Consider the following 71,361-nt stretch of genomic DNA (forward strand, 5'->3'; position numbering starts at 1 on the left):
TAGCTATCTAATTTACATTTGGTAGCGTGTATATGTCCCTGCCACTCTCTCACTTCATCACAGCCCACCCTTCCCCCTCCCCATATCCTCAAGTCCATGCTCTAGTAAGTCTGTGTATAAACTTATTTTTGAAAGAAGGAAGAATATCATTGTTTCATATTTTTGCAAATCTCTTTAACTCTTGACTTATTAGGAGACATGTCATGTAACCTCTCAAAAATTCATGAGGGAATGAGAGTGAAAAAGGAAAATAATAATTTACTGTTTTTATGAAAATAGTTTCAATCTCGTGGATGCCCAGAAAGTGTCTTGGGGGACCCCCGGGGATCACAGGACCATACTTTAAGAGCCACTGGCTTAAATAATTTGCCTGCGGGTGCATAGCTAGTGTGAAGTGGCAGAGCTTGGATTTCACACCGGGCTTGTCTGATCTCACAGTACATCCTCTGGCCACTCTTTCACACTCACTGCCTCCCTCATTTACCTCTGGGCATCAGGGGCCTCCTCTGTAAAAGAGAGTGGGATTCTGGATGCCCTAAGGCCCTTCTGGGGCTGACACTTCATGATTCTGTCTGGACCATGGCAGCTCTGCGCAGCTCTGATTCCCAGGCTGCTGCCAGCTTAGGGAATCCACAGTGTTTGAGATTCAGTGGACTAGAACAGTTAGAGCATCTAAAGGAACAGAGAAAGACCAGTGGGAGTCTCCTCACATCCTCTTGAGAAGACAGCTCTGTGAGTCTAAACTTTTCCGAGGATACAGATGTCTCACCCCACCCTCAGCTTGTGGCATCATCCGTTTCAGCCCCTGACACAGTCACTCAGCCCTCAGGGCCAGGAGAATGGGAATGGGCAGAGGTCCCCATCCCTTTGGCCTGCTTTTAGACTAAAGTTTTGAGGATGCACTCCTCTGATCTCCACTCACCCTCCTTCTTCATACCCCGCCTTAAAAAACGATTGAGCAGAGAAAGGTTTACGAATGGACATTCCAAGCGGAAGGAATAGAATGGGCAAAGTCACAGAAACAGTAAAGTACCAGGAACTTTGTTATTCAACTGACATTTATTTAATTTTATTTATTTATTTATTTTTTTGCGGTACGCAGGCCTCTCACTGTTGTGGCCTCTCCCGTTGCGGAGCACAGGCTCCGGACTCGCAGGCTCAGCGGCCATGGCTCACGGGCCCAGCCGCTCCGCGGCACGTGGGATCTTCCCGGCCCGGGGCACGCACCCGTGTCCCCTGCATCGGCAGATGGACTCTCAACCACTGTGCCACCAGGGAAACCCCGGGGAAGCCCATCCACTGGCATTTTAACTGGTCTCCTTATTCAGTCTCTCCCTTCTCCCATTTGTCTTACACATTGACTACACCCAATTAATCTTGTTTAATGTTTATTTCACTTGTCACTCCCCTCGTCAAAAAACCTTCCCTGGGTCCCTCTTAGTTGAAATCCAGCACCCTCATCTGGCATTCAAGGCCCTTTCCCATTGGCTAGTACTCTTTTCTTGACCTGATTTCCCATTGTTTCCCTACATGCATCGTGTGGCTGACTCACTGTCCCTTATGTCTGTCACGAGCTCCCTCACACTCCTAAATCCAAGTCATACATTTTCCTAATATTTCCCCTGTTTCAGGAAGCACCCCCCCCCCGCATAGAGCTAGCACACAGGGGCTCCCCAGGTGTCAGAATGCTTAGAGCATTCCATTAGTACCCACCCTTGGCCTTTCTCAGAAACCACCTGGCACTGAGATTGGGGAAGCCCTCAGCCACATCTGACCCAGAAGCTCCCTGAAAAAGGGAGCAGCATCTTATCCTTTTCCACTGCCTTTTCCCTTTGGTCCCCATTACCCACTGGATGTGTTATGGTGGTTGGTACTTGTTGGTTTCATCCCTCCAAGTGCAGGACATGGAGCTGTAGACGGACCTCTCTGAAGGTTCTGGGGAGAAAGCAGAGGAGGAGGCAACACAGGAGAATGCAGGGTACAATAAATACTAACTCGGGCTAATGGCATTTTAGAGCAAGGAGACTTCTGATAGGGAAAGAAGAGCTGCCTCAAAGCAGGAGATGTCTTACTCCTCCGTGAACACAGGAGGCAGCAAGGGAGAGGAAAAATAAGCTGGCTTTTCTGTGAGACTTTAACAGAGTCAGCCGCTCTGAGTCCCTGAGCCTCACTCAACTTCCCACCTCCGTGCATAATGTCCTTTTCATAGGGTAGTTAAGCAGAACAGAGATAATGTTAAGATCCAGCGTATGACTGATGATCAAAAATGATGAAATTTGCAGCTCAGGAGATCTTCTGGATAAGAGCTTCCCATTATCGTGGATAACCTGATTATCGTCTGTTGGGGACAAACTCCCCAACTCTCAGAGTGTGAAGGAGAGAGGATCCCGCCGTCTAGTGGTTGCCGCAGGGACCAGGTTTGCTGACCCTCTGCTGCCATCAGGTGGCCATAGCTTACAATGCAGTCTGGCTGATTTGTTAGTTCCCAATAAGGATAAAACTGAGGAGATGTGGGTGCGCGAGGAGCTGGAGGAGCAAGGAGATCCTGGAGGACAGAAGAAAATGGGAGGAGGGTAACTTAGAGTCCCTGGGTAGCATGGAGTGACCGGCCCAGGAATCTGGTAATCATGCACAAGGCTGTTAAATTAAGGAACCGTAGAGGACTGCCCCCTCTCTACGACCCCCACCCACTCCACAGTCATCCCAATTAGTATTGCCCACTGGGGTGTTGTGAGATCCAGTTCCACAGACGTCTCCAGCTCTGCATGGTTCCATTCTCACACTCCAGAACCACCATCTTTCTAGCCCATTTAGACAACAGACTCTTCCCCTTACAGGGCTTTGCACATGCTGCTCTCTAGAACAGGGGTCCCCAACCCCTGGGCCATGGACCGGCACCAGTCTGTGGCCTGTTAGGAACCAGGCTGCACAGCAGGAGGTGAGTGGCGGGTGAGCGAGTGAAGCTTCATCTGTATTTACAGCCACTCCCCATGGCTCGCATTACCGCCTGAGCTCCGCCTCCTGTCAGATCAGCGGTGGCATTAGATTCTCATAGGAGCGCGAGCCCTACTGTGAACTGTGCATGCGATGGATCTAGGGATCTAGGTTGTGCGCTCCTTATGAGAATCTAATGCCTGATGATCTGAGGTGGAGCTGAGGCAGTGTTGCTAGCAATGGGGAATGGCTGCAAATACAGATTATCATTAGCAGAGAGGTTTGACTGCACAGAGACCATAATGAATCAATTACTTGCAGACGCATATCAAAACCCTATCAGTGAGTGACAAGTGAAAACAAGCTCAGGGCTCCCACTGATTCTGCATTATGGTGAGTTGTATAATTACTTCATTATATATTACAATGTATAATAATAGAAATAAAGTGCACAATAAATGTAATGTGCGTGAATCATCCCCAAACCATCCCTCCCCTGCCACCCCCGCCCCTGGTCCGTGGAAAAATTGTCTTCTGCAAAACCAGTCCCTGGTGCCAAAAATGTTGGGGACCACTAGTCTAGAAGACCACACCCCTCCACCCCCACCATCCCCATGTCTAACTTCCACTTGCTTCTCAGCTCTCAGCCCAGCCACCCCCACCATCCCCATGTCTAACTTCCACTTGCTTCTCAGCTCTCAGCCCAGGTGTGACTTCCTCAGGTAAGCCTTCCCCAGTCAGCTTCCTTTGGTACAAGCTCTCATGAAGCCAAATTCTTTTCAGAGCTCTGTTCTCAGTTGATAATGAAGCATTCATCCATGTGATTAGCTCGTTAGCATTCCATCTCTCACTGTGCTGTGTGGGCTGTAGGAGACGCGGCCCCTTTCTGTCGTATCACCCGGGACAGCCTGATACAAAGAAAAGCCTCAATAACCAACCACCTGATGGATGAACAGAGGCATTTGCAGGATAGGAAAGAAAGATCTGGAGAGTGTCAGGAGTGGTAAGGATCTTTCTGCCAACTCTGAGGCATGATAGATCTTTTCTGGGCCGCCCCCTCCTCAAAAGAAGATTCATGGGAACCCCGCACACTCATTTCCCACTCCACTCCTCTCCACCACACCCCACTCCTGCCTACTTCCCAAGCAGGCATGCTGGACTGAGAAAACGTGTGACAGTCAGCTTGAAGGGAAGGCTAGTGTCTCTGATAAAGGAGACCACTCTACCAGAGGGGAGAGGGATATGTCTTCCTTGGCCACGAGGCTTTGGGTCCTATTGCAGGTCACTTGTAATCAGTCTCTGCTAAAGCTGGTCAACCACCAAAACAAACACCACCACCACCAGGCACTGGAGGGGCAGGTGGGCTCCCCTTGGGTCTAGTAGTAATACTAACCTTTCCTCAGCACCAAGTGATGAAGCTCCTTAATTTCTATGGGTTAAAGTGGAAGGGAATGAATGACCCATGGCTTGAGATCCAGAGTACACAGCCCAGGAAGCAGTGGTGGTGGTGGGGACTTATCTTTAGAGAGGCATGGACAGACACAGTCCCATGATTCTAAGCAATGAGAAAAGCTTCTGAAGGAGGGAGTCTTGGCTCAAGACTCCAGAGTCAAATGCATGTGAGGGAAGAGACAAGGGGCCACCTGATAGGATGCTTCCAAGAGGAAGGGTTAACAGTAGGGTTGGACATAGAGGTTCTTCTCCTAGAAAAATACTAATTCCTTCTAGGCAAGTGTCAAATGTTCCATAGGGTAACCCAAGCCTAATTGGATAAGGGCATGGATTTTCAAAACACTGTGGCTTTAGTTTGGATTTCATTTGAAAAAGAAGTTAATGTGTTCCAAACTCAGAAAAGATTTTAAAAATCAAACAAAATTATGGTTTTAGAATACGCTATCTTTAAAATTTACCAACCCACAAAGTTGGAGGATGGGGAAGATGAGAGAAAAGTACTTGGTGCTTCAAATCGTTTTGTAAGAGGAAATACTCTTTGTTCCCAGAATTAGGTGAGAAAGAGGGAGAATTTTACTTAGAATTCAGAGTAGATGAGCTGTTTCCCTTTCAAAGATCTTCTGGAACTGAGCTTCCAGTATAGTTTTATTGTCGAGTTGGAGATGCTGTGAGCTCCCAATAATTTCAATATCCAGGAGTCAACACATACCTAATTTAAAAAGGAAAATTTGGGCTTGGTGATCAATTTTCAATTCTCCGTGAGTTTGGTCCTTTCCTCTGTTAATGCAGAAATCAAGAGCCATTTATAATTTCAGTCTGGAAGACTCCACAGAGGGACGACATTTAAACTCAGGAGGCTGGAGAAGCCAAAGAGTAGCAGGATGAGTGTGAATTATAATGGAGGTGGTGGTGGAGGAGGGAAATGAGGCCTGGGGGGAGCCTCTGGCATTGGGGGGTAGGGTGGCTAAAGCAACTCTTCCTTCCCAGGCTCTACCTCCTGCCTTTGGGACCTCCAGGTCTTCACCGCAATGGAGTCTCCACCAAGAACCGCAGACCTTCATGCCAGCGGTGCTGCCTCCTTTCTTTGGTCGGGTTCTCTGTTCTTGTTGCCCTTGTCTTAGGTTACTTTCCAGACCAGGATGAGTAGAGACATCAGGAGTGAAATGAAGGAGAGAACTTTTACTAGGTAAGCAGGATCAGATATGGCAGTGGTGAGTGTACCCTTGTCCCATGAGAAGGCTGGAAGCTGTGGGGAAGAAATAGATTTCTCAAAGAGAGGTGAGATATATGGTAGAAGCAGACTGCCCACACGACCAAGAAAACACCAAGAGAATTGGTCTTGTTCTTTGTTATAGCCTAAGAGTGAGTGTCACACTATTTTGGTTTTTTTTAAATTTTTTTTTGCGGTACGCGGGCCTCTCACTGTTGTGGCCTCTCCCGTTGCGGAGCACAGGCTCCGGACTCGCAGGCTCAGCGGCCATGGCTCACGGGCCCAGCCGCTCCGCGGCATGTGGGATCTTCCCGGACCGGGACACGAACCCGTGTCCCCTGCATCGGCAGGCAGACTCTCAACCACTGCGCCACCAGGGAAGCCCAGTGTCACGCTATTGATCCTCTTGCTCGCATGGGGTCATTTTCCTTCCGATGTAACTGAGCAGGCAGAGTAGTTTGCTCAGCAATGTTGAACAACTGCTTCCAATGCAAATACAGTCCTGAGATGATAGTTCAATTTGCAAAACCTTTGAGTGGTAGGCGGGGCTTCTGAGGCTTTGTGATGTCCCTTGCGGATAAGGCTAGGGTCTGACCTGAAGGTTCCTGTCCAGAAACTTCCATCTTCTGGGCACCACCTCCCTTCCTGTCTAGCCTCCAGATTGAAAAGAGTGTTCCCTAATTGCCTGAGAAGTTGTCCCTTCAATCCTCTTTTATTTATTTATTAAAAAAATTTTCATTTTGAAGTTATTTTACATATATAGGAAGTTACAAAGATAATACAGAGCAGTTCCATGTATCCTTCACCCAGTGTCCCCCAGTGGCTTATCTTGTGTAACTATAGTACAAAATCAAAACCAGTAGATGGACACTGAAATAAATGTGTGCATATAGTTATATGGCATTTTATCATACAAGTAAATTCTGGTAACCATGCTGAAATCAAGACATAGAATGATTCCATCATCATGAAGAACTATTGTTCACATTCTGTCAGTGGGATACACGTGTAGAAACTCATCTCCCTTTAAGTCCCTTTACCTCCTCCATTTATAATATAATTTTATTAAATATTCCTTCTACATACATTGAAATTACCATTTAGACAATATTATGCTTTTTTGCTTTAATTTTCAAACATGATTTAGAAAACAAGAGGAGAAGGAAAGTCTATTATATTTACCCAAATTACTCTTTTTCAACTTGGGTCATTTATATTGTTTGATCTTCAAGTTCATTGATTCTTTTCCTCTTTCCCTTCCATTCTGCTGTTGACCTTATCCATTGAGTTTTTAATTTTGGTAATTATATTTTTCAGTTCTAAAATTTCCATTTAGTTCTTCTTTATTTATATTTATTTCACTGAGATTTTCTATTTTTTAATTTGTTTCAAGTGTATTCATAATTGTTTGTTGAGGCATTTTTATGATTCTTCAAAATCCTTGTCAGGTAATTCCAATATCTGTATCATCTTAGTATGGGCATCTGCCAATTGTCTTTTTAAATTTGAGATGAGGTTTTCCTGGTTCTTGGTATGATTTACGATCTTGATTGCCTGCTGGACATTTTGGTTGTTATGAGACTCTGGATCTTATTTAAATCTTCTGTTTTAGCAGGATTCCTCTGACATCATGCCAGTTGTGGGTAAGGGGCATCACCTCACGAATGTCAGGCAGGCATGAAGTTTCAGATTCCCCACTCAGCCTCCTTTGTCCACCCAGAGTAGAGGGGAGAGGTAACTCCTCATTTCAGGGTGGATATAGGATTTCAGATTCCCTAGGTGGCCTCCTCTGACACTCTGGCAGGGAGGGGGAGGGGGAGGGGGTGTCATTACCTTGGAATAGGGAACTCACTACCTCTGGGCAGGAATGAAAGTCCGGCTCCCCACTCTATCTTCTCTGATACTATCCTGGGGAGGGGAATGGGGAATGGTACCTCATTATAGCTGGACAAAGGTGTAAGTCTAGGGTCTCCACCTCCCTGTAGGGTTGGAGGTAGGACCATGATTTTTTTCCATGGTGTTTGGCTGGAGTCAGGCAGTTATCATCCAAAGGTTCTCGGTCTTGCTGCCTTGCCTTTTTCCTAGTCCTTTGGCTAGAGAAAGCAAGCAGGCTTTTCTTGGGACTTCATTTTGTCTGTGCCCATTGGCATTTCTGGGTTGCTTCTCCAGCACCCAGTCCATGATATATATGAGGCAAAATGAAAACCCAGGGAACTCACTGTTATGTCAAGCTTTGGGTTCCAAGAACCCTAGTCAGTCTGCCTTTTTCTTCCCACCTTTCAGATCTTGTTATGTTGGTTTTATATAAACTGTCCAGGGTTTTCAGCTGTGCTTAGCAGGAGGAATAGGGAGAACTGAATTTACTCCAGGTGCCTCTACCCGACCCTGGTCTGGAAAGTCCTGATGCTATACCAAGATTCAGGCAGGTGATGGCAGAATGGGTACCAAAGGATTTGAAGGGCAAGGACTAAGACTAGAATCTAGCACTGGTACTTTCCAGCATGTGTGACCTTGGTTAGGTCACTTAATCTCTCTCAGCCTCCATTTTCTCATTAGAAATGAAATTATAATGATAATAACAAATTTACAGGTTTTTATGTGACTGCAATGAACTGATAAATGCATAACTTTTCAAACCATAAAATTCCATACAAATGGAAGTTATTTCAAATGTGAACTAGGATGGAAGTGAAGTGAAGAAGGGGGAGTGTCTAGAGACTATAAGGCAGTTCAAATTTTCTCAAGTTGGTTCTCTCAACTCTTCTATAAACTTGCAAAGATCTGTATATGAATTACTCCTCTCCCCCCAAGATATCTATGTCAATTCCCTGGAACATGTGGATGCTACCTTATATGGCAAAAGATGTGATTTAATTAAGGATCTTGAGAGGAGGGGTTTATCCTGGATTATCCAAGTGGAAAGACAGAGCAGAGAGAGACGAAGCCACAAGCCTAAGAACAAACCTGGAAAAGACAAGGAATGGATTCTCCCCTAGAGCCTCTGGAGGGAGTGTGGTATTGACAATACCTTGATTTCAGCCTTATGGCTTCCAGAACTGTGAGAGAATAACTTTCTGTTGTTTTACTTTTATTTATTTATTAAAATATATATATATATATATTTATTTATTTATTGGCTGCACTGAGTCTTCCTTGCTGCGGGTGGTCTTTCACTAGTTGCGGTGAGCTGGGGCTACTCTTCGTTGTGGTACACGGGCTTCTCATTGCATCAGCTTCTCTTGCTGTGGAGCACCAGCTCTAGGCACGTGGGCTTCAGTAGTTGTGGCATGTGGGCTCAGTAGTTGTGGCTCATGGGCTCTAGAGCACAGGCTCAGTAGTTGTGGCGCACAGGCTTAGTTGCTCCGCAGCATGTGCGATCTTCCTGGACCAGGGCTCGAACTCATGTCCCCTGCATTGGCAGGCAGATTCTTTTTTTGTGTGTGTGTGTGTGTTACGCGGGCCTCTCACTGTTGTGGTCTCTCCCATTGCGGAGCACAGGCTCTGGACGCGCAGGCTTAGCGGCCATGGCTCACGGGCCCAGCCGCTCTGCAGCATGTGGGATCTTCCCGGACCGGGGCACGAACCCATGTCCCCTGCATCAGCAGGTGGACTCTCAACCACTGCACCACCAGGGAAGCCCTGGCAGGCAGATTCTTAAGCACTGTGCCACCAAGGAAGTCCCCTTTCTGTTGTTTTCAGTTTGTGGTAATTTGATACAACAGCTCCAGGAAACTAATACAGGAACCTCACAGGTCATATAGTCCAGCTCCTTTATCTAACAGGTGAGGAAGCTGAAACTTGAAGAAGGAAAGTGACCAAGGTCACATAGTTATTGGCCAAATAAGTAAAGGACTGGGATTCTGGTTTCTCCTCTCCTAGTCCACTACACTGTGTCTTTTTTTAAAAAAAATTAAACATCTTTTATTGAGGTATAATTCACATGCTGTACAATTTACCCATTTAAAGTATATAGTTCAGGGGAGTTCCCTGGTGACCTAGTGGTTAGGATTCTGGACTTGCACTGCCATGGCCCGAGTTGAATCCCCGGTCAGGGAACAGAGATGTCACAAGTTGTGTGGCGTGGCCAAAAAAACTCAGAAAAACAAAAAAAACCTGTACAGTTCAGTGTTTTCTTTTTTATTTTGTAAATTCACAGCGTTCCTCAAACATCATCACAATATAATTTGAGAATATTTTCATCCCTCCCAAAAGAAATCCCATAACCATTAGCATTCTTTCCTGTGTCTTTTATAATTCCTGTTTCAGGCATATTGGTCTTATCTCCCAAATCAAACTGGACTTCTCAATCTCTTATCTTTTCTACTCTTTTTTCCTTCTCTAGTCTGATGCTTCACCTGGGGCTGTGGTTTGATTGGTAACACTAACTCACTTTATTGATGAAGCTCTGGACCTAGCGGTTGCCTTTATGTTCCCCAGTTATGTTGCTGACTTGCAGGAAATGGCCAAGCATCTCATTATTCTCTGAATCAACTGCCAAAGATATCAGATTGAATTGTCCTTCATTTGTTCCTTGAGAGGCAGGGCCCAGAAACAAGTCACAAAGGGCCAGGCAGTTTGAGTTCCCTCCAGTATCTCCAGGGGAAACTCTGCTGTGTCACCCACCACAGTGTTGAGGAAGAGTTTGCCACTGGCTGGGCCACCATCTGATGACCTGGATGGTGATATCTGGAAGCCTAAGGAAAAAAAACAAAGTACAACATGGTATTGGGACTTCCCTGGTGGTCCGGTGGCTAAGACTTTGCAGTCCCAATGCAGTGGGCCTGGGTTTCATTCCTGGTCAGGAAACTAGATCCCACATGCCACAACTAAAAATCCCACTCATGGCAACGAAGATCCTGCATGCCACAACTAAGACCTGATGCAACCAAATAAATAAATAAATATTAAAAAAAAAAGAACGTGGTATTGGGGGACCACTTTCTCCACATTCCTGATGTTTTCTTTCTTAGGACAGTAGCCCTATTACTAACACTCCTGGCCTCTCTCCACTCGGCTTTCATTCCCTCTCCCCCAGGTGCAGAGAGCACCCACTTGGATCTGCTCCTTTCTATATGTTTTACAGAGAGGTACACCTCCCACGAGTGAGAGGCCTATGGTTTGCCACTGATAATTATGATGGGGTAGTGAGTCAGTCTAATTCTGAAATTCCTGTTAGGAAAAAAAAAGGGGGGGGGGAGATCCCTGGTAGCCTAGTGGTTAGGACTCCACTCTTTCAGTGTCTTGGCCCAGGTTCAATCCCTGGTCAGGGAACTGAGATCCCACAAGCTGTGTGGCATGGCCAAAAATACCCCCCACCATCCTGTTAGGAAGCCCATGGTGGCTGCACACCTAAGCCATACCTTCCAGTATGGTCTTTATCAGTTGTAAAGGTGAGTGTTGCCGCCTGCCTCATTTATCTATCTCCACTGGTTCAGAACTTGGGTGGAGAAAAGAGACCTGTTATGTACACAGGTGGGGAAAAAGGAGGTGTGATGCATTGACCACTTAGATCCTAACACATGGGTCCTCCATGAACTCTGGAGGTCCTGAGTTGTGATGGTGAATTTTATACGTCAAGATGACGAGGCTAAGGGATACCCAGATATGGGTAAACAAATTTTCTGCATAAGTCTGTGAGGGCGTTTCCAGAAGAAATTAGCATTTGAATTGATAGACTAAATAAAGAAGATTGCTTTCACCAATTCAGGTCAGCTTATCCAATCCACTGAGGGTCTGAATAGAACAAAAACGTAGGTGAAGAGAGAATTTATTCTGTTTAAGTTGGGACATCAATCTTCTCCTGCTCCTAGATATTAGTGCTCCTTGTTCTCAGGCTTTTGGATTTGGACTGGATTAAACCACCAGCTTCCCTGGATCCTGGATCTCCAGCTTGCAGATGGCAAATCATGAGACTTCTGCGCCTCCGTCATCAAGTGAGCCATTTCCTATAATACACACACACACACACACACACACACACACACACACACACACACACGAGTCTTTTTTTTTTTTTTTTTTTTCGGTATGCGGGCCTCTCACTGTTGTGGCCTCTCCCGTTGCGGAGCACAGGCTCCGGACGCGCAGGCCTAGCGGCCACGGCTCACGGGCTTAGTTGCTCCGCGGCATGTGGGATCTTCCCGGACCAGGGCACGAACCCGTGTCTCCTGCATCGGCAGGCGGACTCTCAACCACTGCGCCACCAGGGAAGCCCCACATATGAGTCTTGTTGGTTCTATTTCTCTGGAGACCCCTGACTACCGTATGAGTCTTCTCATCTAGATGATAGTAACAGAATCTCAAGAGCTTCCCTGCTTCCAGAGTCTCTCATTCCCTGTTTACAGAGAGCATTTACTTTAAAATTTTTATGCAGAGCATTTAGTTTAAATTTCCAATATGGAAGAGAGGAAATTAAACTTCACTGAGCCTCTGTTAAGACACTATCCTTGGTGCTTTGACATGTTATTTTATTTAAAACAATAACTCTGAGAGACAGTAATAGCAATAATTTATTGTATTATTTCTTTCTTTACACCAGTTTCTGGGCTTTTTTACCTGCATCAGCTGGCTTAATCCTTTCAGGCAACTGAGCCTCAAAGAGATTGTGTAATTTGCCCAAGGTCATGCAGAAATTAGTTCTAGAACCAGGCATTTAACTTAAAAAAAAAAAAAAAGTCCAACCTAGTGCTTTTTTTATTCCAAGGCTCTTCCTATTGTAGTGCTGTTATTAAATCTCTCAGAATCCTAGAGCAATTCTTAGTTTATCTTGTATCGGTACAAACTCATTCTTGGGGCTTGTAATACCCTCTACTGACTACCTGCTCAATCAGCTCAGCCAGTGTTTAAACTCAAGGGGGGAAACTTGACCCCCACATACCATCTTGCACTCCTATCTTCCCCTTTTCCACCTCTGAAGAATCCTTTCCACCTGCAAAACCTCCCTTTCTGTTCTTTAAACTCACTCCTTTCAGGCCTTTGTGCAGAAGTCTTCACTGTTGGAAGCTGCTACTTTTTGATCACCCTAAATCAATACTCTCCCAGCCTTTTAAGTTTGTTCATTTGTTCTTTCATTAATTCATTTATTTGTTCATCCTCAAACATTTGAGCATCTATTTTGCAAAAGACACTAAGCTAGAATGTCTGGGAGAAACAATGATAAATCAGCGGTGAAATTTTGGGGAGCTTACATGATCGCATGTGGCGGGGTTGTCAGGCTGAAATAATGATAATACCATGGTCCTTCACCGGTGTAGGCACACTTGAAGGAATAAAGGAGGAAAACAAATATGTACTGAATGATATATTAAACATTTTGCCAGGTATGTATATATTATCTCACTTAATGTCTGGGACCCACAATGTTCCTCCCTCTAGCTGTGTTCTGGAGACATCCCTTTTGGCCTAAGCGTTCTTGCTTTCTCTCTCTCAAGGTCTCTCTCTCTCTCCTATGTTTGTAATGTCTTTCTGATGGCTCTTTCTCTTCAGCATATAAATTTAAGTATTATTATCAGTAATAATATTTTGAGCACTTACTATATGCCAGGCAGATACTACAAGTGATGGGCTGTGTAATATCTCCCCAGAGATATCCCACCCTAATCCTCAGTAATATATGGATATGTTATCATACATGGCAAAAGGGACTTTGAAGATATGATTAAGTTAAGGATTTTGAAATGGGGAAATTATCCTGGATTATCTGGGTGGGCCATATGTAGTCACAAGCATCCTTTTAGGAGTCAGAAAGCAATGTGACAACAGAAGCAGAAAGACAGATAGGGAGAGAGAGAGAGAGACAGAGATTGGAAGATGCTCTATTGCTGGCTTTGAATATGGAGGAAGGGGGCCACAAACCAAAGAATACAGGCAGCCTCTAGAAGCCAGAAAAGGCAAAGAAACAGATACTTTCCTAGATCCTTTAAAAGTAATGCAGCCTTGCCAACCCATTTTAAGACCTCTGATTTCCAGAACTTAAGATATTAAATTTATGTACTTTTAAGGCATGAAGTTTTTAGTAATTTGTTACAGCCACAATAGGAAACTAATACTCCAAGCTAAGTCTCTCTTATTTTTTTAAAAAATTTATTTATATATTCTTTTCTTTTTGGCTGCGTTGGGTCTTCATTGCTGCGCACAGGCTTTCTCTAGTTGCAGCGAGCGGGGGCTACTCTTCATTGCAGTGCGCAGACTTCTCATCGCGGTGGCTTCTCTTGTTGCAGAGCACGGGCATGTGGGCTTCAGTAGTTGTGGCTCGTGGGCTCTAGAGCGCAGGCTCAGTAGTTGTGGCGCAGGGGCTTAGTTGCTCTGCAGCATGTGGTATCTTCCCGGACAAGGGCTCGAATCTGTGTCCCCTGCATTGGCAGGTGGATTCTTAACCACTGTGCCATCAGGGAAGCCCTGTCTCTCTTATCTTTAAAAGGAAGGAAGGAAGGAAGGAAGGAGGGAAGGAAGAAGAAGGGAAGAAAGGAAGGAAGGACGGAAGGAAGGAAGAAAGAAAAGAAGAAAGAAAGAAGGAAAGAAAGAAAGGGAGACAGGAAAAATCCCTTCCTCAGTGTGTGTTCTCTCTCCTTTCCATCAAAGTCAAGTTTCTTGAGAAGGGCCCTTTCCACCTCCTTCCTCCCACACTTGCTTCTAACCCCATTTTGATCTGGTATTCATCTCTACCGATGGATCATTTTTCCCCAGAGCCAACAACAACCTCTTCATCCCAAATGTATGGGCACTTTTCAAATTCTGTCCTGACATTTCAGAATTGACCAATTCCTCTTTCTTGAAACCCTTTGCTCTCCTTAGTTTTGGTAGACACCTGCACAATTTCCCTCGTACCTCGGCTTCTCCTTAGTCCCCTTGCATCCTGTTGCCTTTTTATATGCTTGATGTTTCCCTAGAGCCCACCCTCAGTCTCTCAGTCTCTTTATCTTCTGAAATCCTCTCTCAGTGATCTCATCCATTCTCATGGTTTCAGTGACAACCTGTTGCCAATGGCTCTCCAATCTGTATCTTTGCCCAGATCTCATTTCTTAGCCCACACTCCTAAATGTAACCTCCCATTGTCTTGCCTAGTTGACTATTCAACGGTACTACAAGCATCTCAAACCCTCACATCCAAATTCTTTCTAATTATCTTTCCTTTCAAGCCTGCTTCTCCTCTATACTCAGATTCTGAAATAAGAAACCTGGAAATCATGAGAAAACACTCTTTCTTCCTGAGTCCCTGCACTTAGTTTCAATACTGTCAATCCCACTTCTGAATCACATCCCCTCCTCTTTATAATCACTGCTTCTACCTTAGTTCAAACTTTTATTTCCTGGTACTTATTCGTTTTTGCCTGGATCACTGCAATAGTTTAACAATTGGTCTTCTTACTTCTTCTTTTTTATTTTTTTAAATTGAAGTATAGTTGATTTACAATGTTCTTCTTACTTCTAGTAGTCCGATTCCCTTATAATCTATCCTATTTCATGTTAACAGAGTAATATATATAAATAAGTCAGACCATTTTACTCTTGAAAATCCATCATTTGGATCCCTGTTATCTTTAAGATAAAGTCCAAATGTCACCATGTGGTATATAAACTCTTCATTCACTTTGTCCTTCCATGCCTACTTGCCTAGTTTCTTTTCCTTTCATGCTTTCCCATGCATCTTATACTCCTTTATGAAAGACAACTTTCATCAAACCAAAGTAGCAGGTAGCAAAGTGGTGGAGGGCAGCGGTTCTGCACTCAAACTTCCTGGTTTGAGTCTTGGCTTCATCACTTATTAAGTAAACTGTGATTGGGACTTCCCTGGTGGTGCAGTGATTAAGACTCTGAGCTCCTAATAGAGGGGGCCCGGGTTTGAACCCTGGTCAGGGTACTGGATCCCACATGCATGCCACAACTAAGAGTTCGCATACCACAACTAAGGAGTCTGCGAGCTGCAACTAAGAAGCCCATGAACTGCAACTAAGACCCAGCTCAACCAAAAAAAAAAAAAAAAAAAAGGATAAAACAAAAAATAAATAAAAAATAAAAGTAATTGTTTAAAAGAAAAAGTAAACTGTGATCACCTCTCCCTGCCTTATCTATACCTTATACCTTAACCTCTTCATCTATCAAATTGGCGTACTATATATTTCAAACAGTTGTTTTGAGAATCAAATGAGGTAACACTTGTCAAACTCTTAGAGTGGCATCTGACAGTGCTCAGCAAGGGTTTACTTCTGTTATTTCCTGGCCTCTGTACTTGGTGTTTTTTCTGCCCACAATCCTGCATCTCTCCCCTCCCCCTTCCTGCTTGGGCAATTTCTACTTTAAGGCTAAGCCAGTGTTATTTCCCCTGGGAAGCTTTCCCTAACCTCCACCATCTCCAGGCCATAGATGCAAAGCTCTGTCATAGTTCCGGGTGCTGAAATTATTTTTTTCCCTCACTAGATTGTACCTTGAGAGCAGGAATTGTGTCTTTACTCTAGTGTCCCCAGCAACTAGCATATAAATGCTGCTCCACAAATATTTGTTGGATAAATGGGTAAGTGTGATATTCTGGATAAATTCATGTTTTAGTTAATCCAGGAATTTGGCTCTTCAGACAAAGTGCTGCCCCCATTTTAAAACAGAGAGTAGACAATTCAGGGCAGGGGTCATTAGGAGGATCTTTTGTCTGGAACTGCTTCCTAAGAACAATATCTTATTTCATGCCAGGGCTCTGAGAGCCAAGGGGCATTTTTCCACAGGCCTGTGGCACAGCGTTTCCTTTCTGCTCCATTGTGGGAGGAAGGAAAAGGGGAGAAGGAAGGGGTGGCTCCAGTTCCTGAGAACTCTACCTAGTGTCCGAGCATAGGAATATGCTTATTTTGGAAAGCTGTTCATCCTTCATCCTGTTGCCAGTAGCCTGAAGGGCCCTGGTCAAACATACATTAAAGCTTCCTGCGCTCTTCTAGGTCAGTTAAAAATATTCTGTTGAACAAATGAATGAAGGAATGTTGCAGCCAGAGGCTGCAGTGGAGTCATAGGAGAAGCCATCCTTTCCATTCCATCACAGAGAAATAGTGGGAAGGGAGCTCCTACTGGATGTAGTCAAACTTCTAAACAACTGGGAAAGGGATTCTGGGCTTGTGAGGAATGGAGCCAACGTTTAGGGTAATCCCCCATCCTTGGCTGTCTCACAATTTCCTCTCTTGCAAACTGCAAATGCTTACGGGGCAGGTTGATCGAATAAAACTAATTTATAAAAGTGCAGATTCTAATACAGCACTTCAGATGTTTCAGAGATGTTCTAACAATATAACCTGATATGTAAAGTAGGAGTAGAGCACAACAGTTCTCAGGGACATAGAGGTAGTAGGGACAATGGCATTTCAGCAGGACCCTAGGCTCTTTCAAATCACACAGACTCTTCCCCAAAGCCTAGGAATCCTTCATTCATGTATTTAGTGGTATCTGTGTGTGAGGCGTTATGAGACAAAGATGAGCAAAAATGACACTGTCCCAGCACTGGGGCTTGGTCTCATGGGGCAGATATCCTATCAAGAGTCATTTAGAACATAACATGCTTAGTGTCATGAGGGAGGCAAGGGGACCTTTGGAAGTGATAGATCAGTGTCCTGCCTAAGGCTTGGCAGTGTTAGGATTTCTTCCCGGCAGTGATGATATCTACGTTGTTACATAAAACATGAGAAGGAACTAGTCACAGACAAGGGGAAGAAAAGTGAAGGTGTTGAGGTGTTTGACAAGTGTTCTCGGCAAAGGAGATGGCGTTTTTGTTGCAGGATGTTAAGTAGGACTCATTCGGTACCCTGGAATTGTTAGTTATTCTGCCAAACCAAGAGGTACCATAAAGAGGTGGCAAGTCAGTTCTGCTATCCCAAACCATAGCCCAGTACCCCATCCTCTACCTCCCCAGGAAATAAATAGAAGATGGTGTGGAGGTGGAAAGGGAAAGGGATTGATGACATCATGTGTCTGTCACCAGCCAAGGGATCGAGTGCTGTGCATTTTGTCCTCACCTCCCCGGAGGGAGGGGTCTCCGAGAGAACCACTCATAGAAATTGATGGGTTGGCAAGGAGAGACTGCATCTCAGTCCGTGGTTGGATACCTGCTGATGAGCTCGCTGATCTGTTCTCTGTGATCATTGGAATAAGGAGTGAGGGTTGACAGGGAAAGGGTTGCACTCCTACAATGTGGTTTAGCAGGGACATGTGAGTTTCCTGTAAGTCAAAGGAACAGTGTGAAAATCAACACAGCTTGAGCCATCTTGCTGGTCCTCCTCCCAAGAAAACCAGTAGCCAGGGGAGCTTAGTTATACAGCCAAAGGCAGGACCTGAGGCCTTGTGGGAAGCAGTGAGGTTGGAGCAGATGTCCCATCAGGGGACTGTGTGATAGAAAGAGCTCCCAGGAAACGAATCCATGTGCCCATAACAGTTAACATTTGGGCACCTTCCAAATGGAAGGTATCCACAATCAGTCAGCTTTAGCCTGAGAGGCAAACAACCAACAGATGATTGCCATGACATACCCAGTTGGGTAAAAGGATGTTTTGCCCTTCGTCCCAGACCCTCCTCCAGGTCCCAACACAAGTAGCTTAAATTAGCAAAAAAGAGAGTTCTATTAAAGGACAGAATGCACCAGTTCCCCAAACTGAGTCCCACGCTGAAGACTGGCTGGTGCTGAGGGGAAGGAAGGAATGTAAACTTGATATGAGACTGTAGTTTTAAAGTGGACTAACTATACTAGGCTGGACTTCTAATAACTAAGCTAACAGAAAGCTACAGAATCTTTCAGAACCAAAAAGGGAGAACTGACAGAGTATGGTGGATGGCATTGCTTAAAAGCAAGCCAGGACTGTGTTCAGCAGAGTTCAGAATGCTTATTACATTGTTTCCACAGGCAAAAAGGCCTTGAGGTAAGAAGCAGCCTCTTGTGTTAAAGTACAACCTTGAGGATATTATGCTAACTGAAATAAGCCAGTCACGAATGGACAACTACTGTGTGATTCCACTTACACGAGGTATCTAGAGTAGTCAAGTTAATAGAGACAGAAAGTAGAATGGTGGTTGCCAGGGGCTGGAAGCAATGGAGGGGTGGGGAGTTATTGTTCAAAGAGTTCAGAGTTTCAGTTTGGAAAGATGAAAACGTTCTGGAGACAGACCGTGGTGACGGTTCCACAACAATGTGCATGTAATTAATGCCACTGAAGTGTACACTTAAAAATGTTTAAAATCGTAAATTTTATGTTATGTATATTTCATCACAATAAAAGGAAAACATTTTAAAGATTAAAAAAAAAAGAACGTAGTATTTGAAAGTGATTGGAACACTGAGTGAGAGAAGGCTGGAGGAGTAGGAAAAGGCCAGGCAATAAAACCCTTGTTAAGGTGTTGGTACTTTATTTTAGGGGCACAGGGAAGTCATGACACATTTTAATGATCACATTTGCACTTTAGAATAATTCAACAAGTGGTGGGGTGGAAACTGGAGATGGAGAAATCATTTAAGCAAGAGATGATCTTGATCTGTGAATGACAGTAGGGATGGAGAAAAGGGGTCAGATGGGATGATATTCAGGTAGAGCATTATCAGTAATTGCTGGTAGAGGGGAAAACCCAACAAAACTTCTTTCCCCACCTCTCCTTCCAGTTGACCCCCAAAATGCTGTCCCATTTCCAGTTCCTTTCTTTCACTTCATTCGACGATGCTGGACCAATGCTCAGCTCGATCACTTGGTTCTCTGGGGCACTGTGCTTAGGAGGCAGCTTGGCTGTCCTACGGGGACTTGGAGGGCCGTGGGCACCAATAGTTTGCAAACAGCCCTTCCAGCAGCTTGAAGAGACAGGCTGAGTCTCAAGTGTCATCCAGGTTTCACAGACCAGTAGGTCCTAAAAGAAGATTAAATGACTTGCCCAATACCCCACAGCTTATTTGTTACAAAGCGCAAATCTCAACTCCAGCCTTAGGGATTTTTTTTTTAAAGGGATCTTTTAATAACACTTCATTGCTGCTTCCCGATGTTAAACAAGAGAAAGAAAATGAAAAAAAGGACAGCATTACCCAAATACAGGCCCTGAGCACGGCAACGGAAACAACCAGATTGTCGGGTCTTCCTCTAAGTGTGCACGTGCTGCAAGTCCGAGGCCCGCCGCGGCGAAGGTAAAGAAGTGATTACGTGCTACCGGAACGAGGCCAGCCCCGAAACCGGTGGGACAGTGCGCATGTGCTGCAGGTCCTAGGCCAGCCCCGGAAGAGGTGGGGAAGGAACCTAGAAGGAGAGGGTTGGGCTTCCCTGGTGGCGCAGTGTTTGGGAGTCCGCCTGCCGATGCAGGAGACAGAGGTTCATGCCCTGGTCCGGGAAGATCCCACATGCCGCGGAGCGGCTGGGCCCCGTGAGCCATGGCCGCTGAGCCTGCGCGTCCGGAGCCTGTGCTCCGCAACGGGAGAGGCCACAACAGTGAGAGGCCCGCCTAGCACCAAAAAAAAAAAAAAAAGGAGAGGGTTGGCGCTATCCGTCAGCCTAAGCAGCCCACGTTCGGTTAGCAGAACCCATGCCATGGATGACCCCTTCCTTACACCTAGGACCGCTGCCTTACGGTCTGGTCGTAAGCACTGCACCTTTGGATTCCCCGAGGGCCAAAGAGAACACGGGACCGGAAGCGCCCTCTTTTCTCGCGGCTTTTCCAGGGGCAGAGGAAATTGGCGAAGCCCATTGGCTAGTGGGGATCAGAAGAGGGTGAGTCACTCGGCCTGCGCGTGGGGCACTATGGGTGTTGTAGTTCCGGGCACCAGGGAACAGTCTTCTAGAGAGAAATCTTGGAGTCCAGTGGGTGCAGGGAAGCTGCTTGCACAGGGGAATCGGGTGTGGAGTAGCTGCGTGAGTGTGGCTTTGTTCTGCTATTTCTTTTGGATGAGACCTGGGTCTTTCTGTCTGCCTTCAGGGGCCTTCAATTTGTTCCATATTTGAGGCTTCCCCCTTTATAAGGTCCCGTCACATGCAGATACCTTTTACAATTACAAGCTGGCTCCTACTGGTCTTAAGTTCATAGTCTCGTCTATCTTCCTCACAGCCAGGCCCTGGAATCCTGCTCCATCTTTCTTTCTCCTGTGAGTACCTTTTCTTGTCTCTGTCCTAGACAGAGCCCAGCTTAACACTGACCTTAGCCCATGAGGCATGCCAGCGGCCCCAAGAAAAGGCTGTCACAGCAAATGTTTGTAGGCACAAGAAGATCTGAGCTTTCCACTTCAGCAGGCTTGCAGCTCACTTCTTTTTTGTTTCTCTTCTGATATTGCAATTGCCTCTTTTCTGATTCCACCTCTGTCTAGTCTCTCTTCTTAAGTCTGTTGGGCAACATTTTTTTTTTTTTTTTTTGGTGCTAGGCGGGCCTCTCACTGTTGTGGCCTCTCCCGTTGCGGAGCACAGGCTCCGGACGCGCAGGCTCAGCGGCCATGGCTCACGGGGCCCAGCCGCTCCGCGGCATGTGGGATCTTCCCGGACCGGGGCACTAACACGTGTCCCCTGTATCGGCAGGCAGATTCTCAACCACTGCGCCACCAGGGAAGCCCTGTTGGGCAACCTTAGTCGTAGATGGTCCCTCTTTGGTCCTGTCGGTTTGTCTCTGGCCTTGCATTTTGGTTATAGAACAGAGGGTGCACACATGAGCTGACTTATAGGACAGAGAGGGGGAAATGAAATAAACTGGGTAGAAAACAAAGAATTTGCAGAACTAGGTTTTATAGAAGTCAGAAAAATATATGGTGAAAGTGGGGGAAGAGAGCAATCCTTTTCTTCTTGTACCTCCACAAACACTTTAGTGCTGGCTGTGAGCAGGGCTCTGGGGGCTCCGTGCTGGGTATGCACGCCGAAAACCACCTAGATACTGGGAGTCCAGTCCAGGAGGACACAGACATGCAGGTAAGCAACAGTGCAGGATGGCATCAGTCTCTGTCCTACCTTCCTGTGTGTTCCTCAGCTCATTCCAAAGTACTTTGCCTCTTCATACCTCCCTCTGTTCTATGTTATTCTTTCCACTCCCAGGCTCCCTCTCCCACCTTGTTCTGACCCAAGCCATTTCTTTTGTATATTGCTGTTTTGTCATTTTGACACCAGAAGGTGTTGCAGGGAAAGCCATGCTCATAGGGGATTTAGTAACACAGTCTGCTCCATGCTTGGCCTTCATCCTTGTGTGAGAAATGTCAATTAATCGTCGTCTCATTCCAGGGCAGTCTCTTAGCATTTATACACACTGCTTGGACTAGAATCACTTGCAGATCTTTTATACCGAATGCTCCAGAATTATGGAATGTTATGCAACCGAAATTGACTTAATTCTGCTGCCTATTGAGCGATGGGAGGAATCCGAGGTTTGAAAAGTTAATCTCATGGAGACAGTGGTCAGGAGGGACCCACTGATGTGTGATAAGAAGTAGAACCCTGCATGACTGGGGAAGAAAAGCCTTAGCATTTTTTTTTTTAAGCATGCCTTAATAGATTGACTTGGCTAGAACAGAAATATTACTTTTCAAAAGATATTTTTGAACCGTAAATTCAGAAATCACTTTTTATTCCCCTAGTCTATTCTAAATTGTCTTATTGGAGGCAATGCAATAGGGGGTGGTGATGGATAGATTTCCAAATAATAGATAATCTAATAACCAAGCTTATTTAAAGAATGCTCGCCACAACTACTGAAGCCTGTGCACCCTAGAGCCCGTGTGCCACAACTACTGAGCCCATGCGCCGCAACTACTGAAGCCTGTGTGCTCTAGGGCCCACGTGCTGCAACTACTGAAACCCGTGTGCTCTAGGGCCTGTGTGCCGCAACTACAGGGCTCTCATGCCGCAACTACTGAGCTTGTGTGCAGCAACTATGAGCCTGCACGCCTAGAACCCATGCTCTGCAACAGGAGAAGCCACAGCAGTGAGAAGCCTGTGCACTGCAAAGAAGAGTAGCCCCTGCTCATTGCAACTAAATAAAGCCCGCACACAGCAACTAAGACCCAATGCAGCCACAAAAAGAAAAAAAAGAAGAATGCTTTGCAATGCCTTTGGACAGTAGATTTACCTCTAGGATTGTTTATGACTAATACTACTTCATTTGCATTCCTTGAGAATGGGATGCACCATAAAGAAGTGAAATTTCATTTTCTATTATGCTTAAAATAATTCCCCTCCAAGTCCCTGCATGATCTGATCCCCAGTTACCTCTCTAATCTCACCTCCTACCCTCTTCCTTATGGTCGCTCTACTCTAGCTACCCTGGCTTTATTGCTGTTTCATAAACATGCCATGCACACTCCCTCTGCCTGTAATACTGTTTTTCAGGTAACTTGTTCAGGGCTTTACTCAAATATTCATTTCATCGAGGCCTTCTTTGATTACCTTATCTATAATAAAATCGAGGCTTTATTACTCTATCCCTGTGTTAAATAGTATCACTTCTTGAAAATATTATATATTTGTTTACTTGCTTATTGTCTGTTTCCCAAGCTAGAAAATAAGCTCCATGAGAGTATGATCCTAATCTGTTTCCTTAGTCTCTAGAACATGGTGTATAGAAAGCACTCAACTGTAGGATGAAAGGATTTTTAAAACAACATTTACAGAGCACTTATTATGTGTAAGCCACTGTGTGTATAGTGAATAGTGTGGGATCTACAGAGATGAATAAGATAATAGTCCTTAACTTTGAACAATCTGTAGTCTAGAAAAACTATAGAACAATCTTAGGATCTTTCCTTAAATTATAGCTAAGCCAAAGGTCATAAGTCTGAAGAGCCAAGGTCAACTGTGGTGTATTTGGGATGTAGTATCATTTGTCTCATTTGGCATACTTCTGAACTGGCCTCTGTGCTGCTCTGTTATCTCTGGGACCACTTCCCACCATGTCCTTGTGTAGAAGGATGAGCCCGCCTAGTCAAAGAGCACACAAAAGTTGTTATTGCTTTACTTCTTTTTTTTTTTAAACATCTTTATTGGGGTATAATTGCTTTACAATGGTGTATTAGTTTCTGCTTTACAACAAAGTGAATCAGTTATACAGATACATATGTTCCCATATCTCTTCCTTCTTGCGTCTCCCTCCCTCCCACCCTCCCTATCCCACCCCTCTAGGTGGTCACAAAGCACCTGAGCTGATCTCCCTGTGCTATGCAGCTGCTTCCCATTAGCTCTCCACCCTACGTTTGGTAGTGTATATATGTCCATGCCACTCTCTCACTTCGTCACAGCTTACCCTTCCCCCTCCCCATATCCTCAAGTCCATGCTCTAGTAGGTCTGTGTTTTATTCCCATCCTACCCCTAGTCTTTTCATGACATTTTTTTTCTTAGATTCCGTATATATGTGTTAGCATACGGTATTTGTTTTTCTGCTTCTGACTTACTTCACTCTGTATGACAGACTCCAGGTCCATCCATCTCATTACAAATAGCTCAGTTTCATTTCTTTTTATGGCTGAGTAATATTCCATTGTATATATGTGCCACATCTTTATCCATTCATCTGTTGATGGACACTTAGGTTGCTTCCATGTCCTGGCTATTGTAAATAGAGCTGCAATGGACATTTTGGTACATGACTCTTTTTGAATTACGGTTTTCTCAGGGTATATGCCCAGTAGTGGGATTGCGGGGTCGTATGGTAGTTCTATTTGTAGTTTTTTAAGGTACTTCTGTCTGGCCTCCTGGCTGCCAGTCTCACTCCCCTTCTAGGGCATCCAGTTCACCACGTCTCCAATTTTAAGCCCTTCAGTTGGCAACTCCTTACTTGGCATTCCAGGCACCCCCTTCTTCCCTCCCCTAATCTGACTCGTGTTTACCTCAACAGCTTTATCTTCCTCTGTGCTCTTCCTGACTTGATGATTCAGAAATATGAAATTTGCAGTTCCCTGACTATATTACTATTTTGTTTTTCTCTGTGTTGTTCTCTTTTCCTAGAATGCTATTTCCCTTAATCCTTGCCTTACTACAGTGGTCTTTCACAACTCAGCTAGAGGAACACATCTTCCAAGAAGCTTTAACAATTCTCCTTTCCTGCCCAGGATGGATGAGTTTCCTTTCCTATGTCCCTCTCCTTTTCTCAGAACAAAACACATGGCAGTACTCATTAATCTCTTTCTACCTACTAGATTGTAGGTCCTTTGAAGGTGGTCATGTGAAGGGCTGTCTGCATGGTATTTAAGAGTATAGGCCTTGGAGTCAGTCAGACCCAGCTTTGAATTCCAGCTGTGTTCCTTGTTGGCCGTATGTCTTTGGGCCAGTCACATGACTCTTTGAGCCTCTTTCCTCTTCAGTACAATGATGTAATTGTACTCACCTTTGTATCCCCAGCTTCTGGTACCATGTTCAATGAATTCAACTTGGTTGTCTCTTTGTAGAGTTCTTTTTTTTAAAAAAATTTATCTTTTATCCAATAGCTGTTTATTTATTTCAATTATTTATTTATTTATTTTATTTATTTTTGACTGTGTTGGGTCTTAGTTGCAGCACACAGGATCTTTCGTTGTGGCATGCAAGCTTCTTGCTAGTTGTGGCGGTCGGTTTTATTTCTCTAGTTATGGCGCGCAGGCTCCAGGGCACTGGGCTCTGTAGTTGTAGTGTGCAGGTTCCAGAGCACATGGGCTCTGTAGTTTGCAGCATGCAGGCTCCCTGGTTGAGGCGTGTGAGTTCAGTAGTTGTGGCACATGGGCTTAGTTACCCCGTGGCATGTGGGATCTTAGTTCCCTGACCAGGGATCGAACCCGTGTCCCCTGCATTGTAAGGCAGATTCTTTACCACTGGACCACCAGGGAAATCCCTGTAGATTTCTTTCTTTTTTTAAAATATAAATTTATTTATTTTATTTATTTTTATTTTTGGCTGTGTTGGGTCTTCATTGCTGCACACAAGCTTTCTCTAGTTGTGGTGAGTGGGGGCTACTCTTCGTTGCGGTGCGCGGGCTTCTCATTGCGGTGGCTTCTCTTGTCGCAGAGCACGGGCTCTAGGCGCATGGACTTCCATAGTTGTGGCTCGAGGGCTTCAGTAGTTGTGGCTCACGGGCTGTAGAGCGCAGGCTCAGTCGTTGTGGTGCACGGGCTTAGTTGCTCTGCGGCATGTGGGATCTTCCTGGACCAGGGCTCAAACCCGCATCCCCTGCATTGGCAGGTGAATTCTTAACCATTACGTCACCAGGGAAGTCCCCTAGCTGTTTTTTAACTGGGGTTAAGCCTTGCTGTCTCCCTCATACTGGGAATTCCCTGGGGTTACACACTATCTTCCCAGGTGACTCATAAACCTAGTTGGGGAAAAATCTTTTGGGAAAGGACACTGTATAGTAGAACGGAAAGCAAGAAAGGAAGAACAATTTTACTTAAAAAGGGAGATGGGACTTCTTGAATTAGTTTTATTTTCAAGAGGTCTTACAAAGTCTAACCTAACTTTTCCTTTTGCAAATGGATTTATTTTCTCCTCTCTTCTTTTAGACCCCAGGATTCTTTCCAGGTCCCCTGAAAATTTTCCTTGGGTGACCTGTGTTTTTCAAACATAAGAGAACTCTGCTAAGATGCAAGGATATGATTAGGATTTTCATGAGCAAGGCTTGGCAGAGGGAGGGGTGTGTGTGTGTGTGTGTGTGTGTGTGTGTGTGTGTGTGTGTGTGTGTTAGAGAGAGATGCAGAAGATCAGGAGAGTGACTACCATAAATTGAGGCCCCCTTCTTTTTCCTGATGAAATGGAATATTAGGGGGAATCTCAGTCCATTACTGGATTCCATAGAGAACCCCGGTTCTCGATTGCATAGAGAACCCCCCTGAGGGAAAGTGAGGGAGAGGTCAAAGGGACCCCAAGGAGGTCCCCGTTCCCCTCACCTAGTAGATGTACTTCTTGTAACTAGGAAGTATTCTGGAATGTGCAAAGCTACCTCTTAGGAGAGTGGTCCTGTCTGGTCTCCCTCCCACTTTAGGTACTTTGACCACAACTTTACAGATTCTGAAACAAATAACATGCCCACAGTCTCACTTCTGTAAGAGATAGAGCAGATTGAAGAACCAAGGTCTGTGTGACTAAACAACTATTACTGTTTCCCTTACACTCTGTTGGCTAATGCAATTTGAGGTTGGCTGGTGATGGGGCTGGCGTAGAGTCATTGGCATTTCTGATACCTTCCCTGAATTTCTCATTAATAGGGAAGGGCTTTTGGGATGCAGCTGTGAACATGGACATGGGGGAGGCACCTACTCAGTGAGGACACCATATCCTTCTGTCTCCTGTCTTCCACTTATGCTTTGATCGTTCAGACACACCCCGTGGTGATAAACTCACTGCAGCACCTTGCCAGAATGGAGAGACACCAAAACAAGGGAGGTTTGGGACAGAGTAAGAAACCATCTTGGTCCTTAGGTGTCTTTGGGGACTCTGCTATTTTTTCTCAAATACCCCATTTTTCAGGGGTCTTGTCAGGTGTGTCAGGGGTGGGTTGGCTGGTGCTTAAAGGGGAAGGCACATGGTGTTCTGGGGGTCTGTGACTTCATCTGCTACTTGATGCAGCCAGACTTACCCAGGAAATTCTCTCTTGCCTTCTCTGTTTATTGAATCTGTATTTCTGTCATCAGAAATCCTGGGCTGTCTCCTTCTCGTCCCACTAGGAGTCTTTGCGGATGGATCTCCTAAAGATGCTTAAAGAGAATCAGACAACAGCTTGGCTTGTTTCATTTGGTTCTTGGGTGAGCAAGACTCAGGAAGTCCATTCTTCCTCTCTGTTCATTACTACAGGAAACAGACTCTGCTTCATGTGTCTTATCAGTCTTGCCTGTTTGATTATAAATTGAAGTTTTTTCCCCCCTCCCTTTGATTATAAAAGCAATATATGTATATTGTATACATTTCAGAAAAATCATAAACTTGTAAAAAAAAGTGAAAATCACTCGTTTATGTGTTTACGCAGGGAAACACTGTTAACGTTTTAGAGATTTCGCTTCCAGTAGTTTTATCTGCTCATGCATAAAAACTTTAAAAGAGGGCTTCCTTGGTGGCGCAGTGGTTGGGAGTCCGCCTGCTGATGCAGGGGACGCGGGTTCGTGCCCCGGTCCGGGAAGATCCCACGTGCCGCGGAGCGGCTGGGCCCGTGAGCCATGGCCGCTGCGCCTGCGCGTCCAGAGCCTGTGCTCCGCGACGGGAGAGGCCACAACAGTGAGAGGCCCGCGTACCGCAAAAAAAAAAAAAAAAAAAAAAAAAAAAAAAAACTTTAAAAGAATATGCACACCTATTTTTAATAATATTTTCTGATTGTAAACTAAAAAGTTTAAACAAAGCTCTGGAAGAGAAACTGAAGTGTAATAATTTAACTGGCAAATGAGCATATCTTTTTCTTAGTGCTTTTTTTTTTCTTTTATGGATTCTTAGAGAATAATACCAAGTGAAACTGATAGAGTTGCCAGAATTGTGAGACAGCACTATAGGTTGAGTAAGAGAATCTGAGTAAGCTGGGCACAATTGCCGTGAAGCAGTATTATTGCCCATGTTTAGGTTTTCTGGGCCTGTCATTGCATGGATTATGGGAGGGCCAACCTAGCCTAAAAATCAGTCACAGGATAGACCACGGCAGTGAAGGAAGGAAGAAATGCATTATTGCATCAGGCCTGAGGATGTGTGAGGCTGTACAAAGTATGATGAATTCCAGATTTACAAGTTAGAATGGGTCCAAAACAGCACTGTCTAGTAAAAACGTAATGGAAGCCACACACATAATTGAACATTTTCTAATAGTCATATTTAAAAAGGTGGGGCTTCCCTGGTGGTGCAGTGGTTGAGAGTTCGCCTGCCAATGCAGGGGACACGGGTTCTTGCCCCGGTCCGGGAGGATCCCACATGCCGCGGAGCAGCTGGGCCCGTGAGCCATGGCCGCTGAGCCTGCGTGTCCTGAGCCTGTGCTCCGCAACGGGAGAGGCCACAACAGTGAGAGGCCTGCGTACCAGGAAAATAAATAAATAAATAAATAAATAAATAAATAAATAAATAAAATAAAGAGGTGAAAAGAACCAGGCTGTAGGGGAGAATTGCCTTTTCAGCGTCTAGAGGCTGTCTCCATGCCTGGGCTCATGACCACTTTTCCTCCATCTCCAAAGGCAGCAGTGACGGGCTGAATCCTTCTTGTGCTGCCATCTGTCTGACTTTTTCCTGCCTTCCTCTTACTTTTAAGCATCCGTGTGATTACATTGGGCCCATCTGGATAATCCAGGATAATCTCCTTATTTTAAGGTCAGGTGATTAGCAACCTTAATTTTATCTGCAACCTTAATTCCTCTTTGCCATGTAACCTAACATAATCACAAATTCTTGGGATTTAGGACATGGATATCTTCGGAGGACCATTGGCTAGGTCTGGACACTAAACCTAAATCTCTCAAATTTCTGTAAGCACTTACCCATGACCTTGCGTTTCATACATACAATAATACATATAGTACATACAGTACAATGCATATGAGTGTTTTTTTTCTCATATCAATCAAATACGTGGTGCCTTTCCAACAGCACATCTCCAGCTCTGTTACCAACAAGGTGTCCAACAATTCAATTCAGTTCTGACACTAGTTACCTGGAGTTAGTGTCAGACACCCCAGGCTTTTAAGGGCTGTGTCTCACAAGACTGCCCTCACTTCAGACACAAGTTGCAAGCATCAGGTCCTCAGGTTACTTCACACTTCGGTCCTACTTGGCTACAAACTCAGGGGTTCCCACACCCTCTCCCCCTTTCAGGTTTGATGATTTGCTGGAACAATTTTCAGAACTCAGGAAATGCTATGCTTATGATTACAGTTTGTTATAAAGCATGCAAATGAACAATTTAGATGAGGAGGCACATAGGGCGAGGCCTGGAAAGGTCCTGAGTGCAAGAGCTTCTGTCCCCATAGATTTGTGGTGTGCCACCCTCCTGACCTGTAGATGTGCTTGCAAACTGAAAAATTCCCTGAACCCTGCCATTTAGGGGTTTTTATGGAGGTTTCATAACATAGGTAGGATTGAGTAAATCATTGGCCATTGGTAATTGACTCAATTGCTAGCCTCTCTCCCCTCCCTAGAGGTTGGGGAGTGGGGCTGAAAGTTCTAAGCTTTTAATCAAGACTTGGTCTTTCTGGCAGCCAGCCCCCACCTTTAAGCTATCTAGAAGCCTGTCAGGAGTCACCTCATTAGAACAAAAGATTCTGCTGTCACTCTATCACTCAGGGAATTCCAAGGGTTTAGGAGCTCTCTGCCTGGAGCCAGGGACAAAGACCAGATACTTCTCTTACGCCACAGGATATATTAATAAAAGAGCTATTGCTTATTGGTGTTTAATTTGTGCCAGACTTCATATTAAGTACTTTATAAACATCCACTTTTCAAATATTTGCAAAAATGCTTCCACTTTACAAGTGGGGAGACTGAGACCCTATAAAATTAAATAAACTTTCTCAATTACATAGCTTGTACTGTTTGTGTTTTTGGCAGAAAAACAAAGTTAATGACCAATTTAAATAGGAGATTGAGCTATTTAACTTTATAAATCAAAATTTAAAAAATTGACTTCCTTGGGAGCCTAAACAAAAGTCACCAAGCTGAAAGTGTTTGCATAATTCAACTGGACATTTTGTAGGCTCATCATTAGCCAGTTCCTCACCCTCATCTGTACTGTTATTCATTATGTTGTTGTCAAACGTTTACTGTGACTGGCATGACATACTATTGCAAACACGTATCATATAGGTTGTCATATCCATTTTGACCATGTATTTAGTTATCTTGACGTAAAACAATAGACTGCCAGATATTTCTCCAGTGAAGATGGGTTTATTCGGGATAGTAGAGAATTGCAGTTTGGGGTCTGCAACACATGTGCAAGTGCCCCCATGGCAGGGGAAAGAGCATGCGTTTATAGAGGGGAACAGAAAGCTGGGAGGGCCAAAGTAAACAAAGAGTCCATGGCTTTTCATTGGCTGAGTCCTTCAGGAAAGAAGAGGGGTCTTTCCTCTTCCTGTTGGGCTTTGCTATCTTTGCAGGGCTTGAGAGGTCCCCCTCCTGGTCTCCTGACTCTATTTAATTGAAATTTCTGTTTATTAATTTTTCACATTTAATTAAAGTTGTGAACCTAAATAAGGCTAGGAGGCAATAATCAAGCAGAGAGCATTTATTCGGGAACAAAGAATTGCAATTCGGGGCACACAATTCCGTTAGCAATTCAAACAGTGTCCTGCTAGGGAGTAAAAGTGACAGACAGTGAACTGCTGAGCAAGTAAATATGTAACAGGACATCAGGTGATTATACGTATTTTGAATAAAAGTAAAGCAGTGTAGGGAGACAAACTGTGGCAGGGAGGAGGTGGCACTCCATGTAATGTGATGTTAATAATGCTCATATCTGGGGTGTTAAAAAAAAGAAAGAAACGAGACCCCAAGTGAAGTCATTTCTTCCCATGACAGGAAACCAAGACTTAATTGCAGTTTCACAAACTCACAGACTTAGAGAACGAACTTACGGTTACCAGTGGGGAAGGATGGGGGGAAGGGATAGTTAGGGAGTTTGGGATCGACGTGTACACACTGCTATATTTAAAATGGATCACCAACAAGGACCTACTGTATAGCACAGGAAACTCTGCTCGATGCTATGTGGCAGCCTACATGGGAGAGGAGTTTGGGGGAGAATTGATACATGTATATGTATGGCTGAGTCCTTTGCTGTGCACCTGAAAGGATCACAACATTGTTAATTGGCTATACTCCAATATAAAATAAAAAGTTAAAAAAATTGCAGTTTCAACATCTCCCAGGAATATTACCTTTAAACAGACAATCTGAAATTTCCAGACCAGCACTAGCGAGTTTGAACAAAGAATAGACAAGTGTTGCTCACCGCCGGTTCTACAAGGATTGTCATAACCCTGTTAAGTTGTAACTGTTAAATCGCTGACCAACAGAGCACTTTGAGAGGAAATAAAGACGATAACAGGATGAGGCCCTCTGTGCTTTGGACAAGAAGCCTTCTTAGATAGTTAGATGTATACCCCAGGAAGAATTTTATTGAACCCAGATTCTTGCATCTTCCCATGTGATAAAATAAAATTTATATTTTAAGGCCTACCGTACGACCCTGCAATCCCACTACTGGACATATACCCTGAGAAAACCATAATTCAAAAAGAGTCATGCACCAGAAATGTTCATTGCAGCTCTATTTACGATAGCCAGGACATGGAAGCAACCTAAGTGTCCATCAACAGATGAATGGATAAAGATGTGGCACATATATACAATGGAATATTACTCAGCCATAAAAAGAAATGAAACTGAGTTATTTGTAATGAGGTGGATAGACCTGGAGTCTGTCATACAGAGTGAAGTAAGTCAGAAGGAGAAAAACAAATACCGTATGCTAACACATATATATGGAATCTAAGAAAAAAAATGTCATGAAGAGATAACTGATAGGATAGGAATAAAATACAGACCTACTAGAGCATGGACTTGAGGATATGGGGAGGGGGAAGGGTAAGATGTGACGAAGTGAGAGTGGCAAGGACATATATACACTACCAAATGTAAATTAGATAGCTAGTGTGAGGCAGCCGCATAGCACAGGGAGATCAGCTCTGTGCTTTGTGACCACCTAGAGGGGTGGGATAGGGAGGGTGATGCAAGAGGGAAGAGATATGGGAACATATGTATATGTATAACTGATTCACTTTGTTGTAAAGGAGAAACTAACACACTATTGTAAAACAGTTATACTCCAATAAAGATGTTTAAAAAAAAAAGGCTGGACAAGAAAATTTAAACATAAAATTCTCTCTCTGTGTCTGTTTGGGCCTCCTCCCTTCCTCCCTAATGTGTAGTGTGCATATGCGTTACACATTAGCCAGACCTCTTCCAAGATGGGAATGCCTGCTCAACTATAAGATCATTTTTTTCCCTTTCTTCTGATGCTAGCAATGTAAGTTCTTTTTTTTTTTTTTTCATCTGTATTGGAGTATAATTGCTTTACAATGGTGTGTTAGTTTCTGCTTCATAACAAAGTAATCAGCTATACGTACACATATATCCCCATGTCTCCTTCCTCTTGTGTCTCCCTCCAACCCTCCCTATCCCACCCCTCTAGGTGGTCACAAAGCACCGAGCTGATCTCCCTGTGCTATGTGGCTGCTTCACACTAGCTAGCTATTTTACATTTGATAGTGTATATATGTCCATGCTACTCTCTCACTTCGTCCCAGCTTCCCCTTCCCCTTCTCCGTTTCCTCAAGTCCATTCTCTACGTCTGCATTTTTATTCCTGTCCTTCCCGTAGGTTCTTCAGAACCATATATATATATATATATATATATATATATATATATATATATTTTAAAGATTCCACATATATATGTTAGCATACGGTATTTGTTTTTCTCTTTCTGACTTAGTTCACTCTGTATGATGGGCTCTAGGGCCATCCACCTCACTACAAATAACTCAATTTCGTTTCTTTTTATGGCTGAGTAATATTCCATTGCATATATGTGCCACATCTTCTTTATCCATTCATCTGTTGATGGACACTCAGGTTGCTTCCATGTCCTGGCTATTGTAAATAGAGCTGCAATGACTATTGTGGTACATGACTCTTTTTGAATTATGGTTTTCTCAGGGTATATGCCCAGTAGTGGGATTGCTGGGTTGTATGGTAGTTCTATTTGTAGTTTTTTAAGGAACCTCCATACTGTTCTCCATAGTGGCTGTATCAATTTATATTCCCACCAGCAGTGCAAGAGGGTTCCCTTTTCTCCACACCCTCTCCAGCATTTATTGTTTCTAGAGTTTTTGATGATGGCCAATCTGACCGGTGTGAGATGATATCTCATTGTAGTTTTGATTTGCATTTCTCTAATGATTAATGATGTTGAGCATTCTTTCATGTGTTTGTTAGCAATCTGTATATCTTCTTTGGAGAAATGTCTATTTAGTTCTTCTGCCCATTTTTGGATTGCGTTGTTTGTTTTTTTTGTTATTGAGCTGCATGAGTTGCTTATAAATTTTGGAGATTAATCCTTTGTCAGTTGCTTCATTTGCAAATATTTTCTACCATTCTGAGGGTTGTCTTTTGCTCTTGTTTATGGTATCCTTTGCTGTGCAAAAGCTTTTAAGTTTCATTAGGTCCCATTTGTTTATTTTTGTTTCTATTTCCATTTCTCTAGGAGATGGGTCAAAAAGGATCTTGCTGTGATTTATGTCATAGAGTGTTCTGCCTGTGTTTTCCTCTAAGAGTTTGATAGTGTCTGGCCTTACATTTAGGTCTTTAACCCATTTTGAGTTTATTTTTGTGTGTGGTGTTAGGGAGTGTTCTAATTTCATACTTTTACAGGTAGCTGTCCAGTTTTCCCAGCACCACTTATTGAAGACGCTGTCTTTTCTCCAGTGTATATCCTTCCCTCCTTTATCAAAGATAAGGTGACCATATGTGTGTGGGTTTATCTCTGGGCTTTCTATCCTGTTCCATTGATCTATATTTCTGTTTTTGGGCCAGTACCATACTGTCTTGATTACTGTAGCCTTGTAGTATAGTCTGAAGTCAGGGAGCCTGATTCCTCCAGCTCCGTTTTTCATTCTCAAGATTGCTTTGGCTATTCGGGGTCTTTTGTGTTTCCATACAAATTGTGAAATTTTTTGTTCTAGTTCTGTAAAAAATGCCAGTGGTAATTTGATAGGGATAGCATTGAATCTGTAGATTGCTTTGGGTAGTAGAGTCATTTTCACAATGTTGATTCTTCCAATCCAAGAACATGGTATGTTTCTCCAACTATTTGTATCATCTTTAATTTCTTTCATCAGTGTCTTATAGTTTTCTGCATACAACTCTTTTGTCTCCTTAGGTAGGTTTATTCTTAGATATTTTCTTTTTGTTGCAATGGTAAATGGGAGTGTTTTCTTAATTTCCCTCTCAGATTTTTCATCATTAGTGTATAAGAATGCCAGAGATTTCTGTGCATTAATTTTGTATCCTGCAACGTTACCAAATTCATTGATTAGCTCTAGTAGTTTTCTGGTAGCATCCTTAGGATTCTCTGTGTATAGTATCATGTCATCTGCAAACAGTGACAGCTTTACTTCTTCTTTTCCTTTTTGGATTCATTTTATTTCTTTTTCTTCTCTGATTGCTGTGGCTAGAACTTCCAAAACTATGTTGAATAAGAGTGGTGAGAGTGGGCAACCTTGTCTTGTTCCTGATCTTAGTGGAAATGGTTTCAGTTTTTCACCATTGAGAATGATGCTGGCTGTGGGTTTGTCATATATGGCCTTTATTATGTTGAGGAAAGTTCCCTGTATGCCTACTTTCTGCAGGGTTTTTATCATAAATGGGTGTTGAATTTTGTCAAAAGCTTTCTCTGCATCTATTGAGATGATCATATGGTTTTTCTCCTTCAGTTTTTTGATATGGTATATCACGTTGATTGATTTGCGTATATTAAAGAATCCTTGCATTTCTGGGATAAACCCTACTTGATCATGGTGTATGATCCTTTTAATGTGCTGTTGGATTCTGTTTGCTAGTATTTTGTTGAGGATTTTTGCATCTATGTTCATCAGTGATATTGGCCTGTAGTTTTCTTTCTTTGTGACGTCTTTGTCTGGTTTTGGTATCAGGGTGATGGTGGCCTCGTAGAATGAGTTTGGGAGTGTTCCTCCCGCTGCTATCTTTTGGAAGAGTTTGAGAAGGATAGGTGTTAGCTCTTCTCTAAATGTTTGATAGAATTCTCCTGTGAAGCCATCTGGTCCTGGGCTTTTGTTTGTTGGAATATTTTGAATCACAGTTTCAATTTCAGTGCTTGTGATTGGTCTGTTCTTATTTTCTATTTCTTCCTGGTTCAGTTTCAGCAGCTTGTGCATTTCTATGAATTTGTACATTTTCTCCAGGTTGTCCATTTTATTGGCATACAGTTGCTTGTAGTAATCTCTAATAATCTTTTGTATTTCTGCAGTGTCCGTTGTTACTTCTTCTTTTTCATTTCTAATTCTATTGATTTGAGTCTTTTCCCTTTTTTTCTTGATGAGTCTGGCTAATGGTATATCAATTTTGTTTATCTTCTCAAAGAACCAGCTTTTAGTTTTATTGATCTTTGCTATTGTTTCCTTCATTTCTTTTTCATTTATTTCTGATCTGATCTTTATGATTTATTTCCTTCTGCTAAATTTGGGGTTTTTTTGTTCTTCTTTCTCTAATTGCTTTAAATGCAAAGTTAGGTTGTTTATTCGAGATGTTTCCTGTTTCTTAAGGTATGATTGTATTGCTATAAACTTCCCTCTTAGAACTGCTTTTCCTGTATCCCATAGGTTTTGGGTCGTGGTGTCTCCATTGTCATTTGTTTCTAAGTATTTTTTTATTTTCTCTTTGATTTCTTCAGTGATGACTTCGTTATTAAGTAGTGTATTGTTTAGCCTCCACGTGTTTGTATTTTTTACAGATCTTTTCCTGTAATTGATATCTAGTCTCATAGCGTTGTGGTCGGAAAAGATACTTGGTGTGATTTCAATTTTCTTAAATTTGCCAAGGCTAGATTTGTGACCCAATATATGATCTATCCTGGAGAATGTTCCATGAGCACTTGAGAAAAATGTGTATTCTGTTGTTTTTGGATAGAATGTCCTATAAATATCAATTAAGTCCATCTTGTGTAATGTATCATTTAAAGCTTGTGTTTCCTTATTTATTTTCATTTTGGATGATCTGTCCATTGGTGACAGTGGGGTGTTAAAGTCCCCTACTATGATTGTGTTACTGTCGATTTCCCCTTTTAAGGCTGTTAGTATTTGCCTTATGTATTGAGGTGCTCCTATGTTGGGTGCATAAATATTTACAATTGTTATATCTTCTTCATGGATCGATCCCTTGATCATTATGTAGTGTCCTTCTTTGTCTCTTGTAATAGTTTTTATTTTAAAGTCTATTTTGTCTGATATGAGAATTGCTACTCCAGCTTTCTTCTGATTTCCATTTGCATGGAATATCTTTTTCCATCCCCTTACTTTCAGTCTGTATGTGTCCCTGGGTTTGAAATGGGTCTCTTGTAGACAGCATATATATGGGTCTTGTTTTTGTATCCATTCAGCCAGTCTGTGTCTTTTGGTGGTAGCATTTAATCCATTTACATTTAAGGTAATTATCGATATGTATGTTCCTATTACCATTTACTTAATTGTTTCGGGTTGTTCTTGTAGGTCTTTTTCTTTTCTTGTGTTTCTTGCCTAGAGAAGTTCCTTTAGCATTTGTTGTAGAGCTGGTTTGGTGGTGCTGAACTCTCTCAGCTTTTGCTTGTCTGTAAAGGTTTTAATTTCTCCATCAAATCTGAATGAGATCCTTGCTGGGTAGAGTAATCTTGGTTGTAGGTTTTTTTCCTTCATCACTTTATATATGTCCTGCCACTCCCTTCTGGCTTGTAGAGTTTCTGCTGAAAGATCAGATGTTAACCTTATGGGGATTCCCTTGTGTGTTATTTGTTGTTTTTCCCTTGCTGATTTTAATATGTTTTCTTTGTATTTAATTTTTGACAGTTTTATTATTATGTGTCTTGGCATGTTTATCCTTGGGTTTATCCTGTATGGGACTCTGTGCTTCCTGGACTTGATTGACTATTTCCTTTCCTATATTAGGGAAGTTTTCAACTATAATCTCTTCAAATATTTTCTCAGTCCCTTTTTCTCTTCTTCTTCTGGGACCCTATAATTTGAATGTTGGTGCATTTAATGTTGTTCCAGGGGTCTCTGAGACTGTCCTCAGTCCTTTTCATTCTTTTTTCTTTATTCTGCTCTGCAGTAGTTATTTCCACTATTTTATCTTCCAGGTCACTTATCCGTCCTTCTGCCTCAGTTATTCTGCCATTGAGCCCATCTAGAGTATTTTTCATTTTGTTTATTGTGTTGCTCATCGTTGCTTGCTTCCTCTTTATTTCTTCTAGGTCCTTGTTAACTGTTTCTTGCAATTTGTCTATTCTATTTCTAAGATTTTGAATCATCTTTACTATCATTATTCTGAATTCCTTTTCAGGTAGACTGCCTATTTCCTCTTCATTTGTTAGGTCTGGTGTGTATTTATCTTGCTCCTTCTTCTGCTGTGTGTTTTTCTGTCTTCTCATTTCACTTATCTTACTGTGTTTGGGGTCTCCTTTTTGCAGGCTGCAGGTTCGTAGTTCCCGTTGATTTTGGTGGCTGTCCCCAGTGGCTAAGGTTGGTTCAGTGGGTTGAGTAGGTTTCCTGGTTGGGGGGGACTAGTGCCTCTGTTCTGGTGGATGAGGCTGGATCTTTTTTTTCTGGTGGGCAGGTCCACGTCTGGTGGTGTGTTTGGGGATGTCGGTAGCCTTATGATTTTAGGCAGCCTCTCTGCTAATGGATGGGGCTGTAGACCTGTCTTGCTCTTTGTTGGGGATAGGGTGTCCACCACTGTTCGTTGTTGGTTCTTGAGTGAAGCTGGGTCTTGGTGTTGAGATGGAGATCTCTGGGAGATTGTTGCCTTTTGATAGTGCATGGAGCTGGGAGGTCTCTTGTGGACCAGTGTCCTGAGGTTGGTTCTCCCACCTCAGAGACACAGCCCTGGTGCCTGGCTGGGGCGCCAAGAGCCTTTAATCCCCACGGCTCAAAATAAAAGGGAGAAAAAATATAAAGGAAAGAAAAGGAAGGAAGGAAAGAAGGAAGGAAGGAGAGAGGGAGGGAAGGAAGGAAGGAAGAAAGGAACGAAGAAAGGAAGGGAGGAAGGAAGGAAGAAAGGAAGGAAGAAATGAAGGAAGGGAGAAAGCAAGAAAGGAAGGAAGGAAGGAGGAGAGGAAGAGAGGAAGGAAGGGAGGAAGGAAGGGAGGAAATAAAGTAGGATAAAGTATAGTTATTAAAATAAAAAATAATTATTAAGAAGAAAAATTTCAAAAAAAAAATCCTTTTTTTTTTTTTTTTTTTTTTTAACATTTATTGGAGTATAATTGTTTTACAATAGTGTGTTAGTTTTCCCTCTACAACAAACTAAATCAGTTATACATACACACATGCTCCCACATCTCCTCCCTCTTGCATCACCCTCTCTCCCACCCTCCCTATCCCACCCCCCCAGGCGGTCACAAAGCACAGAGGTGATCTCCCTCTGCTATGCAGCAGCTTCCCACCAGCTATCTAATTTACATTTGATAGTGTATATATGTCCCTGCCACTCCCCCACTTCGTCACAGCCCACCCCTCCCCCTCCCCATATCCTCAAGTCCATGATCGAGTAAGTCTGTGTTTTATTCCCGTCCTACCACTAACCTCTTCATGACATTTTTTTCCCTTAGAGTCCATATATATGTGTTAGCATACGGTATTTGTTTTTCTCCTTCTGACTTACTTCACTCTGTATGACAGACTCCAGGTCCATCCACCTCATTATAAATAACTCAGTTTCATTTCTTTTTATGGCTGAGTAATATTCCATTGTATATATGTGCCACATCTTCTTTATCCATTCATCTGTTGATGGACACTTAGGTTGCTTCCATGTCCTGGCTATTGTAAATAGAGCTGCAATGAACATTTTGGTACATGAGTCTTTCTGAATTATAGTTTTCTCAGGGTATATTCCCAGTAGTGGGATTGCTGGGTCGTATGGTAGTTCTATTTGTAGTTTTTTAAGGAACCTCCATACTGTTCTCCATAGCGGCTGTATCAATTTACATTCCCACCAGCAGTGCAAGAGGGTTCCCTTTTCTCCACACCCTCTCCAGCATTTATTGTTTCTAGAGTTTTTGATGATGGCCAATCTGACCGGTGTGAGATGATATCTCATTGTAGTTTTGATTTGCATTTCTCTAATGATTAATGAGGTTGAGCATTCTTTCATGTGTTTGTTAGCAATCTGTATATCTTCTTTGGAGAAATGTCTATTTAGTTCTTCTGCCCATTTTTGGATTGCGTTGTTTGTTTTTTTGTTATTGAGCTGCATGAGTTGCTTATAAATTTTGGAAATTAATCCTTTGTCAGTTGCTTCATTTGCAAATATTTTCTCCCATTCTGAGGGTTGTCTTTTGGTCTTGTTTATGGTATCCTTTGCTGTGCAAAAGCTTTTAAGTTTCATTAGGTCCCATTTGTTTATTTGTGTTTTTATTTCCATTTCTCTAGGAGATGGGTCAAAAAGGATCTTGCTGTGATTGATGTCGTATAGTGTTCTGCCTATGTTTTCCTCTAAGAGTTTGATAGTGTCTGGCCTTACATTTAGGTCTTTAACCCATTTTGAGTTTATTTTTGTGTGTGGTGTTAGGGATTGTTCTAATTTCATACTTTTACATGTAGCTGTCCAGTTTTCCCAGCACCACTTATTGAAGAGGCTGTCTTTTCTCCACTGTATATCCTTCCCTCCTTTATCAAAGATAAGGTGACCATATGTGTGTGGCTTTATCTCTGGGCTCTCTATCCTGTTCCATTGATCTATATTTCTGTTTTTGTGCCAGTACCATATTGTCTTGATTACTGTAGCCTTGTAGTAGAGTCTGAAGTCAGGGAGCCTAATTCCTCCAGCTCCATTTCTCGTTCTCAAAATTGCTTTGGCTATTCGGGGTCTTTTGTGTTTCCATACAAATTGTGAAATTTTTTGTTCTAGTTCTGTAAAAAATGCCAGTGGTAATTTGATAGGGATTGCATTGAATCGGTAGATTGCTTTGGGTAGTATAGTCATTTTCACAATGTTGATTCTTCCAATCCAAGAACATGGTATATTTCTCCACCTATTTGTATCATCTTTAATTTCTTTCATCAGTGTCTTATAGTTTTCTGCATACAAGTCTTTTGTCTCCTTAGGTAGGTTTATTCCTAGATATTTTATTCTTTTTGTTGCAATGGTAAATGGGAGCGTTTTCTTAATTTCACTCTCAGATTTTTCATCATTAGTGTATAAGAATGCCAGAGATTTCTGTGCATTAATTTTGTATCCTGCAACTTTACCAAATTCATTGATTAGCTCTAGTAGTTTTCTGGTAGCATCCTTAGGATTCTCTATGTATAGTATCATGTCGTCTGCAAACAGTGACAGCTTTACTTCTTCTTTTCCTATTTGGATTCCTTTTATTTCTTTTTCTTCTCTGATTGCTGTGGCTAGAACTTCCAAAACTATGTTGAATAAGAGTGGTGAGAGTGGGCAACCTTGTCTTGTTCCTGATCTTAGTGGAAATGGTTTCAGTTTTTCACCATTGAGAACGATGCTAGCTGTGGGTTTGTCATATATGGCCTTTATTATGTTGAGGAAAGTTCCCTCTATGCCCACTTTCTGCAAGGTTTTTATCATAAATGGGTGTTGAATTTTGTCAAAAGCTTTCTCTGCATCTATTGAGATGATCATATGGTTTTTCTCCTTCAGTTTGTTGATATGGTGTATCACATTGATTGATTTGCGTATATTGAAGAATCCTTGCATTCCTGGGATAAACCCCACTTGATCATGGTGTATGATCCTTTTAATGTGCTGTTGGATTCTGTTTGCTAATATTTTGTTGAGGATTTTTGCATCTATGTTCATCAGTGATATTGGCCTGTAGTTTTCTTTCTTTGTGACGTCTTTGTCTGGTTTTGGTATCAGGGTGATGTTGGCCTCATAGAATGAGTTTGGGAGTGTTCCTCCCTCTGCTATCTGTTGGAAGAGTTTGAGAAGGATAGGTGTTAGCTCTTCTCTAAATGTTTGATAGAATTCGCCTGTGAAGCCATCTGGTCCTGGACTTTTGTTTGCTGGAAGATTTTTAATCACAGTTTCAATTTCAGTGCTTGTGATTGGTCTGTTCATATTTTCTATTTCTTCCTGGTTCAGTCTCGGCAGGTTGTGCATTTCTAAGAATTTGTCCATTTCTTCCAGGTTGTCCATTTTATTGGCATACAGTTGCTTGTAGTAATCTCTAATAATCTTTTGTATTTCTGCAGTGTCAGTTGTTATATCTCCTTTTTCATTTCTAATTCTATTGATTTGAGTCTTCTCCCTTTTATTCTTGATGAGTCTGGCTAATGGTTTATCAATTTTATTTATCTTCTCAAAGAACCAGCTTTTAGTTTTATTGATCTTTGCTATTGTTTCCTTCACTTCTTTTTCATTTATTTCTGATCTGATCTTTATGATTTCTTTCCTTCTGCTAAATTTGGGGTTTTTTTGTTCTTCTTTCTCTAATTGCTTTAAGTGCAAAGTTAGGTTGTTTATTCGAGATGTTTCCTGTTTCTTAAGGTATGATTGTATTGCTATAAACTTGCCTCTTAGAACTGCTTTTGCTGTATCCCATAGGTTTTGGGTCGTTGTGTCTCCATTGTCATTTGTTTCTAAGTATTTTTTGATTTCCTCTTTGATTTCTTCAGTGATCACTTCGTTATTAAGTAGTGTATTGTTTAGCCTCCATGTGTTTGTATTTTTTACAGATCTTTTCCTATAATTGATATTTAGTCTCATAGCGTTGTGGTCGGAAAAGATACTTGATACGATTTCAATTTTCTTAAATTTGCCAAGGCTAGATTTGTGACCCAATATATGATCAATCCTGGAGAATGTTCCATGAGCACTTGAGAAAAATGTGTATTCTGTTGTTTTTGGATGGAATGTCCTATAAATATCAATTAAGTCCATCTTGTGTAATGTATCATTTAAAGCTTGTGTTTCCTTATTTATTTTCATTTTGGATGATCTGTCCATTGGTGAAAGTGGGGTGTTAAAGTCCCCCATTATAATTGTGTTGCTGTCGATTTCCCCTTTTAAGGCTGTTAGTATTTGCCTTATGTATTGAGGTGCTCCTATGTTGGGTGCATAAATATTTACAATTGTTATATCTTCTTCATGGATCGATCCCTTGATCATTATGTAGTGTCCTTCTTTGTCTCTTGTAATAGTCTTTATTTTAAAGTCTATTTTGTCTGATATGAGAATTGCTACTCCAGCTTTCTTCTGATTTCCATTTGCATGGAATATCTTTTTCCATCCCCTTACTTTCAGTCTGTATGTGTCCCTAGGTCTGAAGTGGGTCTCTTGTAGACAGCATATATATGGGTCTTGTTTTTGTATCCATTCAGCCAGTCTGTGTCTTTTGGTGGTAGCATTTAATCCATTTACATTTAAGGTAATTATCGATATGTATGTTCCTATTACCATTTACTTAATTGTTTCGGGTTGTTCTTGTAGGTCTTTTTCTTTTCTTGTGTTTCTTGCCTAGAGAAGTTCCTTTAGCATTTGTTGTAGAGCTGGTTTGGTGGTGCTGAACTCTCTCAGCTTTTGCTTGTCTGTAAAGGTTTTAATTTCTCCATCAAATCTGAATGAGATCCTTGCTGGGTAGAGTAATCTTGGTTGTAGGTTTTTTTCCTTCATCACTTTATATATGTCCTGCCACTCCCTTCTGGCTTGTAGAGTTTCTGCTGAAAGATCAGATGTTAACCTTATGGGGATTCCCTTGTGTGTTATTTGTTGTTTTTCCCTTGCTGATTTTAATATGTTTTCTTTGTATTTAATTTTTGACAGTTTTATTATTATGTGTCTTGGCATGTTTATCCTTGGGTTTATCCTGTATGGGACTCTGTGCTTCCTGGACTTGATTGACTATTTCCTTTCCTATATTAGGGAAGTTTTCAACTATAATCTCTTCAAATATTTTCTCAGTCCCTTTTTCTCTTCTTCTTCTGGGACCCTATAATTTGAATGTTGGTGCATTTAATGTTGTTCCAGGGGTCTCTGAGACTGTCCTCAGTCCTTTTCATTCTTTTTTCTTTATTCTGCTCTGCAGTAGTTATTTCCACTATTTTATCTTCCAGGTCACTTATCCGTCCTTCTGCCTCAGTTATTCTGCCATTGAGCCCATCTAGAGTATTTTTCATTTTGTTTATTGTGTTGCTCATCGTTGCTTGCTTCCTCTTTATTTCTTCTAGGTCCTTGTTAACTGTTTCTTGCAATTTGTCTATTCTATTTCTAAGATTTTGAATCATCTTTACTATCATTATTCTGAATTCCTTTTCAGGTAGACTGCCTATTTCCTCTTCATTTGTTAGGTCTGGTGTGTATTTATCTTGCTCCTTCTTCTGCTGTGTGTTTTTCTGTCTTCTCATTTCACTTATCTTACTGTGTTTGGGGTCTCCTTTTTGCAGGCTGCAGGTTCGTAGTTCCCGTTGATTTTGGTGGCTGTCCCCAGTGGCTAAGGTTGGTTCAGTGGGTTGAGTAGGTTTCCTGGTTGGGGGGGACTAGTGCCTCTGTTCTGGTGGATGAGGCTGGATCTTTTTTTTCTGGTGGGCAGGTCCACGTCTGGTGGTGTGTTTGGGGATGTCGGTAGCCTTATGATTTTAGGCAGCCTCTCTGCTAATGGATGGGGCTGTAGACCTGTCTTGCTCTTTGTTGGGGATAGGGTGTCCACCACTGTTCGTTGTTGGTTCTTGAGTGAAGCTGGGTCTTGGTGTTGAGATGGAGATCTCTGGGAGATTGTTGCCTTTTGATAGTGCATGGAGCTGGGAGGTCTCTTGTGGACCAGTGTCCTGAGGTTGGTTCTCCCACCTCAGAGACACAGCCCTGGTGCCTGGCTGGGGCGCCAAGAGCCTTTAATCCCCACGGCTCAAAATAAAAGGGAGAAAAAATATAAAGGAAAGAAAAGGAAGGAAGGAAAGAAGGAAGGAAGGAGAGAGGGAGGGAAGGAAGGAAGGAAGAAAGGAACGAAGAAAGGAAGGGAGGAAGGAAGGAAGAAAGGAAGGAAGAAATGAAGGAAGGGAGAAAGCAAGAAAGGAAGGAAGGAAGGAGGAGAGGAAGAGAGGAAGGAAGGGAGGAAGGAAGGGAGGAAATAAAGTAGGATAAAGTATAGTTATTAAAATAAAAAATAATTATTAAGAAGAAAAATTTCAAAAAAAAAATCCTTTTAAGAAAAAAAAAAAAAGAAGAAAAATTTCTATTAAAAAAACCCAGAAAAACGGGTCGGTCTAACCCTAGGACAAATGGTGAAAGCAAAGCTATACAGACAAAATCTCACACAGAAGCACACACATACACACTCACAAAAAAAAAGGGGGGGGGGACATAATAGTATATCTTGCTCCCAAAGTCCACCTCCTCAATTTGGGATGATTCGTTGTCTATTCAAGTTTTCCACAGATGCAGGGCACTTCAAGTTGATTGTGGAGCTTTAATCCGCCGCTTCTGAGGCTGTTGGGAGAGACCTCCCCCTCTCCTCTTTGTTCGCACAGCTCCTGGGGTTCAGCTTTGGACTTGGCCCCGCCTCTGCATGTAGTCGTCTGAGGGCGTCTGCCCTTCGCTCAGACAGGACGGGGTTAAAGGAGCAGCTGATTTGGTGGCTCTGGCTCACTCAGGCTGGGGGGAGGGAGAGGGCACAGGTGCAGGGCGAGTCCGCGGCGGCAGAGGCCGATGTGACGCTGCGCAGGCCCAAGGCGCGCCGCGCGTTCTCTCAGGGAAGCTGTCCCTAGATCCTGGGACCCCGGCAGTGGCGGGCTGCACGGGCTCCCGGGAGGGGCTGTGTGGAGAGTGACCTGTGCTCGTACACAGGACTCTTGGTGGCGGCAGTAGCAACCCTAGTGTCCCACACCCGTCTCTACTGTCCGTGCTGAGAGCTGCGGCTCGCGCCCGTTTCTGGATCTCCTTTACGCGGTGCTCTTAATCCCCTCGCGCCCGAGGAAGCAAAGAGGCAAGAAAAAGTCTCTTGTCTCTTCGGCAGCTCCGCGCCCGTTTCTGGGGCTCCTTTAAGCGGCGCGCTTAATCCCCTCTCCTTGTGCCCAGGAAGCAAAGAGGGAAGAAAAGGTCTCTTGCCTCTTCGGCAGCTCCAGACTTCAACCGGACTCCCTCCCGGCCAGCCGTGGCGCACTAACCCCTTCAGGCTGTTTTCACTCTGCCAACTCCAGACCTTTCCCTGGGATCCGACTGAAGCCCAAGCCTCAGTTCCCAGCCCTGCCCGCCCCGGCGGGTGAGCAGACAAGGCTCTAGGGCTGGTGAGTGCCGGTCGGTACAAATCCTCTGCGGGAATCTCTCTGCTTTGCCCTTTGCACTCTGTGGCTGTGCTCTCCTCTGTGGCTCTGGAGCTTCCCCCTCCGCCACCCGCAGTCTCCGCCCGCGAAGGGGCTTCTAGTGTGTGGCAATCTTTCCTCCTTCACGGCTCCCTCCCACTGGTGTAGGTCCCGTCCCTATTCTTTGTCTCTGTTTATTCTTTTTTCTTTTGCCCTACCCAGGTACGTGGGGAGTTTCTTGCCTTTTGGGAGGTCTGAGGTCTTCTGCCAGCGTTCAGTGGGTGTTCTATAGGAGAAGTTCCACGTGTAGATGTATTTCTGATGTCTCTGTGAGGAGGAAGGAGATCTCCGCGTCTTACTCTTCCGCCATCTTTAAGCTGTCTCAATACTTCCCCAGCATCACTTATTGAAGAGACTGTCTTTCCTCCATTGTATATCCTTGCCTCCTTTTTCATAGATGAGTTGACCATAGGTGCGTGGGTTTACCTCTGGGCTTTCTATCTTGTTCCATTGATCTATGTTTCTGTTTTTGTGCCAGTACCATATTGTCTTGATTACTGTAGCCTTGTAGTATAGTCTGAAGTCAGGGAGTCTGATTGCTCCAGCTCCGTTTTTTTCCTCAAGACTAATTCGGCTATTCGGAGTCTTTTGTGTCTCCATACAAATTTTACAATTTTTTGTTCTAGTTCCATAAAAAATGCCATTGGTAATTTGATAGGGATTGCATTGAATTTGTAGATTGCTCTGGGTAGTATAGTAATTATCACAATATTCATTTTTCTAATCCAAGAACATGGTATATCTCTCCATCTGTTGGTATCACTTTAACTTCTTTCATCAGTGTATTATAGTTTTCTGCATACAGGTCTTTTTTCTCCCTAGGTAGGTTCATTCCTAGCAATTTTATTCTTTTTGTTGCAATGATAAATGGGAGTGTTTCCTTAATTTCTCTTTCAGATTTTTCATCATTAGTGTATAGGAATGCAAGAGTTTTCTGTGTATTAATTTTTTACCCTGGAACTTTACCAAATTCATTGATTAGCTCTGGTAGTTTTCTGGTGGCATTTTTAGGATTCTCTATGTGTAGTATCATGACATCTGCAAACAGTGACTGATTTACTTCTTCTTTTCCAATTTGTATTCCTTTCATTTCTTATTCTTCTCTGATTGCCAAGGCTAGGACTTCCAAAACTATGTTGAATAAATTGGTGAGAGTGGACATCCTTGTCTTGTTCCTGATCTTAGTGGAAATGCTTTCAGTTTTTCACCATTGAGAATGATGTTTGCTGTGGGTTTTTGGTATATGGCCTGTATTATATTTAGATAGGTTCCCTCTATGCCCACTTTCTGGAGAGCTTTTATCATAAATGGCTGTTGAATTTTGTCAGAAGCTTTTTCTGCATCTATTGAGATGATCATATGGTTTTTATTCTTCAGTTTGTTAATGTGGTGTATCACATTGATTGATTTGCATATATTGAAGAATCCTTGCATCCCTGGGATAAATTCTACTTGATCATGGTGTATGATGCTTTTAATGTGTTTTTGGATTCTGTTTGCTAGTATTTCATTGAGGATTTTTACATCTATATTCATCAGTGATATTCATCTGTAATTTTCTTTTTTTGTAGTATCCTTGTCTGGTTTTGGTATCAAGGTGATGGTGGCCTCATAGAATGAGTTTGGGAGTGTTTCTTCCTCCGCAATTTTTTGGAAGAGTTTGAGAAGGGTGGGTGTTAGCTCTTCTCTAAATGTTTGATAGAATTTACCTGTGAAGCCATCTGGTCCTGGACTTTTGTTTGTTGGAAGATTTTTAATCACAGTTTCAATTTCATTACTTGTGATTGGTCTGTTCATATTTTCTATTTATTCCTGGTTCAGTCTTGGAAGGTTATACCTTTCTAAGAATTTGTCCATTTCTTCCAGGTTGTCCATTTTATTGGCATAGAGTTGCTTGTAGTAGTCTCTTAAGATGCTTTGTATATCTGCGGTGTCTGTTGTAACTTCTCCTTTTTCGCTTCTAATTTTATTGATTTGAGTTGTCTTCCTCTTTTTCTTGATGAGTGTGGCTAATGGTTTATCAATTTTGTTTATCTTCTCAAAGCACCAGCTTTTAGTTTTATTGATCTTTGCTATTGTTCTCTTTGTTTCTATTTCATTTACTTCTGCTCTGATCTTTATGATTTCTTTCCTTCTGCTAACTTTGGGTTTTGTTTGTTCTTTCTCCAGTTTCTTTCTGTGTAAGGTTAGATTATTTATTTGAGATTTTTCTTGTTTCTTCAGATAGGCTTGTATAGCTATAAACTTCACTCTTAGAACTGCTTTTGCTGCATCCCATAGGTTTTGGATCGTCATGTTTTCATTGTCATTTGTCTCTAGGTATTTTTTGATTTTCTCAGTGATCTCTTGGTTATTTAGTAGTGTAGTGTTTAGCCTCCATGTGTTTGTGTTTTTTACGTTTTTTCCCCTGTAATTCATTTCTAATCTCATAGTGTTGTGGTCAGGAAAGTTGCTTGATATGATTTCAATTTTCTTAAAATTACCAAGGCTTGATTTGTGACCCAAGATGTGATCTATCCTGGAGAATGTTCCATGTGCACTTGAGAAGAAAGTGTAATCTGCTGTTTGGGGATGGAATGTCTTATAAGTATCAATTAAATCTATCTCATCTATTGTGTCATTTAAAGCTTCTGTTTCCTTATTAATCTTCTGTTTGGATGATCTGTCCATTGGTGTAAGTGAGGTGTTAAAGTCCCCTACTGTTATTGGGTTACTGTCAATTTCTTCTTTTATAACTGTTAGCAGTTGACTTGTGTATTGAGGTGCTCCCATGTTGGGTACATATATATTTATAATTGTTACATCTTCTTCATGGATTGATCCCTTGATCATTATGTAGTGTCCTTCCTTGTCTCTTGTAACATTCTTTATTTTAAGGTCTATTTTATCTGATATGAGTAGTGCTACTCCAGCTTTCTTTTGATTTCCATTTGCATGGTATATCTTTTTCCATCCTCTAACTTTCAGTCTGTATGTGTCCCTAGGTCTGAAGTGGATCTCTTGTAGACAGCATATATATGTGTCTTGATTTTGTATACATTCAGCAAGCCTGTATCTTTTGGTTGGAGCATTTAATCCATTCACGTTTAAGGTTAATTATCAATATGTATGTTCATATTACCATTTTCTTAATTGTTTTGGGTTTGTTTTTGTAAGTCCTTTTCTTCTCTTGTGTTTCCCACTTAGAGAAGTTCCTTTAGCATTTGTTGTAGAGCTGGTTTGGTGGTGTTGAATTCTCTTAGCTTTTGTTTGTCTGTAAAGCTTTTGATTTCTCCATTGAATGTTAATGAGATCCTTGCCAGGTAGAGTAATCTTGGTTGTAGGTTCTTCCCTTTCATCACTTTAAGTATATCATGCCACTCCCTTCTGGCTTGTAGAGTTTTGCTGAGAAGTCAGCTGTTAACCTTATGGGAGTTCCCTTGTATGTTTTTTGTCATTTTTCCCTTGCTGCTTTCAATAATTTTTCTTTATCTTTAATTTTTGCCAATTTGATTGCTATGTGTCTCAGCGTGTTTCTCCTTGGGTTTATCTTGTATGGGACTTGCTGTGCTTCCTGGACTTGGGTGGCTATTTCCTTTCCCATATTAGGGAAATTTTTAACTCTGATCTCTTCAAATAGTTTCTCTGGTCCTTTCTCTCTCTGTTCTCCTTCTGAGACCCCTATAATGTGAATGTTGTTGCATTTAATGTTGTCCCAGAGGTCTCTTAGGCTGTCTTCATTTCTTTTCATTCTTTTTTCTTTATTCTGTTCTGCAGCAGTGCATTCCACCATTCTGTCTTCCAGGTCACTTATCCGTTCTTCTGCCTCAGTTATTCTGCTATTCATTCCTTCCAGTGTAGTTTTCATTTCAGTTATTGTATTGTTCATCTCTGTTTGTTTGTTCTTTATTTCTTCTAGGTCATTGTTAAACATTTCTTGCATCTTCTCAATCTTTGCCTCCATTTTTTTTCTGAAGTCCTGCATCATCTTCACTATCATTATTCTGAATTCTTTTTCTGGATTGTTGTCTATCTCCACTTCATTTAGTTATTTTTCTGGGTTTTTTTCTTGTTCCTTCATCTGCTACATAGCCCTCTGCCTTTTCATCTTGTCTATCTTTCTGTGAATGTGGTTTTTGTTCCACAGGCTGCATGATTGTAGTTCTTGTTGCTTCTGCTGTCTCCCTGGACTTTATTGACTATTTCCTTTCCCATATTAGGGAAGTTTTCAACTATAATCTCTTCACATATTTTCTTGGACCCTTTTTTTTCCTCTTCTTCTGGGACCCCTATAATTTGACTGTTGGTGCGTTTAATGTTGTCCCAGAGGCCTCTGAGACTATCCTCAATTGTTTTCATTATTATTTTTTTATTCTGCTCTGTGGTAGTTATTTCCATTATTTTATCTTCCAGGTCACTTCTGGAGAATTTTAAATTTCATTTTTTGTGTTGTTCATCATTGTTTGTTTGTTCTTTAGTTCTTCTAGGTTCTTGTTAAACATTTCTTGTATTTTCTCCATTCTATTTCCACTATTTTGGGTCATCTTTACTATCATTATTCTGAATTCTTTTTCAGGTAGACTGCCTATTTCCTCCTCATTTGTTTGGTCTGGTGGGTTTTACCTTGCTCCTTCATCTCATTGTGCTTAACTTGCTGTGTTTGGAGTCTCCTTTTTGCAGGCTGCTGGTTCATAGTTCCTGTTGTTTTTGTTGTCTACCCCCAGTGGGTAAGGTTGGTTCAGTGGGTTGTGTAGGCTTCCTCATGGAGGGGACTGGTGCCTATGTTCTGGTGGGTGAGGCTGGATCTTTTCTTTCTGGTGGGCAGGACTGTGTCCAGTGGTATGTTTTGGGGTGTCTGTGAGTTTATTATTATTTTAGGCAGCCTCTCTGCTAATGGGTGCTGTTGTGTTCCTGTCTTGCTAGTTGTTTGGCATTGGGTTTCCAGCACTGTACCTTGCTGGTCATTGAGTGGAGCTGGGTCTTAGAATTGAGATGGAGATCTCTGGGAGGGCTTTCACCGTTTGTTATGTGGAGCTGGGAGGTCTTTGGTGGACCAATGTCCTGAACTCAGCTCTCCCACCTCAGAGGCTCAGGACTGATACCTGGCTGGAGCATCAATACCCTGTCAGCCACATGGCTCAGATGAAAAGGGAGAAAGAAAGAAATAAAGAAGGAAGGAAAGAAGGAAGGAAGGAAAGAAAGAAAGAGAGAGATGAAGGGAGAGGGATGGAGAGAGGGAGGGAGGGAGAGAGAGAGAGAGAGAAAGAAAGAAAGAGGGAGGGACAAAGGGAAGGAGGGAAGGAAAGAAAGAAAGAAAAAATAAAATAAAGTTATTAAAATAAGAAATAAGAAAAAAATTTTTTAAATTAAAAAGTAACGAATAGAAGAAAAATGAAAGAAATAAAGAAGAGAGCAACCAAACCAAAGAACAAATCCACCAATGATAATAAGTGCCAAAAACTATACTAAAGATAAAAATTAAAAAACCCACAAGATACGGACAGATAGCACCCTATGCAAATGGTAAAAGCAAAGCTATACAGACAAAATCACACAAAGAAGCATATACATACACACTCACAAAAAGAGAAAAAGGAAAAAATATATGTATCTATATATAAAAGAAAGGAAAATAGCAACCAAATCAATAAACAAATCTACCAATGATAATAAGATCTAAATACTAAACTAAGGTAAACATAAAGCCAGAAACAAATTAGTTGCAGAAAGCAAACCCCAAGTCTACAGTTGCTGCCAAAGTCCACAACCTCAATTTTGGTGATTCGTTGTCTATTCAGGTATTCCACAGATTCTGGGTACAGCAAGATGATTGTGGAGGTTTAATCCACTGCTCCTGAGGCTGCTGGGAGAGATTTCCCTTTCTCTTCTTTGTTTGCACAGCTTCTGGGGTTCAGCTTTGGATTTGGCCCTGCCTCTGCGTGTATTTCACCTGAACGTGTCTGTTCTTCAGTTAGATAGGACAGGGTTAAAGGAGCAGCTGATTATGGGGCTCTGGCTCACTCAGGCCAGGGGGAGGGAGGGGTATGGAATGCTGGGCGAGCCTGCAGCGGCAGAAGCTGGTGTGATGTTGCAGCAGCCTGAAGCATGCCATGTGTTCTCCAGGGGAAGTTGTCCCTGGATCACAGGACCCTGGCAGCGGCAGGCTGCACAGGCTTCCAGGATGGGAAGTGCGGATAGTTTCCTGTGCTTGCACACAGGCTTCTTGGTGGCTCCAGCAGCAGCCTTAGCATTTCATGCCCATCTCTGGTGTCTGTGCTGATATCCACCGCTTCTGCCCATCTCTGGATCTCGTTTAGGCAGTACTCTGAATCCCCTCTCCTCGCGCACCCCGAAACAATGGTGTCTTGCCTCTTAGGCAGTTCCAGACTTTCTCCTGGACTCCCTCCCGGCTAGCCATGGCGCACTAGCCCCCTTCAGGCTGTGTTCTCGCAGCCAACCCCAGTCCTCTCCCTGGGGTCTGACCTCCGAAGCCCGAGCCTCAGCTCCCATCCCCGACCCGTCCCAGCCAGTGAGCAGACAAGCCTCTCAGTCTGGTGAGTGCTGGTTGGCACTGATCCTCTGTGTGGGAATCTTTCCACTTTGCCCTCCACACCCCTGTTTCTGTGCTCTCCTCCGTGGCTCCGAAGCTTCCCCCCCATCACCCCCCGTCTCTGCCAGTGAAGGGGCTTCCTAGTGTGTGGAAACTTTTCCTTCTCCACAGCTCTCTCCCAGAGGTGCAGGTCTCATCCCTATTCTTTTGTCTCTGTCTTTCCTTTTTTCTTTTGCCCTACCCAGGTATGTGGGGAGTTTCTTGGCTTTAGGGAAGTCTGAGGTCTTCTGCCAGCGTTCAATAAGTGTTCTGTAGGAGTTGTTCCACATGTAGATGTATTTCTGATGTATTTGTTGGGAGGAAGGTGATCTCCACGTCTTGCTCCTCCTCCATCTTGAAGGTGTCTCTGCAATGAAGTTCTTAAAAGAATAACATTCTTTCCCAACTCTGTAGGGGGTCGTGGTGACTTGCTGACTGCTTTGTATGCACTTACCTGGTCTCTATATCTTTGGTGAACTTTATGTAAAATATCTATATGTCATTTTAATGTACAACCCTTTGTCTCAAAAAGTGTATATGACTGTGCCTTCGACTTCTAACAGGCAGAACAGTTCTCAGAGCTTCTGAGAATGTCTCCCAGGTTACAATCCCCAGTTTGGCTTGAATAAAATTCCCTCTTTTCTGCTTAACTTGATTGTTAATTGAATTTTCATCGACACATACATAGAAAAACATTAAAATTGTTAACTTTAGATAGCTGGTCTTTGTCACTAGCAGTGATCTGTTACCAAGCTGTATGATTGACTGCATATATTCTCTAGTCAAAAATCATATATACTTATATAAACTGTCTCCTTTCCTACCTTCCTACCTACTTGCCCTGCTCCTTGATTCAAAGGGCATTTCTGAATCTTTTCTGCCCAAAGTCCTAGAGAAGTTATGACCAGTTGGAACTTTGTTTCCCCACCTTCCTTCTCTGTCCACATAACACACACCCTCTCAGATTCCATTCCTAGGTGGGCAGCTATCTCTGTCCATCCTGCTTCCATGACAACACTGCCATGTGGCTGCCCACCTGCCCACAGGTCTCTCCTAAGGTTTCACAGTATATCAGTCCCCCTGGGCCTCTCACCAGGCCTCCACTCTGCTTACTCTCTTTTCGTTCCCCCTCTCAGAAAGTATTAAGGCTGGGCAGCCCGCTGGAGCCTGAGGTTTCAAGGCCTAGGCTTTCTTCACAATCATCTCGACTCTGACTCTTGACAATTCTGACCCAGGGTGAAATTAAAACAGTAGTTTCCCGCTTCCCTTTCCTTCCCACGCCCCAATTCTTCTCAGCATATCCTATGAGCCTCAGAAGGAGAAGGCTCTCTGGTTAAAAAGGATATCAAAGCTATTCTAATACTTCAATGGGAACACCCACTATCTCTAGACTCCCTTCAAACCTCAAGATATTTGCCTTTGGAGGTTGGGAGTTGCTAGTTGCCAATTCCCCCCTCCTCCCCCTTCACATTCCCTTCAAACAAAGCTTTTCTGTCAGGTTTTTGACCCTGATGAAGATTTTTTTAACTGGAATCCTTTTTTTTTCTTCCTTTTTCCCCTTCTTCTCTAATTCTGAAGGATCTTTTGTCTTCTGAGCAAAAGAACTGAGAGATTTGGAGGGCTGCTGGGGTTTTTTCTTTCTTTCCCTTGTAAGTAATTGGGAAAGAGTTTTAAAAAAGAGGAAAAAAAATCTGAAGGAGAGAAGATAGAAGAAAACCCAATATAAACCTATTTTCTTTCTTAAAAAAATATTTTAATAGAAAAAAGAGAAAGGTCTTGAAAATATGAAAAGAAAAGAAGGACTTTGAAGAGGAGAGGACCTTGGAGAGGTAACAGAGAAAATGAGGGAGGGCTGGAGAGAAAGGCCTTGAGGAAATGAGAGAGAAGAGCTTGAGGAAGATGGACCTTGAGAAATGCATGATCAGAAGGGGAAAAAAGATGGGATATGATGGAGATGCCCGTTCCCCAGGCTGTGTATACACTGGACAGTTTCTCCAACTTAGAGCGAACAGAAAGAACTAGAAGTCCTCCCTGAGGTGGTAAAGGGAGCTCTCTTCTCCTTGCACACCCATGGCACTTAACAGTGCCTAGTATACAGTAAATGCTCAATAAATGCAGGGTGGAACAAAACAAGGTGGTTATGGGTGATTGCGTTTTTTTTGTTTCTGTTTTTTCTTCTTCCTCCAGGACCCAACAACAGGTTGGTTGGAAAACAGACAAGGCAGAAGCAAAGAGCTCAGGCCAACCTCACCTGATGGAGATCAGGTTGTGCCAGGCTCACGAACAGAGGTCACCTTTTGTCAACCTCTTCTTGTCTCACCCTACCATCTTCCCTGGGCTTAGTTCTCACCCTCGTCTGGCTGGGCATCACTCATCCAACAAAACGCTATCAGTGCTCAATTACTCGCACGTAGGTTTCTGACTTTGGATATTATCCATGGTAAAATCTTAATCCCAGGCAGGTTGATTCCCTTTGCCACCCAGAACGTCTCGGTTGTCAGTCTTGGTGTGAGCAGGGAATTAGAAACTCATTTAAATAGCAGTCCAAGTCAACTCTAATAAGCAAGGCAAATCTGATTATTATCATCAGTATTGCCACCATGATGCATTCCAAAGTTAAAAAAGAAAATCAGTGGCTGGGTGTTATCCCTGTCAAGGCTCCCCCTCTACTGGGTCAATTGGGAGTTAACTGTATTTACCGACAGCCTTTAATCTGGGGGACTCAGCTCTCCACAGCCTCTGGTCCATATTTACAGTACCTCTAAAAGGAAGATTAAATACAATTTATATTATTTGTTACTTAAAATAACAGCCGACATTTTTGTAGCTGCTGGCTTACTATGTGCCAGGCACTATGCTATATGTTTTATATATTTTAACTCATTTAATTTATTCATTACAAAAAAGACTTGAGGCAGCATACATAGAGTCAATGATATAAACAATAAATTAAGAGATGACCTGAGACATTGTGTGGGGATGGTGGTGATTAGGCAAGCCGGGAAAGAGAATAAGCACAGGAGAAATAAACTGAGGGTGGGGTAAAGTCATAATACTAAATATATGCCACACGATCCTGGGTGCCTCATCGGAGATGAATTGCAAGGTTAGCCTTGAGCTTCCAAGCAGCACGTGTAAAGAGGACACATTCATAATTAGTGATGCAATTTACAGTACCCATAAAATAAAAACTAACCAGTGCCTTAGGAAAAGTACCACTACAGAACCTTCTTCTGTGGATCCTCATACAAAGTCACTGTGATGTGTTGAACCATGTCCTGGGCAACATCCCTACCATAAATACAATAAGGAGATTCACAGTGCTGCCCCTTAGAACATTCCTCAGGGCAGGCTGATGGCACAGTGACAAAGGCTCAGCTCAGTAAAAGCAATTGTTCGAGGGGCCAAAACCGTTCGGTCTCAGTTTGCCACTCTCTGACGGTCAGGCTTAGTCTAAGAATAAAATTTAGAGTATCTGGAGGAATGGACTGGAGGTGGGTGATAATAGTGGCGAGAGAGGGGTTGGAAAGCTGCAGATGTAAAATAGGACTCTTGCGACTTAGCTATTCCGGCCTTCAGTTCAGAACTGCATCCTGAGATGAGAGGAAGAAAGAACATCACAGCCTTCTTTGATATCCAGGATTTCTTGGGAGGCATCTGAAGGCAGGGGAAGGCAGAACTCAAAAGATGATTTCCCTGAGGACAACGGACAAGGGGCCAGCCAGCTGTTGTGATGTCTGGGGTGGGAGTGAGGTAACTCATTTAAAATATGAAAAAGTACTTTGGCATTTTCTTTCTTTTTTATTTCTGCAGAGTATACGTAACCCCCAAAATATCAGCTTAGCTTTTGGCCATCTTGAAGCTTGGGAAGATTAAGCCTGCTGGAAAAAAATCCTAAGGAGATTTCAAAGAGGAATTAGAGGTAGAATTAAACACGGTGAAGCAGCCCCAGCAAAGCTCCCAGACTAGACTGTACCTCCCCAGTGAAGGAAGAGCCCAGGTGCCCCAGCACTTCAGAGACCCAGAGGGCGACAGTCAACACAGAGGTCAGCCTGCCTGTGACATCTGCAGCTCTTACCCTCGAGATCGTCCAAGGAAGAAAGTCCACAACTTAATTATCCATCTAGTAATTTAGCATCCACAAGTTCTTCTGTCTCTCTGACCAAAGCCTTTTTTTGTTTTTTTTCCCTACCAAGACTGTATTTTTCCTAATAGTGCAGGAGAGAAAGCTTGTCCAGCCTTTGCCTGTGGAGCTGGCACTGGAGTGAGAGAGGCAGTCCCCAGTTAAAGGGAAGAAGATTGGAGGGAGGGTTGGGGCTCCCTGGCTGCTTCTTTGAAATCCTCTTGGTGAGTGAGGACGAGGAAAGGCGAGGGAGAAGGAGTGGTAGAGCAGGCTGGCATCTCAGGCCAAGTCCCCTGACAATGGGCAGGAGTCTGGAACCTGCAGCCTGTTACTTAATTATCTCTGAATGGTTTTTGTTCCTGGCTTTAAACATTTACCCCTATTGGGTTTTCACGGCTTCACACGCTCTCTATCTCCTTTTCTTTGCCGTTGCCGTGGCAACGACTCCAGGCATACAACTGCTCTCTGATTTTAAATAAAAGTTGAGGTTTCTCTCTCTCGCTTCCCTCCCAGCTCCTCCCTCCTTTTCTCTCCTAGGATGGATGAGGTTTCTCTCATCCTCTCCCTTCCTTTCACCTTCCTCTCTGCCCTGCTCTCCCCACCACCCAGCTCTGTTTCCTTATCATCACCTCCTTCTTTCATTTCCTCCTTCCACCTGCCTCTGCTCTAAGCCCTCTCCCCTACCATTGGGTTTCCTAGCTGGCCCTAATCCCCTGGTTGCCATGACAGCAAGAGTAGGCCCTTTAGGAGGGATGGGGGCAGAGGTTGAAGGATAAGGGCATGTTTGGGGAAGGTGGGGGGATCTGCCAGCAGTCCCAGGAGCAGTGTTACTCAAGATTCTCTGGGGACCACCACCTTCCTCTCTGGGCCTCAATTCCTCTAGCAATCAATGGAAAATAGATTCCTTATCTCACCATTTCCCCTCCACCCCCAACCAAGAAAGGACTTTTCGATCTGTGCAGTCAGGAATGGGGAGGAGAGGCAGGGAGGTCTGTGGAGGTGAAGCAGTGGTTTTCCAAACTGCTGGGAGGGGTGTGTGTGTGTGTGTGTGTGTGTGTGTGTGTGTGTGTGTATTGGATGGGGGGCAGGGCAGGGTGAAGGTAGAACTTCTAGTTCTAGTGTCTGCTCTGGGGCAGTGAGTCACTTACACTCCTGAGTCTTGGTTTTCATTGGTAACTTTTCAGGGGTTGGATTAAATCTGTGATTTTTCTGTACTCTGAGGTGCCCTAGTCTGTCAGAGCCGTCTCAGCAGCTATAGCTGGGGGGAAGGGGGGTGAGGGGAGGGGAGGGAGGTGTAGCAGGTGCCTGAGACCCAAAACAGTCCTGCTGTCTGGCACCACAGGGGACTGCTTTTATCTGCTTAAGGAAGAGAGTGGGTAGATCTCCCAGCAATCCTCATCCCAAACTTCGTTTCTAAAGGAAGTCAGGGCCTCCATTCACTCCCCGCTAGTGGATTGTCCAGGTGGCAGTCTTTGCCACCTGTCTGCTCCTTCCCTGGTTCCCCTGTAGGTAAGTTATGGTTTAGGTGGAAGCCTAATCATTTCTAAAATGAGCTAGATTTTCATACCATACTACCTAATTTGCTATTCCAAAAAAAGGGGGGGAATTTACTATAGGAGAATTATGTCACAGTATCCTGTTGTAGAACCTGACTAACCATGTGTTTATTTCCTTATGTTAACCTTTGTATTGATACTGACTTTTATTTGTGTTTATGGACAAAAATAGAAAGTATGATATTTGGGTTTTGCCCTGTCTTGCCCCCGAAAGTTAAATCAGAAGGCTGTGATTTCATTTTGTGAAATTCAACTTAGAGACTATTAATCTTTTGTTTCATTAATATGAACAACTTTGAGCAAACAACCATTTTAACAGCATTGCTGCTGATATCTAGTTAGCCATCCTTTTAAGGTAATAATGCAATAAAATGTCCTAGGGCTAATAAAAAATAAATAAATAAATAAATAAATGAGCTAGAGATTGAAATACTCTACTCACTCGTCCATGACATAAACCTCTTTCTCTTAATTTTATGATATGGGTCAAGGTTAAATACTTGGGGAAAGGGAAAATAAACAACAATCTGACATTTTAGAGAAAGCTATGGATTGGGAGTCAGAAGACTCGATTTCTAGGTCTAGCTCTTCCTCTCGTTGGTTCTGTGGTTCTCAATCAGTGTGATTTTATCCCAGGGGACACTTGGAAATGTCCGGAGACATTTTTTATTGTCACACCAGTGGGTGGGGTGTGCTACTGGTTTCTAGTGAGTAGAGGCCAGGGGTGCTGCTAAACAACCTACAGTCCACAGCAGCCCCCCGCGCCCCACCCCCGCACACAACAAAGGTTAGCTGTATCCATCTTGAGCGATTCATTTCCCCACTCAGAGCCTCACTTTCCTCGTTCATAGATTAGTACCTTATACTTAATCACTCATGTAACACACACTTCCTGAGTGCCTAGGCCAGGCACCGTTCTAGGCACGGACAGTGGGGTAGATGCAAGACCAAGAGAGAAGATCCCCTCGTCCCCAAAGACTTTTCATTAACATATTCACAGCTTGAAACGAAATTGTACAAGGTCACACAGAAAGTCAGGAAGGAAGCTGGAACCTGAACCCAGGTCTTCTGACTACAAATCCAGGGCTCTTCTCATTACTCCATACCAGAAAATGTTAGGGTTCAGATTAGCAATAAGAGCGAACATGTACCGCATACTTAAAGCATCTCAGGTAACATTTGCCAAGCATTCTACACAGATTATTTAATGTAATCTTTAACACCACCCTACGAAGCAGATGCCACTGTTCTTCTATACCAAGGTGAAGGGACTTGCACAACGGGGTCATGAACCCAAGCAGTCTGAACTCCAGATCCTGCTCTTTTACCCAGAAGGCAAAGAGTACTTCCGGGACCTCAGGCATCACCTAGTGAGCTCCTTGTTTTATGGCTGAATAAACCGAGGCCCCGAAAGAGCATGTGACTTGCCCAAGAAGAAACAGCCCAAGAAGAGTCAAGGCGAAAATCCAGGTCACCGGACTCACAGTCTAATATTAGATCTCATATACCCTGGAGCTCTCAATGTTTGTAATCTTACTGGGGGAAGGAAGTGGGAAGTGCATTATAAGAAACAAAGTCTGAACATCCCAGCATGGAAGTTTGAGGGAAAGAGGGTTTGGGTAACAGGGAGAAACAGCTAGTGGTCAGTAGAATGGAAAGAGCTGCCTCCAGATGGAGAAGGAGAGAGAGTCCGGGAGGCGGAGGCTGAGGGAGGAAGCTCAGAAAGAAGAAAAATGCTGAGCACACAGGGAGGGGCCAGGCGAGGAAAGGAGGAGGCTTCTGAGCATGGCAGGTGACAGGGTCTTCCCTGCCCTCCTCCTGCTTCTTTCCAGGCTAACCTCAGGCTCTGCTTCACTCTGTGCCTCACCATCCGTCACCTGGCCAGGCTGACGAGATTTCCTGATTCACTCCCTCACCTAAAACCCACTCTTGCCCCCCTGGCCAGGGAAAGAGCCTGGAATCCCCCCACCCACCAGTGTCCAGGGGCTTCGCCTGCTGCTTTTCCAGACAACAAGCCCCGACCCTGAGGGAGGGGGGCAAGAAGACAGGACGGCCCTTGAGAGAATCCTAAAGCAGCCAACGCAGAACACTGCACAGAGGAGGTGCCCGGGACCTGCCAGGCTCCCTCCCAGCTTCCCAGTTCCTTCTGGAGTTTCTTCCAGGCTCAGCTCATCTCTTCAAATCCACTTTACAAATGAGGAAAACAGGCCCAGAAGTTTCTCTGGGGGCCCTGACCCTCACCGAGGAGGCCCAGGCATGACTTATGAAAGAGGCTGAGGTTTGTTGTTTTTGTTTTGTTTTGAACAAAACATGATCCAGGGCCTTGGGGAACTTGCAATCTGGGAGAAAACTGAAAGGTCAGTGCTTTAAAACTGAGTATATGGTCTTCCCTGGTGGCGCAGTGGTTGAGGGTCCGCCTGCCGATGCAGGGGGCGGTCTGGGAGGATCGCACATGCCGTGGAGCGGCTGGCCCGTGAGCCATGGCCGCAGAGCCTGCGCTCCGCAACGCGAGAGGCCACAACAGTGAGAGGCCCGCGTACCAAAGAAAAAAAAAAAAAGAGTATAAACTGAGCTTGTGCAATGAGATAAAGGGAGGGTTAGTCAAGAAAGGCCCTTGGAGGAGGTAACCCTTCTGAGCACCAGCTGCAGGAGGTGAACGGGGCAGACCGAAATCCCTGGGCTCTGGCTCCTAGGAGAGCGCCCTGGTTTTCATTTTTTCCCTTCCCCCACGGCTCAGCTCTGGTCGGCCTCTGAGATGATTAAAACCAAAAGAATTTTAAATGCCTGGAATTCAATTTCACCACGGATGCCATTTGCTTATTTCCCCTCTCTCTCTCCCCTCCTTTCTTATAATTTCTCCTCTAGGGAGAGCTATCTGTTTACCTTACTCCTTTCTTCTGGCCCGGTTTGCTCTGGATGACCAATTCACTGTTTTCATCATCGCGGGGAGGAGGAGAGAGGGGGTTGGGTGTCTCAGGCAAAGGGGAGGGAGGATGGGAGGGTGGAGGGGCCTTGGTCTTGCTGGCTAAAGTTCCCAGAAAAAGAAAGGAGAAGAAATAGCTTTCAGGGAAAGAAATTTACCCAATGTTTATGTTCCCACAAGACTGCAAACCTTTTCACAGACCAAAGCTAAAGTTCAGGTTGAAGCCAGAGCACAAACTCTTATCAACATGGAGACACAAGAATCCACATTCTTGGGCTTCCCCGGTGGCACAGTGGTTGGGAGTCCGCCTGCCAATGCAGGGGACATGGGTTCGAGCCCTGGTCCGGGAAGATCCCACATGCTGCAGAGCACTAAGCCCGTGCGCCACAACTACTGAAGCCCGCACCCTAGAGCCTGTGCTCTGCAACAAGAGAAGCCACCGCAATGAGAAGCCCATGCACTGCAACGAAGAAGAGTGGCCCCCGCTCACCGCAACCATAGAAAAGCCCACGCGCAGCAATGACGACCCAACACAGCCAAAAAATAAAATAAAATAAAAAAATAAATTTATTTAAAAAAAAAAGAACCCACATCCTTGATCCAGGGTCTCCCACCTTCCCAGAGCGGGCGGGCTGGATCATCCCCATCCCCAGGACAGCAGTGTGTGTGTGTGTGTGTGTGTGTGTGTGTGTGTGGAGAAGGGCACTCCAGTTGTCCTCACCTAGAGTCCAGACCAGATCTGAAAAATGTATAAAACGTTCCACCCTGGTTCCTGAGCAAATAATGCTTCTCCTGGAGCACCCCAGCTGTGGCCCTCTGAAATCACTACCTCCGGCCTTGGCTGAAAAAGCAAATCAGAGAGATCCAGGGCTTCATTCAGGAAGAACAAGTCCTTTTTTTGAACTCCCACCGGATGGCAAAGAGTCGGAAAAGGCACAGCCAGAAAGAATCTTGGAGATTAACCTTCTCGTTTTATGATAAGAAAACAGGCCCAGGTCAGTGCATAAGGCCACTACTCCCTGACAGGCACAAACGGGGCTAAAATCCACAGCTAGACTCGAAATCCAGTGCTCCTTCCATATTGCCTCCTGAATATAGACTTTCCTATTGTAGTGCCTGGGAAACCAGAAGTTGAAAGTTGCAAGCCACGTGAGACTGGACACATTTAACCCTTTGGCACAGGGGCTCTGCTGCAGGCGGCAGGAGCACTGTGCATTGTGAGGATCAACGCTGCCTGGAGCTGGAAGCCAATAAGCTCTGAGCTGGAAGCAGCCCCAGCCAGAACAGACAACTTATTTGTGGAAAGAAAAATTGCACTGGGACAAAGTGACCTGGGTTGTCAAGGCTCAACAGCACATCCCAGAAGGAACACAGGGTAGAAATTTTGTGCCCTCCCTTACTGAGGAAGTCGAACAAAAAAGGACCCGCTTTCTGTCACCAGCTTTTAAAAAAATTAACTTGTTTTATGTGGTTTCTAAGGGCATGGGCTAGGTGCTTTTAAAAAAATTAACTTGTTTTATGTGGTTTCTAAGGGCATGGGCTAGGTGCTTTCATGCGTAGCGGTAATAACAATAGGAGTAGTGGTAGTAGCAACAGCTACCATTTGTTAAGCACCTGTCACACACCAGGTTTACATATACCACCTGTGGGCTTTTCAAGATTCCCATTTACCAATGAAGAAACAGACTCAGGTTATATGACGATTCCAAGGTCTCACAGCTAGTTAACAGCAAAAGTTAGTAGGATCCAATTTATTTCTTTCTCAAGATCAAGCACATTGTTCTAGGGTCATGAAAGAAAATTAAATATAGAGAGGGAAAACAATGGATGTTCCCTCATTCTCCACCACTTCCTGTGGACCAGCAGCCCAGGCCACAGAGACACTATGAAGAACAGTGGTGGGGACGTGAGTACATTCTAGAGCTTTGGGTTCCAGTCCAGCTCTGTGTCTAACCCTCTGGGTAAACTCTCCTGTCTCTCGAGCCTCTCAAATCCATCATCTGGACGTCTTCCTCTCTGTTTATTTTGGAGTTGGAAGCCCAAGGAAAGCCCCGAGGTCTGTGGTGATGCCAGGGCTGGCGGCCCAGTGGGAACAGAGCTTTCTCTCTGCCTCACCTCTTCTTCCTGAGCCACAGTTTTCCTCATCTCTGAAATGGGGATGATGAGCATATCGCCAGACCCCTGGCATAGCACCTACAAGGCGGAGGCGTGAGGAAGTGCTAGGCTTTCCCCTCTTCCTCCAATCACATTATTGAGTGGCCATCCCCTAGTCATGGCCGTGGGATTCAGCCCCAGGGTGTGTGCCCTGCTCTCCTCAAAAAAGAACAGTTCCCAGACCAAGACCTGGGTCCTGACTGGATGGTGGTCCTGTCCTTCCTTTCCCTGTCACCATTCTCACCCCAGCTTGCCTCACTTCCCAGCACATGGTCGAATGAACTTCACTTGGGACCATCTCTTGCTCCTCATTAAGCTTTCTGGCCACCAACCTATGCACATCTCCTGATGTACCCCATCCCACCCCCGGGGAGACCAAGGGAGCTGGCGAGTGGTGGACCAGGTGGGGCCTTCCCCAGGGAGCAGGGCCATACTCCCTGCCCACTGGCAGAGCCTCCTTGGGCCCTGCTGGGTTGACCAGGGGTTCTGGTCCCCATGCTCCCGCTTGGCACTCCTTGTTCCCGCCCCCCGGTGCTGCTGCCCGATGTCCTTTTCTTCTCCTCCCTTGTTCTCATGTACCCGATACCTGCTGCCCGCACCTCCCACCAGCATCTCCCTTCCCACTCTCCCCTTCTCTCCCGCTTCCTCCTCCCCTCCCCCCCTCTGCTGCTGGCTTGGAGCAGGAGGTTATGAAAATGAGCTTCCTGCCCAGGAGACTGTAATTATCTGCTAAGTGTGAAAGCCAGAGTGATTAATTAAGAGATAATAAAAAGAAAAGGAGGGTGAGAGGGGGGCCTCACGGCTTTGCTTTGATGATAGAACCTGAGGTGAGCCAAGCAATTAGGGGAATCTTTATCGAGAGTTAGCTATAATCCACAAATTATCAAGCACCAAATGCTCCAAGAGCAGGGCACATTTCACTCCTGCCGAGTGACAGACCGACAGACAGGGAAGGAGAGCAGGAGGAAGAGGCCTGGGGATCATCCGGCTGGGGGGCAGGGAGAAGCCTGGCGCAGCGGAGCGTGTGTCTGGGCTGGCGGACAGATTGTCCCGTGCCAGGCCACCAGGCAGCACTTCCAGGACCCCGGGCCATGGCTACCCTTGAAAAAGGGTAGCAACCTCCCCCCGACAAAGACACGCTGTCCCACAGGCAGGCTCCATGCTGGAGCCAACTTGGAACACCCCCGCTGTCTCCTCTAGGGGGACCAGAGGGCCAAGCTCATGTCTCCCCCCAGACACATCAGCTCCTCCTCTTCGAGGACTGACATTCTGCCCCGTCCTCCAGGCAGCAGGAGCTGCTTTGACACCATGACACCATTCCTCTCCCGGCCTGTGCGTGTGGGAGTGTGTCACACGGCCAGCGTGAACGTTGCAGGGGCCACGACTTGACGAGGCAACACCACAGCTCTCGGCTCTTGGAGCCTGCAGCCCACACTGCTCTAGCTGGGTAGCCCTCCCCCCGGCTCCCACTATTCTCCCATCCAGCCCTCCAGTAAGAGCCGTCTCTTCTACCTTCTTTTACACTGGGTCCTGCCCTACCAGTCCTTCCCACGGGGTTCCATTTTCCCCTTCTTGCCCCTTCCTGGAAACCTTCTACAACTGATCCCGCAGCTCCAGTACCTCTTTTTCCATCTTCTCCTGTGCTGATGTACAACAGGGTTCAAAATCCTCCTCTTATTTAGATGATCTTTCTGTGGGTGTAGACCCTGAGGAAGATGGGGAACCTATCTCCTCTATTATAATTAGCTAACTGATAGCAGAAATCAAGTCTCCACCCTCAAGTTCAAGCTTAGAGCTAAAAGTTTGCACTGATCTATACAGTCCAGGATGCTAGTCCATACTCCAACAGATCAGTAGAAGGCAGACACCCTAACCTCTCCTTTCTCTGCCCACACTGATGGCACTTGGGATCCACCCTGTCCACCCAGGCATGGTTGAGGACATCCCTGTGTGATTCCAAAAGGAAAATATTCCTGCTCTGAAGCTAGACCAGGGCCTGACTGTGGCATAGGCCTACCTCTGCCATCTCCCCTGCAGGCCCCACTTTCCTACAGGTACCAGGTGTAGCAGCAGATGCCAGGGCCTCTCTCAGCCTGGCCCCCATGGAGGGAGGAGAGGCCCTCAGGCCATCAGCCAGAGAGCGGCCCAGTGAAGAACACCAGAGCTCTCCAGCCTCCAGCTGCTCGGAGCCGCTGAGAAGGGGAAACTGAACAAGTAAAGGCATGTGACTCAGCCAGGTTCCTGGGAACACTATCCTTCTAGCCCTGACTGGGGACACTGGGAAGATAGCCTTGGCAGTTTGTTGGAAAGCAGATCTGACCCCTAAAGAGACAACCTGCTCTGTCTCAACTGGGGCGTCAGAGACAGTCTCACTTATGACCTCTCTGGGATTGCTTCTCTATCACAGGGAACTTTGCCTTGCAGTGAGAGAAATATGAACCTATTGGGGAAAATGTTATTTTTCCAGACAAAAAGAATACCGGACACTTATTCAGTTACAGTCTTAAGACAGGTTTTTTTTTTTTTTTCATGCAGGAGCAAGAAGGGTTCAGGTTAGACACAAAGAAGAACTTCCTGCTTGCCAGGGATTATTAGATATGAAAGTGAGTAGGCAGAGTGAACGAATGAAATTCCTTTCTCTTCAGAAAAAGGGCAAACATTGACGTGTTCAGGTTGATTCAAGTTAGTCCTACCTGACTAAAGAGAGAGATCTTGAGAGTCCAAAGATGTTAGGATTCTTCCAGAATCATCTCTCCATCTTCATTCCTGACCCCAGGCTCTATGTTCTAGGAAGAACACTCTGATTGATCCCACCTCCTTCTTTATTTACCCTGAAACCCCTCAGGATGGATGTGTGCAGTTTGCATATGTCCCCATTTGCACTTGGAGGTGGCTGAATGTGCATTCAGTTTTCTAGGGGAGGGGGGATAAGGGGAAGTAATGGGAGTTCCTGTGTCCCCTAGTGGACAGGATTCCCTAGATTTAAGAACTGAGCTTCCCCCATTGAATCAGAACTCTGAAGGCAGAAGCTCTCTCTTCCCAGGCCTGTGGATCTTCCTCTACAGCCTGAGGCTCTGCACACAGACAGAGAAGGTAGGGAGAGGATGAGTTAGCTCATCATGTTGCCTGAAAAACTAGTAGGTCTATGTGAGTGTGAGAAAATGACCTGCCCAGGGGTGGTCCTCCATTGCTCCCCCCAAATCATGCCCTTGGTTAGGCCTATGACCCACCTTCCTTCCCAAACCTCAATTTGCTCCTGACCAAATTTTCAAGCCAAAGTCAACAAGGTCTAGGCCCCGGCTAGCAGCTGTGCCAAAAATGCTTCCCCCCCAAAATTCCACCAGCTGAGAGCTGGATTGTGAGGACTCTTTTCATTAAAAAAAAAAAAAAAAAATTGAGTGGAAATGCCTGACTGGGTCAGGCATGGAGGAGTTTCCACCAACATACTGGCTAGTTGCTTTTCAACTTTGCAGCTGGCAGCTGTTGGCCTGAGTAAAGACTTGGTGGGGTGGAGTAAGGGCGGCTGGGAGCTTGGGAGGTGGCAAGAAGCAGGCTGGTCAGGTCGGGCTTGGGGCCGAAGACGGACACGCTGGCACCCACTGCCCCCTCTTCTGTCCCACAACCTGCTTCCCTAAAACAAACATATCGACACTCCTGAATCAACGATCCATCCGGGCTCTGTTACAAAACTCAGCTGGCTGAAAAGCGAATTCAGGTAAACGAATTCTATTTTCTCTTGCTTCCCATCAGAATGTTGAAGATCTATTTCCCTAGAAGAACACATCCTCTAACACTTCAGAGAGTGGTCCAAGAAGCAGCAGCATCGGCATCCCCTGGGAGCTTGGTGCCAATGCATAAACTCCACCTGAGGACGTCCCTCGTGGCGCAGTGGTTAAGAATCTGCCTGCCAATGCAGGGGACATGGGTTCGAGCCCTGGTCCGGGACGATCCCACATGCCGTGGAGCAACTAAGCCTGTGAGCCACAACTACTGAGCCTGCATGCCACAACTAGTGAAGCCTGTGCGCACCTAGACCCCATGCTTGGCAACAAGAGAAGCCACCGCAATGAGAAGCCCACACACTGCAACAAAGAGCAGCCCCGGCTCCCCGAATCTAGAGAAAGCCAGTGCGCAGCAACAGAGACCCAATGCAGCCAAAAATAAGATAAATAAATAAAGTTAAAATAAATAAATAAATAAAATTGCAAAAACATAAACAACTCCACCTGACCCCAGATCTCACACATCAGAATCTGCACTTTTTAACTAGATTCCCCAGGTGCTTCACAAGCTTGTTAAAGTTTGAGAATCATTGTTCTAACACATGGAGCTGAAATCTTATTGAGCGACAAACCTTCGGGTCATGCTTACTGTGCGTTGCCAGATGCTTTCCCAGGGCTTCAGGTAAGAGGTAAGTGGCTATGGTTGCTATCACTGCATTTAACGCTGAGGAGACTAAGGCTCACGAAGATGAAGAGACCACTGAATCTTCAGAGCCAGGACTCAGACCTAACTCTAAAGCAGGGTGCTTTCCATTAGGCTTTGCTGCCACCTCAGAAGTCCCACCGCACGGCATTCCAGAAACCATAAATTCAGGGATTACCAACATCACTGGCACAGTTCACAGAGACTTACCTGTCTCTGCACCATTATTTGTTCTTCACTCATCCTACTGTCTGCTTTCCTCACATCTGCCTTGGACTATAAGCTGTAAAAAGCCGGCACTGTGCAATATGATTTACTGAATACCAGCTGTGTTCCAAATCCCATTTCTTAACACAGATTCCTTCATTCAGTCCTCATAGCAACCCTCTGAGGGAGGTATGACTGTCTCCATTTTATAGATGAGAAAACTGAGGCTCTAGTGAAATGACTTGGTCTGATCACACGGGCAGCAGCCCCTCTGGGCAAGTCTGGCTTTCCCATAGGCCCTCTGGTAAGGAGGTCCCAGGGCACTTGAGGGGTTATCCAACTCCAAAGGTGTGTTGAAAGAGACTAGTCTTATGACATGACCCTGGTATGAAACCAAAGGCAACGTGCACAAACCAAACCCCTTACATACAGGCTTTACAGGCTCCCCTCTCAATTTTCTGCACAAATAGAGAGCAGCAGCAGTGCAGGTAATCCAGAAGTCATTTTAACTTAGCTTTGCAATGCATTAGATGTTTGGTGTTTTTTTTGCCAAGTCATATTTTACTTTCTAATTATATTTGGCTCAAACGGACATTAAAATGAATTTGTATTCTCACTTCACCCACGGCCTGGTAAGCGAAGAATTCCAGATGTGTGCAGGGTGATAGGCACATTAGTCTAGGATCAAACATCATCCAGGCAGTAGATGACTTGGGGGTGGAGGCTGGAGAGTTGATAGCGCTGGTAGTAGGAGTATGTGTGTGGGAGAGGTGGGCAAAGAGGGAGCGGGCTGCAGGGCCCTCTGGGAGTCCCCCCATCCCATCTCAGTGAGATCAAGCTAGTAGATTTCCAGGGAGGTAGGGACTGAGGCATAGAGCAGCATGTCAATTGCTCAGGGTTTGGGATTAAAACCCAGGAGTCCACTGGATGACTAGGGAATCAAGATGAAGAAAACCCCAACTTCTCTCTGGGAAAGAGAGAAGAGTTGCCAGCCTGCCTTCTCCCTCTCCCTTGTCTCTCTCTCTCTCTCTCTCTGCCCCCATCTGCCCATCTCAGCTTCCTTCCTTTTAATAACCTCCCAGTTAAGAGAGTCGAATGGTAAGAGCAGTTAAAAGCACCTCATGGCTTGACAATGCTGGGTAATGGAGCGAGCAGGGCCCCAGGCTGTTCCTGGGAGAATTCAGGAAGGAGGGGGAAAAAAAAAAAGAAAAGAAAAAAAACTCAGCTAAGCTGATTACAAGGACAAAGTTAATTTAGAAATCAGCTCAATTGGGTGGGAGCGGGGGTGGGGAGTAGGGAACTGGACACAGGAGGTTGGAGATTTGGGGAAAGGGCGCTTTATATAAACTGCCTTTGTTCCTGGAAATTCATAATCCTTGGGAGGGACCTTGCTCACTCCTTCGGATTCCTCAGCTCCTTCCATCCGGAGCAGGGGGCACAATCAGGGATTGTCCAGAGCCGGGATATCTTGAGTGGCGCTGCATTCCAGAGGCTCCAGAGCAGCCCCAGAGCCTCACATCTGTGGCTGTGCCCTCCCCCTGCCAGGCTGCCTCCTCCACTCCCCCCTCTAGACTTCAGCATTTTTCACATACCTCTCTTCTAACATTTATCTTATAGTATTGTCAATATGTGTTTATACGTCCTTCTCCCACACCCGCCCCAGAGTGCCTCAAGGACAGGGACGAAATCTCACTTACCTTTGTACCTCCGGTGCCTAGTTGAGTGCGCGGCCCAGCCCAGCCATTAAAAACACACTGGCTTAGTTGGACACAGGCACTCACCACCCCAGCAGGAATCTTCTTCAAAGGTTTCCATTTGAAAAACCAGAGGTGGCTTCCTTGCAGAGGTTTTAAGAATCTCTAGGCTCAACCCCCAAGTGCACACACATATCTGGCCACTGACCAGAGGAAACGGCCCAGGATTGACCCTGCAGGGACTAAATCCGGATTGGCCCTCTGATGGAACCAGGTGGTTCCCCTAGACTCTGGGCAGTGCAGACCCAGCCTAAACTCCCAGGGAACATGTGACAAAGAGCCTAGGTATCCACCAAGCTGCAGGGCTCTCCATTGAACTCTGTCTCCGGGCATCTTTATCATATTCCTGAGGATTCCCAGAGAAAAAAGATCTTCTCATCGTTCCAAAGCCTCCCCAACTCAGGTCACAGATCTGAGACTTCCCAAGGCAGAACTGATTTTCTCTAAGGTTTTCTGCTCACTTCTGCCTGGTCAAACTCTGATCATCTGCCCATTTCACCTTTTTTTTTTTTTTTTTTTTTCCAATTGAATGGGCTGCAGATCTCTATGGCAGCAGAAGGGGAGTTTAAGAGGAGAGGAGGGTTTGGTGGGGAATGAGGTAGGGGTCACACGGGTTTTTAACACTTCCTGTGCTTCAAAAACAGAAATCCCTGGCTCCCCACTTCTTACAGGACAGTCTCTGGCCTGGTTTTTCAAGGCCTCCTTGGGTCAGGCCCCAGTCTACTGTTCTGGATCACCTCCATTATTTTGCCCTGACCCAAATCCTCAGCTGCCACCAGCCTCAATGGACCCCGCACATTCCGGTAGCCACACCTTGACTCGGGAAGTTCAGTCGGTCTGGTAATGCTCTCCCACTTCCTGCCACAGCCACATCCTGTCCATCCTTAGACCCACTTCCTCCATGGAGCCTTTCCTGGCCTCTTCAGCCCACAGCAAACTCCCCAGCTCTGACTGTGCACACTGCTATCCTGACACCAACTACACCCAGCCTAGCATTACCTGGAATCTTTGCATATGTATGCACATCTTAGCTTCTTGGAGGGAAGGGACCATACAATTTTGTGGGGGATTTTTATTCCCCATATTCCCTACCAGTATGTTTTATATATAGAAATATACATTTGCTGAGTTGAAAAAAAAAAATTAATTCTCCCCATTTTATGCAAGAGTAAACTGAGACCTACTGAAACGAAGTAATTTTTGCACCGAAATCACAAAGTGAGACCCTTAAAGGCAAGGACAGTATTTTATTCTTTTTGCAACACTGGTGCCTGGCACATAGTATAAGTACACAACACATTTCTGTGGGATGAAGGGACTGAGTCCTTACTCTCTTCCCACACATCTTCCAGTGTGGATGAACTCATATTGCTTCAGAAGGAAATAAGAGGCAGAGCAGAAAAGCATCAAAGGGCCAGTCTGGAAGAGGAATGTATGATTCCTACTCTGGCCTGGAGTGGGGCAGCCTCCAGGGACTACCCTCCAGGCACAGAGTACTCAGGTTCCTGCTGTCCCTTCCAACCTCAAAACCCAGTCCCCGTGGCCTTCTGGGAGATTCTCCCATCACCTTCCCAGAGCCAGACCTCCAGAGGAATGAAGCAGCAGCAGCATCTCCTGGGAAACTAATGGAATTTGCTAGGGAGTTCTAGAGGGTTCCACCCTGGATTTAAGACCCTTAATCCTGAGGAGGCTGGCTGGCTACAGGGCCCATTTAGTTCAATATGATGCCAATTTTGTTAAATGGACTCAAGGAGGGCAGAGAGGAATGCGGCTTCAGCTCCCAGAGGCTACAGAGGTTAATAAAAGTTGCTGGAGAAATTAAACGTGGAGGGGGAGAAACTGGGAGTTTGGAGAGAGCTGATGGGGGGTGTGGGAGAGTGGGATGGAAAAAGAAAGAAAAATGTGATCTTTGGCAATGTCTGGGAGCTAGAGCAGCTTTCATCCTGGGAGCTCAAAGAACTCTATCAGGTTGCATTGTCTGTGAATCAGTAGTGGGAAAGTGTAAGAGCTGGGGTTGCAGGATGGAGAGAGACCAGTCACAGAATGAGGAACCCAAGCGTTCTAACTTTCTTAACCTTGTA

The 71,361-nt window shown here is 44.2% G+C and overlaps 1 protein-coding gene and 2 long non-coding RNA genes across 5 annotated transcripts; 1 reads left to right on the plus strand and 2 right to left on the minus strand.

Moving 5' to 3' along the window:
• Window positions 1–5,443: 5,443 nt before the first annotated feature.
• On the minus strand, window positions 5,444–15,975 carry SMIM42 (small integral membrane protein 42). The gene is given in 2 exon segments (XM_067025202.1): window positions 5,444–5,653; window positions 15,937–15,975. Coding segments are annotated over 2 exon segments (249 nt in total).
• Window positions 15,976–18,985: 3,010 nt separating this feature from the next.
• Window positions 18,986–19,758, minus strand: LOC136794530 (uncharacterized). The gene is made up of 3 exons (XR_010841480.1): window positions 19,626–19,758; window positions 19,203–19,453; window positions 18,986–19,090 (listed from the first exon to the last, which is right to left on the minus strand). It is a non-coding gene; the product is annotated as an uncharacterized lncRNA (long non-coding RNA).
• A 94-nt stretch (window positions 19,759–19,852) lies between these two features.
• On the plus strand, window positions 19,853–58,268 carry LOC136794529 (uncharacterized). 3 transcript variants are annotated; one of them, XR_010841478.1, is made up of 4 exons: window positions 20,363–20,672; window positions 21,381–21,480; window positions 54,326–54,548; window positions 55,952–58,268. It is a non-coding gene; the product is annotated as an uncharacterized lncRNA (long non-coding RNA). The 3 variants fall into 3 exon arrangements; XR_010841476.1 differs by lacking the exons at window positions 20,363–20,672; window positions 21,381–21,480 and adding an exon at window positions 19,853–20,301; XR_010841479.1 differs by lacking the exons at window positions 20,363–20,672; window positions 21,381–21,480 and adding an exon at window positions 53,899–53,967.
• Window positions 58,269–71,361: the final 13,093 nt, after the last annotated feature.

Source organism: Kogia breviceps, chromosome 1 (assembly GCF_026419965.1).
Source record: "Kogia breviceps isolate mKogBre1 chromosome 1, mKogBre1 haplotype 1, whole genome shotgun sequence".
Classification (NCBI taxonomy): Eukaryota; Metazoa; Chordata; class Mammalia; order Artiodactyla; family Physeteridae; genus Kogia; species Kogia breviceps.